General features: G+C 51.9%; 4 protein-coding genes across 5 annotated transcripts in view; 2 read left to right on the forward strand and 2 right to left on the reverse strand.

The window, feature by feature from the left end:
* The window catches only part of Rnf44 (ring finger protein 44), a 14,627-nt gene extending 14,144 nt beyond the window's left edge, over positions 1-483 (reverse strand). Inside the window, exon 1 of the mRNA XM_048447826.3 lies at positions 328-483. The gene's annotated coding sequence lies outside the window, so the exon portion shown is untranslated. The remainder of the gene's footprint in view (positions 1-327) is intronic.
* Positions 484-7,491: 7,008 nt separating this feature from the next.
* On the forward strand, positions 7,492-42,411 carry Cdhr2 (cadherin related family member 2). 2 transcript variants are annotated; one of them, XM_087896610.1, is made up of 33 exons: positions 7,514-7,648; positions 14,729-14,887; positions 17,543-17,605; positions 17,863-17,934; positions 18,688-18,827; positions 18,950-19,003; positions 20,680-20,769; positions 22,195-22,284; positions 22,902-23,027; positions 23,192-23,338; positions 23,420-23,495; positions 23,587-23,702; positions 23,792-24,025; positions 24,869-25,024; positions 25,108-25,269; positions 25,539-25,600; positions 26,418-26,661; positions 29,330-29,569; positions 30,996-31,065; positions 31,342-31,947; positions 32,958-33,029; positions 33,461-33,510; positions 35,694-35,842; positions 36,002-36,110; positions 37,260-37,348; positions 37,741-37,809; positions 37,898-37,975; positions 38,063-38,123; positions 38,201-38,325; positions 38,775-38,891; positions 38,971-39,048; positions 39,337-39,394; positions 42,190-42,411. In XM_087896610.1, the coding sequence occupies exons 3-33, from the start codon at positions 17,554-17,556 to the stop codon at positions 42,328-42,330; spliced, it is 3,933 nt and encodes a 1,310-aa protein (XP_087752736.1). In that variant the 5' UTR covers positions 7,514-7,648; positions 14,729-14,887; positions 17,543-17,553; the 3' UTR covers positions 42,331-42,411. The 2 variants fall into 2 exon arrangements, with proteins under 2 accessions (XP_087752735.1, XP_087752736.1); XM_087896609.1 differs by lacking the exon at positions 14,729-14,887 and having other exon boundaries at positions 7,492-7,648.
* A 3-nt stretch (positions 42,412-42,414) lies between these two features.
* On the reverse strand, positions 42,415-55,940 carry Gprin1 (G protein regulated inducer of neurite outgrowth 1). Its single transcript, XM_085699559.2, has 2 exons — positions 55,850-55,940; positions 42,415-46,349 (listed from the first exon to the last, which is right to left on the reverse strand). The coding sequence occupies exon 2, from the start codon at positions 46,194-46,196 to the stop codon at positions 43,413-43,415; it is 2,784 nt and encodes a 927-aa protein (XP_085555685.2). The 5' UTR covers positions 46,197-46,349; positions 55,850-55,940; the 3' UTR covers positions 42,415-43,412.
* LOC146892096 (uncharacterized) lies at positions 55,527-59,237 on the forward strand. The gene is made up of 3 exons (XM_085699560.2): positions 55,527-56,315; positions 57,293-57,456; positions 59,087-59,237. Exons 1-2 carry the CDS (start codon positions 55,527-55,529, stop codon positions 57,335-57,337), a joined length of 834 nt encoding a protein of 277 aa, XP_085555686.2. The 3' UTR covers positions 57,338-57,456; positions 59,087-59,237.
* The last annotated feature ends 4,710 nt before the right edge of the window (positions 59,238-63,947 follow it).

Here is a 63,947-nt window from a genome sequence, read left to right on the forward strand (position 1 = left end):
CTGGGCAAGATGCAAACCGACTCTCGAACCCTCGGGGTTCGGACATCACTAATACAGCGAAGGGCCTGGGTTAGTGCTGTTTCTTGGACCTCCAGCCACTCTGGCTGCCAAAGAGAGAAATGTTAGGGACCCACACGGGGCCACAAGACACAGGATCCGCGCTGGAGCCCCACCAGGCGAGCGCAGAGCTCGGAGAAACTCGTTCAGCCGGGCGCCCTAGCACTTGGACCGAGCGGACCGGCCGCAGCGGCGACTGGGGCCGGCGAGGCCTCACCGAAGCGCCCGCACCTCCCGCCGCGTCCACAGCGGCCCGCGCCCGGGCGTTACCTGGGGCCACGGCTGGGCTCCACCCCCACTAGGCGGCGGCGCGTCGCTCCCGGAGAAGCCCGGTCCCGCTCCGGCTGCGGCTCGCAAGCCGCCGGCCGCGGCCCTCCCCCTGCTCCCGCAGTGGACCCTGCTCGCCGTCTCCCCCTCCCTAGAGCTCGCGATGGGCTTGTCGGGTCGCACCATCGCGAACAGGGGGGACGGGGGCGGAGCGTCTGGGTACGCGTGTTCCCGGGATCGCAGGTGCAAAGCGCCGGAGTAGATTGTCGTGCCCCGCCTCACTCGCACGCGATGGGCCCGTCGGGCAGTACCATCGCGGTGAGGGGGAGGACCTGGGCGGGGCGTCCGGACACGCCCCCTCGGTGAACTCCCTGCTTGGTGGCTCAATGGGCTGGTCGGGCCTCACCAACGCGGAGCCGGGGAGGACCGGCCCGGGGAATCTGGACACGCCCCCTCAGCGCGGGCGAAACGCTCAAACTGATCGTCGGTTCCCCCTGCGGGAACAATGGGCCTACCGGGCCGCACCATCGCGGACGAAGGGGGGGAGGCGGGGCGTGCGGCCCGGGCGAAGCGCTTGGGAAGGTTCGCGGTCTCGGTGCCTTCGTGACCCGGCATGAGAGTAGTCTCTATTTCCTCTCCTATAAAATAAGTTAAATACGACTCTTTGGTCTTTCAAGGGCACTTCAGAGGACAAAGACGCCAGAAACGGCAATAGATCTGCCAGAGCAGTTCCTTAGCCGCACGGGAAGCGGGTCGTAAGGACTACAACTCCCAGCGGGCCGTACGGCCGAGCAGTTCCTGCAGACTGAGCTCTGTGGGTTGCCAGGACAGGCTCTAGGATCTCAGCCCAAGACTTGGTTGACTCCTCTGTGCAGTTTGTTTTCCTCGGGGTTAACTGGGGCTTTAAAGCCTCGTTGTTGGCCTCCTCCTGACGAGAGAGCTTTAAAGGGAATGTATTCCTTGAAAGGAGCTCAGGGTCTAAGGCCAGGAGTGATTTGGAAAGCTGATTCTGGGGGTGACCTGAGCTGGTACCCTCATTATACAGGCACCGAAGGAACTTTGTACCTGCAAAGTGCAACGATCTAGGAGAATGGGGCTTGGAAGCGTGAACACATTCCGCCAAGGAGCCTCTTGTCAGCTGTGACTCTTTGGGTCACCCCTGAGGCAGTATTGAGAGGAAAAATGACTGTAGCCAGTGTCTTACAGCTGATCAGGGACAAGCTGCCACTAGATTTCACCTTGACCAGTTTTTGCGCACAGAGGGTGGGTGCAACGGAACAGAGACCACGGGAAGCTTTTCTAATTTTGTTTTGTGTTTTGAGACAGGGTCTCTATATAGCTTTGTCTGTTTTAGAACTTGCAGTGTAGACCAGGTTGGCCTCAAACTCACAGATATCCATCTGCCTCTGCCTCCCTAGTGCTGGGATTAAAGCCATGCTTCAAAATGCCCAACATCTCTTTTTTCAAAACTAACCCTATCACAGTGGCTACAAAGGACCTTGGTGTATACTCGTTACCCATGTGAATATTGCTCTGTGACTTGCCGTGTTTGGAGCTCTCACACATTACACGGTTAGTCCCTACAACGTTTTCACGTGTTGGAGCCAGGTTTTATTTGCAGTTTACAGACGAGGGCTTGAGGGAAGACCCGAGAACTTAAGATGGTAAGTTTCCGGAAGGCTTTAGGACCTGGTCATCATTGACTCTTAGCCCCACTTAATACTTCCCATTCCCTGAAACTGACATTGGAATCTGTTATTCAAACCTGGATCATCACAGCCCGGAACCCAGTGAAATTCTCAGGCTGTCTTTGTGACGGATGGGAAGGATACCATGGGCATATCAGGTTTATGCAGATGCTATGCAAAGGTCTAGCCTTTGTCCACCTTCTGGCAGCCAGAGTAATGACTCAGAGCTGCTGTCCCCGCTGTAGAGCAAGGAAGGAGTCCCGGGTCCACCCTGTTGGGTTGGGCATAGAGACCAGACTGGTGTACTTGGACCCAAGGTCTAAGGCACAGCTGGAGCCTCTGGTGACGTCACCTGCCTTTCCTCCCACCACCCAGGCCACCAGCCCACGATTAGTCTCTTTCATTCCCAATGCAGAATCCACTAGCTGTGGTCAGAGAATCAGGCAATAGTTGTCCTGATAATGTTAGCATGTCCGCATGACCCTTCGGCTGATGGTCTGGCCTTGGATCTCTGTCTTTCCACCTGGAATAAAAGAAAGGACTATCCTAGAGCTGTGGAGAAGAGATTTTGCTTGTAACAATAATAAAACCACCAGCCTCATCCCACAACAAAAGCCAATGTTCACTGAGCCCTAGACACTGCTGCACTCTGTGACTTTCCTGTCGTTCTTGGTGCCTGCCTAGGCAGGAGTCACTCATACATCAGCACAGTTCAGACCAGGTGATTTAGCTTCCCCACCCTAATGGACTCTATAGCCTGGTGCCCGATGTCTAGATGTGTCACATGGAGCGAGCCTATTAGGGGTGTGCAGCCCTGCCCAGCGCCCTCAGGAGCACTTCAGAGAGAAAACTCCCCCTGGGTATTGAACCTTGTAGTCACAGCATAGCTCCAGAGCTGGTCTGTAGATTCTTTCTGTGTAGACCAGACTGCAGTCAGGGGTAACCTTGAACTCCAGATCCTCCTGTCCCTGTCTCCTGACTTCTAGGATGACAGCACTACTGGGTTAGAAATGCTTTTGTTTGGTTGTTTGAGATGGTCTCACTGTGGAGCCTTGGCTGGCTTGGAATTCCGTATCTAGACCAGGCTAACCCAGGACTCATAGAGCTCTACCTGCCTCTGTTCCCTTCCTCTAATGCTTGGATTAAAAGTGTGTGTCATCATGCCTGGCCTTAGAAATGTTTTTAAATAGATGGATCCTGTTTTTATTTTATTTTTGTCTTGTTGTCTTGTCTACCAAGACTCTCAGAAGCCTCTTTCATGGACTCTTCTTCTTTTTCTTCTTCTTCTTCTTCTTCTTCTTCTTCTTCTTCTTCTTCTTCTTCTTCTTCTTCTTCTTCTTTTCTTCTTCTTCTCCTCCTCCTCCTCCTCTTCTTCTTCTTCTTTTCTTCTTCTTTTTCTTTTTCTTCTTCTCCTTCTCCTCCTCCTCCTCTTCTTCTCCTTCTTCTCCTTCTTCTTCTTCTTCTTCTTCTTCTTCTTCTTCTTCTTCTTCTTCTTTTCTTCTTCTTCCTCTTCTTCTTTTCTTCTTCTCTTCTTTTTCCTTCTCCTCCTTCTCCTTCTTCTTCTTTTCTTCTTCTTCTGGGGGGTGTTTTGAGACAGTGTTTCTCTATGTAGCTTTGGAGCCTATCCTGGAACTCACTCTATAGACCAGGCTGGTCTTGAACTCACAGGGATCCACCTACCTCTGCCTCCCAAGTGCTGGAATTAAAGGTGTATGCCACCACTGCCAGGCTATGAACTACTTTTACCCAGAACCTCAAGACATAGTTTGTGGACAAGATTCAATTATAAATACCCCTTCCCTCATCCAACTATATAGCACACACATATTTTTGTTTGTTTTTAGAGATAAGGTTTCTCCGTGTCAACCTGGCTCTCCTGGAACTCACTATATAGACCAGGCTAGTCTTGAACTAAGAGATCTGCCTATTTCTTCCTCCCAAGTTCTGAGATTAAAGGTTGTGTGCCAGCACAACCAGCTACATATATCTTAATTTGTTTTACATTTGGGGAAGAGGGTTGGGGAATCAAACTTCCCTGTCAAAATGTCCACCTACACTAAGCTCATGACACATATCCATTGAATGTGAAGCAGACATGACTCTGCCTAGAGCAACAGGCTACCGACCGGTAGTAAGAAGACAGAGAAAACTCTGGCTCAGGCTGCGGAGCCCCAGCGAGTGGAGGCAGTGGGAGTCTGTAAAATCCCCAGGCCCCACTCCAGTAGTACTGTGTTAGCTCTTTGGTCTTTTAAACATTTTTATTTTAATATCTGTGGGGTGCACACATGTGCCACAGTTCATATGTGGAGGTCAGAGGAAAATCAACAGGAGTGTGGTCTCTTCTTTTTTTTTAATTATTATTTTTTATTTTATTTTATTGATATTTATTGAGCTCTACATTTTTCTCTGCTCCCCTCCCTGTCTCTCTCCTCCCCTTTCCAATCCTTCCCCAAGGTCTCCATGCTCCCAATTTACTCAGGAGACTTCGTCTTTTTCTACTTTCTACTTCCCATGTAGATTATATTTATGTAAGTCTCTCTTAGTGTTGCCTCTTCTTCCACGTGCCTCTAGGGATCAGATTCAGGTTGTCAGGCTTGGTGGCAGGCTCCTTTATCTGCTGAGCCACCTTCCTGGCTACGGGAGATACCACTGAAGAATCTTAGTGCCAGTTGGTGGTGGCGCATGCCTTTAATCCCAGCACTTTGGAGGCAGAGACAGGCAGATCTCTGTGAGTTTGAGGCGAGCCTGGTCTTCAGGGCGAGTTCTAGGACAGCCAGGACTACATAGAGAACCCCTGCCTCAAAAAAAGCCCAAACAAACAACAGCAACAACAAAAGCGTCCTATAAAGCAGGCAGGGTAATTTCTCTCCCAGTTTCATGTAGGCGGGGCTAAGGTCCCCAGGAGGAGGAGTTCTCCCAGAGGATAGCCGCAGTCAAGTTCTGGCCTCTTAACCCTTCCCTTGCATCTGGCGGAGTGTTGGAAGAACAGAGGACGTCTAACATCTAAGGGGAATATAATCAGGGCAGGAATGAAATCAACAAAAGCAAAGAAAAAAGTCAATGCGTTGGTTTAGGTGAAGAACCCTATAGTGGATGATTTGGGGCGTGACTGTCTCCAGGGCTAACACGAAGTCCCGAAGAATACATTGTTTCTATTTCCTTTCAGTTCTCAAGAAAGAGTCTGTCACGAAGAATACATTGTTTCTATTTCCTTTCAGTTCTCAAGAAAGAGTCTGTCACGAAGAATACATTGTTTCTATTTCCTTTCAGTTCTCAAGAAAGAGTCTGTCACGAAGAATATATTGTTTCTATTTCCTTTCTGTTTGTTTGTTCTCTGTCTCTGGAGCAATGGGATTAAAGGCTTTGGCCACCATGCCTGTGCTTTTGTTTCTCAGCCCTGCTTTTCTTTGTCTTGGGTTATCTCTGTTACTTGCTCTGGTGACATTAAAACAGCTGTGTGGTGTCCTAGTCACTGTCTTACAGTCCAGACTCCAAACTTGCAAGGGGGGAGGGACCACCTATCCTTTCCACCACGCCAAACAAAGCTTTTTGTTTGAGACCAATCATTAGGGGTGTTTTTTTTTTTGGGTTTTTTGTTTGTTTGTTTGTTTGTTTTGAGACAGGGTTTCTCTGTAGCTTTGGGGCCTGTCCTGGAACTAGCTCTTGTAGACCAGGCTGGCCTCGAACTCACAGAGATCCATCTGCCTCTGCCTCCTGAGTGCCGGGATTAAAGGTGTGTGCCACCACCACCCAACTTGTTTTTCTTTTCTTTTCTCTCTCCCTCCCTCCCTTCCTCCCTCCTTCCCTCTTTTCCTCCCTCCCTCTCTCCCTCCCCCATTCCCTCCCTCCTCTCTCTCTCTCCCTCCCTCTCTCTCTTTCTCTTTCTTTCTTTCTGACACTATAACCCAGACTGGCCTTGAACTCATCATCTTCTGGCCTGCCCCTCCTCTGTGCCTGGGATTATAAACACAGGCCACCATGCCAGGCTTCTCATTGATTCTTATAAGCAAACCTTGTCCATTTGCTGTGGTCCTAAGTCTGATTGCCTAGACCTCAACCACAAGCCCAACATGGAATGGAGGAGCCATGTGTGTTTCCTAAAGGAAACTAGAAGACCATTGCCTGGGCAAGGGCTCTTGGGCTCTTTGGACATTGGCAGCCGTGACTGGGAGATGAGGATGCTTCATGGGCAGGGAGAAGCATAGAGGAGGATGCACAAGGGGCGTAATGAGGAGGGACAGGGCAGCACTTTCTGTCCTGTGACTCAGGGGGCTCCCCTCAGCCACCAGCAGTCAAGGGAAGCAGGTATGGCTTCAGGCTCCCTCTGGGGATGGACACCACAAGCATGGTCCTTAATTCTTTTTTTGTTGTTGTTAGTTGTTTTGTTTTTGTTTTTGTCTGTTTTTTCAAGGCAGGGTTTCTCTGGATGTCCTGGAGCTCACTTAGTAGACCAGGCTGGCCACAAGCTCACTGAGACTCTCCTGCCTCTGCCTCCCAACTGCTGGGATTAAAGGCACACACCATCATGCCCAGTCACGGTCCTTAATTCTTATGGCATCCAGCATCTATGAGACACATGTAAAACACACAGTAGTGCTCAATAAAGGCAGATTCTAGCTCCTCCCCAGAGACATGAGGACAGCCTTCACCAGGACTTTGAAGAACCATGAGCCTTTGGTGGATTTGGTGCTCTCTGAAGCGTGGCACTCACAGACCGGACTCTCAAAGCAGACACAGCAGGATCCAGAGGGAGCAGAGCTTCCCCAGGCCACTCAGCTAGGAAGAGGTACGCAGGCTGGGGATCTGGGGTGCAGGCCTCTTTCTGCTGTGCGGTAGGATGAAATGAATTTGGGGACCTGTTCCCCTATCAGAGGCCACCATTGTGAGTGGGTGGAGCCCCTGATATTGTCCTTCAATTTTCTTTTCTTTGTTTTTGTTTCTTTGAGATGATATCTTACTATATTTGGTCTGGAACTTGTTATATAGACCAGCCTGGCCTGTAACTCAGAGGGATCTACCTGCCTCTGTGTTCTAAGTGCTGGGATTAAGAGCATAAGCCACTACACCCAGTGTTGACCCTGCCCTATGAGGGCCTTTTTAGCGGGGACAGAAATCAGGCTGGGAGGGCCTTGTTCAAGCCGCAGGGTGCTCCCTTCATGCCAGCCTCAGGGGTTGGCCTGGAGGCTCAGTTGAATCATTACAAGTTCCTCACCACCCCCCCATCTCTCCCCTCTACCTTCTCCACAGGTTCCCGCCACTGAAGAGCAGCTGGGAGAGGACAGGAGGTCCCAGTGGCCCTTCAGCTATCACCATCTCTATCTCCAGCTTGTAGCAGGACCCTAGACTGGGCACCTGCCTGTCCCCTTCTCCAGCAGTTGGCCTGCCTGTCCCTTCAGTACTGCAGCCCTGTGGCCTTGCCTGCTCCAGCTGTAGCCAGTGCCTTCTGAGAGGTGTGGTCTCTGCATGGTTAATAATTGCTCAGAGGAGGTGGAGATGGTGCCAAAGTCTGCAGCTGTGTGGCTGCTGCCTCCAGACGGTGCCCACCTGTGACTGGTGCACATCACTGCCTGTGTGCCCCTTCCAGGGCACAGGTAGGGGCCATCCAGCTCAGCTGCTTCGGGGACTCATAGCTAAGGGTAAGCTGGGGTCCTTGGGATTGAGGCAAGCCTTGGATGCTTCAGAATCATTCGCTGGCCATCTGGTACAGGGGGAGGGCGGGGGAACACCAGCGGGCAGAGTTAGCTGTGGCTCTAGCCACTTTACTGGGTTGGGCAGAACTGGGCTTGAATCGGTGAGGTCACCTGCGCAGCCTGTTTCTTCTAGAGTGTAGGGCTGAGACCTCCTCTTCAGGCTGTGGCAACCCTCGGTTCTGCCTTCCCAAGTAACTGGGGGTATTTGGAGCAGCCAAAGGGATCCTTCAAGACGGAGGGAGAGGATCCCCCTAGGAAGGGAATTAGCCACCTCATCTGCTAGCCAGAAGGAGGGAGGAAGAGGGCTGAGTCTGGCTCACGGCCTGGAGAGCCAGCCTTCATTCTGCTGGGCCCAGATCTTCTCTCAGTTCCATTCATACTCTGAGTGGGCTGCTGACTGCTTTGGGGCCTCAGTTTCTGTATCTGTAGAGTGGGCGTGGTACTACTAGTAGCCCCTGAAGGGCTCATAAAGCAGACAGGGCAGCGGTATGGAGGCTGTCCCTCACAGACTCAGGTGTCGAGTGCTGGGTCACCTCTGGAAGTACTGACCATGCTATCCCCAACCCTAGCTCAGTCCTTGTCCTGGTTACAGGGTAGAGACCCAGCCAGGACAGCCCTTGTTCAGACAGGACTTACCTGCTGGCTGACTTGAAGCAGAATTTCAGAGAACACTGATGTTCTCCTGATCAGCATAGGCCATAGCCTGACCCTCACCTTGTTCCTCAGCAGGGGAACCAAAGCTGAGGGAGAGGGAGGCTTGCCTGGTGCTGGACAGTATACGAAATGTTGGATTCAGACCTGGGACTTGATCTGTTCCTGTCTTCCAGAAGAAGCGGGGGGGGGGGGGTGGCATTGCCTCTGGCTACAGAAAGCCTGGTATCCCTGGGGAACGGAAGTTAGAATATCCTTGGGTCCCTATCTTTGCAGCTGGACCATTTGCCTGGGGTCAGCGGAGGGGCGCCTGGGTCCAGCCTTGCCTGCAGCTGGGATTTAACCCTCTTTCCTTTGTTCTTGGCTGTCCCTCTGAACTGTCATTTCTTTTTAGGGTCATGAACAATAACTCAACAATAGCTGTTTCCTGGGGAGCAGCGGTGGGAAGGAGTGAGAGAAAGCGGAAGTGAAAGGGCTTAGGGAGCTGCGCTGGGGATGAGGAGGAGTCGGGAAGCTGTAGGGTAGGGAAACCATGGCTGGGCTTTTAGCAGGGGAGGGGGTTCATTCCCCTGTAGCCCTCCCAGAAGTCCTCGGTAGGTATGAGGTCCTCACTCCCACTGGATGGAATTTTAGAGGCATTTGGTTTCCTGGAGTCGTGTGAGGTGTGGCCAAAGCGCCCTGTGAGCTGAGAGGAAGGAGCCATGCTGGGTCAGGCCCAGCAGAGGACAGCCTGGCTCTGGGGGTCATAGGGTGACCAGGAGCCCCTAATGCTCCTGATCGTCTGTCAGACACTTTACAGCCTGGATAGTTGTATATTTTTCACTGGCAAACGAATTGAATAGATGGATGAAGAACAGCATAGCATTTGTACATCCATATTAATTCATAATAATTAGATCAGGGTATTTGGGCCACGTCTCACCCCACATCTTCGTGATGGGAGTGAGCAAGCTTCCCCACTGGCTCCTTTGAAGTGTTTGTCCCGCAGAGCTACCCTGCTGTGGTAGAGAGCCTCCTGCTCAGCCCCAAGTGAGTGGGACTGAGTTTGGGAGCAAGGACCTGGGATTTCTGAGGTCTAGATCTGTTCTTTCTTCCTCTCCCTATCCCCATCATCCCCTTCTGCTTCTCCCTCCCTGATTTTCTCTTTTACAGTTTCGTTCTTTGTAGCTCAGGCTAGCGTAGAACTGGAGAACCTCCTGCCTCCTGAGTAATGGGTTACTGGCTGTGTTCCAGGCCAGCCTCCCATCTAGAGAAGCAGACTGTATCAGGTGCCTAGTGACACCAAAGGGGTCTCACTTCACACCCAAGTTTGACTTGTGGTTTTCCACAGGAGAAAAGTGTGGGGGGGTTCCCTAGTCCCAGTCCGCAGGCACCTCCCCTCCCTTCACTTTCTTCTCCCTTCTGTCCTGGAACAAATGTCCCCTGACTGGGGCTCAGAGGCTCCATTTGTGACCTGAGCCTTGAAGGGTAGACAGAACTTGCAGTGGTGAGGGACACCAGAAGGCCTTTGGGGGCAGAGGAGACACATGCAAATCTAGAGTGAGCATGCAGGGTGTGGACTGTGGACAGAACATCATAAGAGGGGAAGAGAGCCACTTGTGGAAGAGACCCAGGTCCTCTAAGGACTTGGCTTGCCAAGAGTAGGAAGGGTGTCCTATAGCCAGTATGAGCCTTGGACAGGCGGGTCTTGGGAGTGACTACGTCCATCGAGGTGATGCAGGTCATCTGATACTTGGTACTTGGTACTGATCTCATGACACATCTTTCTTAAGTGACAGAATCCAGGAGAGGATGCTGCAAACTGCAGAACTTTGGCCTCATTATAATCAATGACTGTGGTTGTGAAAAGTCATAGTGACAAAGATAGGGATAAGACCATGAGACCTAGGGTCAACTCAGGCAATATGGGGAGCACGACCTAAAGGGGCTCTGGGCATGGCCTCTGACTGCTGTGGATTGCTGGGCCGGAGATCAAGTTTCCCTAGAGGTTTAAGGTCTCCAAGGGGCAAAGAGGCGTGTCTGAGCCGTCACTCCCTTCCGGGAGCTAGTGACCAGGCAGGGGAGATTGCATGCGAGTGTGCAGATGTGGGTCCCTATCATTTGAGTTACACTATGGGAATGGGTTGGGGGGAAAGGGGAGCAACTTGGATAAACAGTGACCAGGAGTGGGGCTGTGAGTGGACCTTGGTGGCCATGGAGAAGGAAGGAAGGTTCCAGTATGGTTTCTTTTCCTCAGCCTCACCTCTCTGGGGGTACTGTGGAGCCTAGGGGAAAATGTGGTACGTCAGAACAGGACAGGGGGAGGAGGAAGAAGAAAGAAGAGGAGGAGGAAGAGGGGACACTCGAAGCCCTGAAAAGAGAGCACAAAGATTTGTCCCCTGCTGAGCTTGGAACCCCGGGCCCTGCACATGCCACTGATGTGTGGCTCCAAACATTTAAACGTTGTTTTGAGGTGCAGCCCTCCCATGGCTAACTTTGGACTCTCAACCCTCATGCCTCGCCCTTCAAGTAGCTGGAGTTAAGGGCACACACTCCCTACCCCCACTGGATTGGGTCCTAGTATGGATGGTGGTGGGTTCCTTCCAAACTTCTTTGCTAAGGACAAGATAGCAGGTGCAAAGGGCCAGCCCAGCACTGCCCTTCACCGCCAGCTCCCTTCCCTGTGCTGAGCTGGGTGGAGAAACTTCCTTCTTGGGAGACTGGCTGAGATGACCTTTGTGGCCCAGATGAACTGTGCACGCATGCATCGGCGACTCATCAGCCTATGACTGTTTCTTTACTCCCAACAGAAGGAAAAGGATTGAAGAAAAGACAGAGGAGCTAGGCTCAAGGTGATGATAACCCCATGGAGATGTCAGGTCTTCACGTGCCCAGCCAGCAAGAAAGCACCAGGCCCTTCTTCACAGGGCACATGCCTCACCCCCTGCTGCCCGCCACTCTTATCCACCTGCCATCACCACCTCCTTGTTCACACCACCACCTCCATCCGTTCCACCTAGACCCTGCTTCCATCCACTCACTGCCGTCTCCACCCCGAACCATTGCCCTAAGCCCAGACCTTGCCTTCATCTGTAGCAAGCCTTGACCCTGCCCTGGTCGCTATGCTCTGGTCTCTACATTCAATCTCAGAGCATGGGGGATAGAGTCCCGGAGCAAGAGCAAGCTCCATGGTGACTTCAACGAGAGTGCAAAGGCAAGGTGACGGTGCAAGCTCCGGCACAAAAGGAAGGCACCCAAATCTGTAGAGCACCCGAGAGCTGCGGGCACGTGGACTGGCATCACACCAGCCCCAGAGCAGAGCCGGGCAGAGCACGGGCTCGTTGGGGAGCAGCAAGTCACCCACCAGGACTGACTTCCACTCCCACCTTCACTGGTCTTGTTGGCTTGGTTTCCTTAGCATTACAAGCCAGCCCATTCTTTCCCTCTGCCAGAGGTGCAACACTCCCTCCCAAAGGATGTGGGAGCCCCTAGTCTTCAGGGTGCACTGATGACCAGCTACCTCCCCACTTTTGGCCAGCACCCTGTTTCCTGACCCTGACTGACTCCTATACTTGATTCCCGAGAGGTAAAAATCTGGGCTCAGTCTAAGATTGTGTGACCAATAATTTTCGTGGGTACAGATAGAATTCTAGTTTGAAAATCACTTATTTTCAGCATTTTGCAGAAATAGTGTTCTGGCCACTCACTACTATAGTAAAGCATTCCAGAGCACAGTGGTTTAAACAACAATCTATTATTATTATTAATGTCCATGATTCTGTAGGAGTTTAGATTAGGTATAGCAAGAATTCAGCTCTGCTCATGGTATTTGGGGCTTCATCTAGGATGTTGTGTGTTGTAATGGGACTGAGTGCACCTCTTGCTCACAGCTTGGCAGCCTCAGGGGCTCATGACTCCAGCACTGTAGAACTGGGGCTGGGTAATTCTCTGTGGGAGCAGGCCCGTGCGGTAAAGTTTCGACGTCCTAAATGCCAGAAGTGAGCCCCGGATTTTGAGACATTTCTTTCTTGGATGTTGGTCTTCACAGAGCCTCTTGTATCTCTGTGGGAGTGCCCATTACTATCATTTTCCTGGGTCTCTTGTGTTTTATGTGTCTTCAGAGTTAGTGGTCCATACCCTTGTTGGCTTGAGTTTGCAGTTCTGTGTGTGGCTGTGGAGTCTGGAGGACAGGGAAGCTATGTTTTATTGTGCTTGACCACTTCTCTACCACTGTGACTATGGCTGAATCTAGGTAACTCTGGTTGGTGGCTTTGGGTTGTGGGTGACACCTGTCACCTAGAGGCCACACTACGAGGTGACCCTATGGAGATCCTCTTGCATGCGTTTTAGTGTTCATTTTTTGTGTTTTTTTTTTTTCATTTAGGTAGGCCATTTAAAAATTTACATTATTATTTTCTTTGCTGTGCTGGAGATGAAACCCAGTGCCTCACATGAGCGAGCCGAGCTCGGTCACTGAGCTGACGCATGTCCCCGCCATGTTCTCAGCTGTCAGTTTCTGGTTGTTGGTGGAAATGTCACTTCATCATCGTGAAAGGTGTAATCTTTCCTGTCCCACCTCTTCACTATGGGTCCCCCTCCTCTGTAGTGCCCCAGGTCTAGCTTGTCTGATCAGCTTCAGTGGAAGTGGACCACCTTCCCTGGGGCAGAGGGTGGAGCAGCACCTGACCACAAGACTGGCACAGTGGAGTCTGGAAGTGCGGTTGTCGCTCTCAAAATGTTCCTTCTCTCAGACCGCTCCGTGCCTCTGTTTTCAGGGAACTCTGGACTTTCAGTCTTGCTGGAGTTCGAGTCTTCCTCTTGGGGTGCACTCCATTCCAACCCCTACTCTGTTTCAAGTGTCACCGGCTTGATAAGGTGACATGAGCCAACAGCTCTTTAGCTTCCAGTATTCCTGCTGCCTTTGCAGCGGGGTTCCAGGGTGGCAGAGGAGTGGCCACCCAATGTAGGGCCATCCCACGAAGCAGAAGGTTCTTCCATTCTTCACACAGGCCTCTCTGACCCCTCAGATCTCTGCTGACTCTTCACTTTCTTGGGATTTTCCCTTCCCATTCTGGTTATCTATGGCTGCAAGACTCACCACCACAGAGATTACTGGAAAGAGCAATAGTAAGGCCACGTGTTATGAAACATGCCTGTAATCCCAGCACTTGGGAGGCTGAGGCTGGAGGATCACTCAAGTTCAGGACTTTGAGTCCCAGCCTGGGAAGCATGGTGAGACTCGCATTAAACACACACACACACACACACACCTTTAATCCCAGAACTTGGGAGGTTAGAGGCAGATGGATCTCTGTAAGTTTGAGACCATTATAGTCTACATAGAGAGTTCCAGGACAGCCAGAGCTGTGTAGAGACTCTGTCTCAACAGCAACAACAAAACCCAAAACAAACAAATAAAAAACCCTCACATCAAAGAAACAACCTTTGATCCCAGCAATTCGGAGGCAAGGGCGGGTAGATCTGAGTTCAAGGCTAGCCTGGTCTACAGAAAGAGTTTCAAACCAGCCAGAACTCCAGAGACAGAGGCTATCAAAACAAAGGACAACTAATGACAAAACCCCAACCACTATCATCCTGCTTAGCAAACTTGAGTCTGGGCAGTGGGTTTGCATCCCCAGGCATGGGCCTTGTTTCAGTATGGTTTCCTTGTGCTTCTGGCCGCCGAGTGTTGACTATCAGACAAGAGCTCTGAGTAGCCGTTCCCCTCTCTGTGACCACAGGAGTGCCATTGGAGGCTTGCTCCCCTCCCTCACACACCACTCAGAGCTCTCTCAGGCTCCCTTCCAGCACAGCTGCTTGTTCCTGGCTCCAAAGACAAGAAGGGGTGTCTGCCAGTCTCGCAGCCTTAGCAGAAGGCATCTCTGGCGCCATGTTCTGATGATCTCACTCTTGTCTGGTGATGTCATTGTTCTCATGGGATGTGTCTGAGTCAGGGTTACTGTTGCCGTGATGAAACACCATGACCAAAATCAAGTTGGGGAGGAAAGGTTTTTATTTTATTTGGCTTATGCTTCCAAATCATTGTTCATCATTGAAGGAAGTCAGAACAGGAACTCAATGGCAGGAGGCCCTGGAGGAGTGCAGCTTAATGGCTTGCTTATCATGGCTTGCTCAGCCTGTTTTCTTATAGAACCCAGGGTCACCAGTTTAAGGATGACACCACCCACAATGGGCTGGGCCCTCCCCTATCAATCACTAATTAAGAAAATAAGAAAATGCCTTACAGTTCAATCTCCCCCTTCCCCCCCAGACAGGGTTTCTCTGTCGCTGTCCCGGAACTAGCTCTTGTAGACCAGGCTGGCCTCGAACTCACAGAGGTCCCCTACAGGCCAATCTTATGGAAGCACTTTCTCAGTGGAGGTTCTCTCCTCTCAGATGACTGTAGCCCGCGTCAGACTGACATAAAAGTATGCAGCGCAGGATGTTAACAGCTCAATAAAGAGGTGACTGAGGGATGACGCACTGAAAGCAAATGTGGTCACTCATTGTTCCAAGAAGGAGGAGCTCGCCATAGTGCCACGGAAGGAAGCCCAGGTGGGCCAGAAGGCAGAGGGAGGGAGGGAGGGAGGCTTGGCAGCGTGCAGCCAGTCAGGACTGGGTGTGCGGGTGACCTCTGGGCACTCTGGGATGTAGGGATAACCGCCTAGCTGTTTATTATGTGACCCTGGATTTGGTGTGAGAGCGAGACATGACAGGTGCTTGGGGCTCTGGTTCTGAATTCTTCGGTTTGTACTGGAAGGCGTGCCTAGAGGCCTTGTTTGCTGTCTCTGGAGTTACCTTCAGTCTCCTCCAGCCGTTCACACCCCAAATATGTCAGAACATCATAACTGCAGAAAATCAAAAGCCAGAGCCAGCATGCCCGATTCAGCCAGTACACAAGAGGCAGAGGAAGGAGGATTGCTACAAGTTAACAGCCAGCCTGCTCTATAGACCAAGTTCCAGGTCAGCCAGGGTGATAGGGAAGCAGATACAGTTTCTATTCCTTGCAGAGAGAAATGCCAAAAAATGAGTAAAACTGCTTATCTGTCACCACCTAAAGTAATTTCTCTTCCTTACGCTCCTGCCCTGCCCCCCACGCTGTCTTCCTTCATGGCGGGTGATGAGCAGAAATCTGGGCAGCCCTCAGCGGAGCAAGGCCAGCCCCCGCCTGTCTGTTCGCTGTGTACTGCCAGGGCTGTAATAGGACTGGCATCTGGTGGCTGTCAATGGCAGTCAGTACCTGTTGAGGAAGTAAGTAGGGACCCTGTTCATGTCCCAGGCACTCAGAGGATGTCAACAGGCATTTAAGATGCCAGAACCCCAGCCCCCGACACCACTTCTTCACACTTCGGTGTCTTCTGTCAGTTTGGGGGAAACTGTGTGTCTTAGTCAGCATTCTATTGCTGTGAAGAGATGCCATAACCATGGCAAATCTTATAAAGGAAAACATTTAACTGGGGGCTTGCTCACAGTTTCAGAGGTTTAGTCCATTATCATCATGGTAGGGAGCATGGAGGCTCTCAGGCAGATGTGGTACTGGAGAATTCTACATCCTGATCCACAGTCGGCAGAAAAAGAAAGACCCTGGGCCTGCTTGGACTTTTGTAAACCTGAAGCTCACTCCCAATGACACACTTCCTCCAACAAGGCTACACCTACTCCTAATCTTTATAATCCTTTTAAATAGTTCCACTCTTTGGTGACTAAACGTTCAAATAGCTGAGTCTATGGAGGTTATTATTATTATTATAATTACTTTTTGTTTTATTTTGTTTTGGAGACAGGGTTTCTCTGTGTAACCCTGGCTGTCCTGGGAACTCACTCTGTAGACCAGGCTGGCCTTGAACTCACAGAGATCTGCCTGTCTCTGCCTCCTGGGTGCTGGGATTAAAGGTATATGCCACCACCACCTGGCTATGGGGGCTGTTCTTATGCAAACCACCAGACGGAGGCAAGATGGATCTGAGTCAAAATAGAAGGCTTGTGCTGGGCTTCAGAACTGGTGGACCACAAAGAGGTAGAGACCAGACTTGACTGTTGAGCGGATACTGAGTGCCATGGCAGAGTTTGGGGAAGAAAGGGACCAGGAGTGGTGACACCAATCGTGAAGGGGCAAGAGATGAGTTTCTTTCATAATAATAATCGTTACCATTTATTCTGTGCTTATTGGGAGCTGGTCCTGCAGTGTAGAGGCCAATGAACCTTCTCCCCCAAGGGAACCGGGGCCTGAGGGGCTGTACTCAGGCTCTGGGGTGCGCTGACTACCCTGCCGAGTTTCTAGTGTTCCTTGTTAGCCTTAGGGAGCTTGGGATTGGTGGGCTCAATCACTCTTTTCAGTACGGATGGGAGGAGGAGTCAGTTCCTTCTGAAAGCACTGAGGTGTGGGGACAGAAAGTGACCCTCGAGGCCAGCAGGCGAGTGACTGGGAAAGCAGAAGCTTCGTGTGCAGGGGCTGGAGCGGGGTGCAGCAGCGTTAGCCTGGAGAGGGATGGTAGGCCAGCGTGGCTTGTGGGGATGTTAGCCATGAACCTGGGGAGATTACTGAAGTCTTGGACACTGTTATGGAATTTGTACTCTGGTAACCAGGAGCCGCCACAAGGTATGATGAAATTACTTGAGAGCAGGGAGGGGATTTGAGTTGGAGGGAATCAAAGGAGGCCGATGACATAGAGCATGGGAGGAGAAAGTGGCCTATATGACACAGTGGAGTGGAATGGAAGAGAAGCAAATTGGATGTGACCGTTCTAGAGCCGAGATATGAAGGGTGTTTCCCCGAGTGTGTGGTAGAGACATCAGCTATGTGATTCATGGCCAAGTTGGCCTTTTTCTCCCCTACCTCCTCCTCTCTCTACCCACCCGGCCCTCTGAACCCTTGATCCTGAACGGTGCCATTGTGTGTGAGTCAGGGGAGGTAGAGCTGAGACTTCCAGAGTGAAAAGACCTGCATTCAAAGCAAGTCTTGTCACTGTGTGCTGTGTGGCCTGAAGCACGCCTCTAACTTAGCAGCTACCCTGTGCTTACAGAAACAAGGCCACCACATACCCAAGGCACTTAGAACTGTGCCCGGCACTCAGTGGGTGCTGAATTCTGGGGTGAAATGTACGTTCAGAGTGAAGGCCGTTGATAGCTCAGGGTTGGACCTAGGCAAGCGGGCTTTACCAGGAGGGCGGGCTATGCCCAGGCACCTTTCCTTGACACCTTTTTTCTTAGGTCCCTCCAAGATGGCCTGGCTGTGGCCGCTCTGTGCCCTGTTTCCTGCCTTCATGCTGTCTGGTGAGTGCCTTCCTCCCCTACGAGAGCAGTATTAAATTGGGGACCCCAGCAGCACCTTGTGGGGGCCAGCCCTCACCAGTAAGCGTCCAGCTTGAATGGTCCACCCCAGACAGGCCCTGGGGGGGCTATAGAGGAGTCCTGTTCTAGGTGGGTGGGCTGGGCTGAAGGTTGGCTGTAAGGGTAAGGGAGGACATCCAGAGGACCAGCTGGTGGTGGGGTACAGGTGTACAGACGTCCCCTGCTGTGTGTCCCTACAGTGACAGCCAATTCGCCACCACGGTTCGGGGACAATATGACGGTAGCGCCTCTATCAGAGGACTTACCAGTGGGTGAGTAATGGTCCCTATGCTGGGACTGAGGCTCCCCATCCACGTTTGAGGAACAACCCCCGGTGATCACATGGACAGTCAGCCCTCTACACCTTCAGTTTCACATTGCAGCGTCGGCCCCCACGGGCTAAAATACTCGAGGAAAAGAGTAGTAGCCTTTGTTCTTGTCCTTACTTTATAACTCAACCCCCGCCACCATATCCGGTGTTATCCAGAGGGGATTGAAATCAGGGAGACAGGCTTGGGTTCGACACAAATGCTCCATCACTTACATGAGGGACCTGAGTACCCACCAATCTGGGCCTCTGAGGAGGGTCCTAGCCCATCTGTGATTGGTTGACTCCGAGGTTGTAGAGGACAGAGGCGCTCAGACAAGAGTCCCACCCACTGGCTCGCCTCCCATGTTTTCCTTAGGCAGCAGAACCATCTCTCGACATCTCTGCATCTCCTAACTAGAGAGTGTCTCTCTTCTTATGGAGACGGTCATTAAACACAGTTCTTTGCTTTCCTTAGGAAGAAAATTCGAAAGCAGCCATTAAATGTGCAGTGTTCCTTCCACAGAACACGGCACAGCATTTCTGGTCTCACTAAAGCCCGGTGACCAGAGGCAGGAAGGGAGGCTGGACGGTGATTGGGGGCGGGATCAGAATCCCAGATTTCAAGTTGCACCTGCATCTCTGCCCTGTGGGCAGCTGGACCAGACCACCTTAACAGAGGTGGCCATGGACCTAGGGCAGCCCTGTTCATTTGCAGGTAATGTGGCCTTCTGGTTGGTGGCTACTGACAGTGATGGGGACACTCTGACCTATGGGATCAGTGGCTCCTATGCCTATTTCTTCTCTGTCAACCCAAACACCGGGGAAGTGAAACTGGCCAGCCCTTTGGACTTCGAGGTGAAGAGTGGTGGGGTGGGGGAAGCCTGGAGAGAGGGAGTGGGCAGGGCGGTCCTCAGAGCCAGAGTCCTGGAAGCACGGCTGTGATCTCACACTGACAGGGATCTCTTCTCCTTGCCTAGACTCTCCGTACCTTCCAGATCACCATCTCCGTAAATGACAATCACAACCTCCCAGTGAGTTGAAAGGAGAGATGGGAGGGGGTGATTGGAGGGTGGGACAAACAAGGTCTTAAAGGTCCACTTCTGATCATGTGTCTGTTTCAGGCAAGCAGGGAGTACCCCAGTTAATAATACTTCAGTGTTGATTACTTTAAAAATTGTGTGTTCACTTTGTCAATTTACAAAATTACAGTGTGGGTTTATATAAATATAAATACTGATTTAAAAATGTTTTGTTTTTATTCTATGTGTGTGAATGCTTTGTTTGCATATAAGTCTGTGCATGCCTGATGCCTGCAGAGGTCAGAAGAGGGCATTGGATCCTCTGGAACTGGAGCACCAGGGTGCTGGGTACTGACCCTGGTTCTCTAGAAGAGCAACAGTGGTCTTAACTACTGAGATATCCCTCTAGCCTCTGTGTCTATTGTCTTAAAGTCACTGTGCCTACTCAATGACTGACATATTTTCTTTCCAAATCTCTATATATCCTCTTTTTCTTTCTTTCACCAAATGGCACCCCAGCCCTTCTCTTCCTCCCCCTCCCCCTTCCCCCTTCTTCTTCTTCTTCTTCTTCTTCTTCTTCTTCTTCTTCTTCTTCTTCTTCTTCTTCTTCTTCTTCTTCTTCTTCTTCTTCTTCATTAGGCATGGTGGTGCATATCTGCAATCTTAGTGTTTGGGAGGTGGAGGCAGGAGGATCCAGAGTTCAAGTCCATCTTTGGATACATAGCATGTCTAAGGCCAGCCTAGGCTAGGTGAGTCTGTATCCAAGGCCAGCCTAGGCTAAGTGAGTGATGTGGGATTTCCCTCTGCATGCTGTGAATATGTTTTACTACCATTGGCTAATAAAGAAGCTGCTTTGACCTATGGCAGGGCAGAATATAGGTAGGTGGGAAAACTAACCTGAATGCAGGGAGAAAGAAGGTGAAGGCAGGAAGATGCCATGTAGCTGCTGAAGGAGAAAGAAACCAGAACCTTACTGGTAAGCCACAGCCTTGTGGAGATACATAGGTTAATAGAAATGGATTAATTTAAGATGTAAGAGCTAGCTAGGAATATGCCTAAGCCATTGGTCAATGCAGTTTCTTTATTTACCAATGGTAATAAAACATATTCAAGGCTGGAGAGATGGCTCAGAGGTTAAGAGCATTGACTGCTCTTCCAAAGGTCCTGAGTTTAATTCCCAGCAATCACATGATGGCTCACACCCATCTGTAATGAGATCTGGTGCCCTCTTCTGGCCTGCAGGCATACACGCCGACAGAACATAAATCTTTAAAAAAATATTCACAGCATACAGAGGTGAATCCCGCATCAGGTGAGGCTGTGTCCAAGGCCAGCCTGGGCAAGGTGAGGCTGTGTCCAAAGAACAGTAAAAAGAGGAGAGCTGTTGTCGGTTCACAGTTTGGCTCAGTGCCAAGGGCTGCGTCTTGTGATGGACATCTCATCAGCAGTCATATGGAGCAAGCACAGTTTAGATTTTAAAAACCGAATGCCTGCAACTTCACATTCAACTAATTTAGAACACACACAAATATACTCTAGTGCACATGTCCTTACATGAAGGCGAGAGAGGGAGGATGGGGGAGGAGAGTACATCTGGGAGAAAGGTGGCAAATGTGTGATGTCCCCCAGTAGTCTTCTGGCATCTTAAACCCCATGTTCTGGCCTCACCTGGGCTTTCTCCTCTGCAGGTGACTAGGGAGCTACGTGTGATAGTGGAAGACAGAAATGATAACGTGCCTGTTTTCCAGGGTTCTGAATTCTCCACCAGCATCAGTGAGGTATCCCCAGTCTTTGTGGGACAGGGCATGGGGAGGGCGTCTGGGAGTGGAGCATCTGTCTGGGGAGGCCGTGAATGACATGCGTGAGGCTGTGAGTGACAGGGCCACAGTTTACAAGCAAGCATCTCGAATTCTTTCAGTCAGAAAAGGAAATAGAGGGAGTCATTTTTCTCATGGTCCTGGAAAACTAGGGGCCTGCTGGTTAGATGGTCACCCTCTCTCTGTCATCTCTACTTCCATTGCTGCCTCCGTCCTGAGGTGTGGAGGGGCAGCTCCGGCTCTGGTGCGGGAGAATTGGTGGGAGAGATACCCCAACAAGCAGGCCCCTTCATGTTACATGGCTCCAAGCTAGCACCTCACCACCTCTGTGGCTTCAACAGGAAGACCAGCCATTTCTGTTTCCACAGGCACAGGCCTGACTTTCAGCCGCTCTGTGCCAAGGGTTCCTCCTAGAAGAGGTTTGGAGGTCTGGAACGGCTGCTCTGTGCTGTGGCCCTTTCCTCAGCCAGACGTCCCCCGCTTTAACTGTTTTCACTGGAGGGTCCCCAGGGCTGCCTTTACTAACAAAGTGTTGTCTCCAAGACTACGTGGTTGTGAAGACCTTTGAAGTGGGGTCAGGCATAGGATCCGCCTGACAGGCCCCACCCAGCACCCACACGCTGGGCGCTGTTCTGGGTCCTCACCCTACCTGGTGAGCAGGTCTCCCCTGGGTGTGATGCGCCAGGTGTCACAGTCTAGAGCACAGGTGGGCAAACACAAACTGCGAGGGACAGTTCAGAGACTACAACTGTTCACAACTGTAGAAACGACAAGACAGGGAAGAGCGGAAGAAAGTCCCCACGGAAGGGGCTGCTTCTGGCTTCGAGTAGGTGACTTCCAGAGAGAGACCTGGATACCAAGGGGCCTGCCAGGGGATCTCCAGGGAAAAGATGTTCCAGGTTGGGAAGCAGCATGTGCAAAGGTCCTCAGGCAGTGATAAGGCTTGCTGACCTCAGAGGCTGGAAGGCAGAGGCTGGGGAGGGGCAGCGACAGGTAGCCACCTGATGTTTGAGGGCCACCGAAACAGTTTGGACCACATTCTGGAAAGAATGGGGAACTTTCAGAAGCCAAGAGTGAGGAAGTCTGACTCGAGCTGTGGCTTTAGGGAGCCCATGGGATACTGTGCAGTCAGGCTGGGTTCTAGAATGTTCTTTCACTTATGGGCTTGAGAGTCTGTATAAACCAGCTCTGGGGATATGAGGCTGGGTGGTGGTGGTGTTTCCAGGGCAGGGTTATTTGGGAGAAGGGGTCCTGTTCCCCGGATTAAAGGCATGTGCCACCGGTCGCCTGGCTGCCTGTTCCATTTGAACTGTCTGATGTCCCCCTGAAGGCCCAACCCGGGGTTGGTATAGGATGAACACACAGGTGAAAAGTTCTTTTTTACAGACCCTGCCAGTCGGCTCTGTGGTATTCTCTGTGGTGGCTAAGGACGAGGACTCCGGGACCGCCGGTTTAGTGAGGTACTTCATAGAGAAGGTGAGTGTGAGAGTCCCTGGGGAATCCAGGTGGGAGCCGGCCTCACCGAGCCTCATGTCCACCAGGGGGCAGCATCTTCACAGGCAATCATAGCTCTGGGTTCCCTGGCTTTTCTCTGACCACCCTCTGCTTGCTTCCCTAACCCCCTCCACTTCTCCAGCCTGCCTCACCCCACCACCACCTCAGGAAAGTCTCACTTTGTCCAGTTGCTGCTGAAGGAGGGTCCAATTCTTGCTCCCACCCCCTTCACCAGCACGGTCAAGACCTCTCAGAGGCTGAAGCATTCACAGCTCTGGGAGAGCTCAAGACTCAGAGAGGGCCTGGGTCTAGCCCAAGCTCACCCAGACAATAGAAGCACATGTGTTCTGTGAAGGCCAGTTTGCTAGTGACCCCACCACTCCTGAACGCCAACGAAAAACTTACTTCTAACCCACCGAAGTGATTATACCAACCAAGGGGAGAAACTGAGGCTCAGCGATTATATGACCTGGAAACATTTGCATTCCTGGCCAATGGTAGAGCCAAGCTTTGACCCTATGTCTCTCAGTGTAGGATTTGTGAGGCGTGAGGGGCAGTGGTATCCAGAGCTGGCCTCACCTGAGCGTCCTCTGTCACAGGTCATCCCCAGCACCGACGACAGCGAGAATCTTTTCCGTATCCTGGACAATGGCTCCATTGTGTTGAATGGCAGCCTCAACTACAACAGCAAGAGTGCCTTCTACCAGCTGCAGCTGAAGGCCTGTGTGAGTGAGGCAGAGGCAGAGGCAGAGACAGGGGCTCAGGGAGTGTAGGCAGAGCTAGGAGCCTCTGGGGCTAGAGGCAGAGCTGGGGGCTCAGGGACTGTGGGCAGAGCTGGGGGTCTCAGGGTTGTGGCCCTGACTTGCAGGAGGCCTCTTCTTGCCCACAGGACTCAGGTGGCACATTGAATGGCGAACCAAAGACCCAATGCTCCCAGCCCGTCTTCCTGTCCATTTCAGTGCTTGATGAACCAGACCTGGATCCGCAGTTTGTCCGAGAGTTTTACTCAGCCTCCGTGGCTGAGGATGCGGCCGTGGTATGTGCTGGGGCTCGGAGGGTGCTGGGTAGCGGTGTGTCTAAGCAAAGGGTCAAAGGCTCTCATCAAGCCTCCTCCCAGGGAACCTCGGTGCTGAAGGTGGAGGCGGTGGATGGCGACAAAGGCATCAATGACATTGTGACCTACAGCATCACCAGTGAGAACCGGGGTGTCCCCCAGAGAGGGCTGGGGTAAGGGTGGGGTGGTCAGATCCCCTGGAGCAGCTGCTGCAAGTGCTTCCCTGTTAGATTCCACAAGGTCTGGATGGTTCAGCATTGGGGAAGATGGGGTCATCGCGGTCAGCGGAACCCTGGACAGAGAGCAGCTGCTTAACGATAATGAAGAAGTACAGATACAGGTGACGGTGAGTACGGCTCCTCTTCTCTAACCCTTGACCTTTGATCTCACTCACTGAGCACTGTTCTACCCTCAGGCTTATGTTTTCTACCTCAGGCCACCGAGAAGAATCTTAACATCTATGGGCAAAATGCCAACGTGAGCATATGGGTCACAATAAGGGTGACCGATGTCAACGACCACAAGCCAGAATTTTACAACTGCAGCCTCCCCGACTGCTCCTTTAGCCCCCAAGAGGCCCAAGTCAACTTTGCAGGCTACGTGGATGAGCATACCTCTGCCCGAATCCCCATCGATGACCTGACCATGGTGGCCTACGACCCAGACCAGGCAGGTGCACAGGACAGGGGAGGGGCACTGGTGGAGGAAGGATGAGGAGGGAGGGCTCACAGATGGGAGAAGGGAGTAGCGGAGGGGGACAGAGAGTGGGTGATGAGTGGGACCCGGATGGGCAGTGGATCGCAGAGCACGTGGCAGGGTGATGAGTGGGGTCCACGGGGAACAAAGGCAGAAACGTGACGGTAATGACGGTGGCACCAATCTGCGTGCTGTGCAAAGCGGAGGCTGCTGCGCACCGTGTGGCAGTGTTCAGGGGAAAGCTGGGTGAAGTGAGCAGAAGCAGCGTGGGGCGGAGGTTGGAATTAGGTGCCAGGCGACAGTGAGTGGCTCTGGGCAGCCTGCGGTTTGGGGAAGAAGGGAGCGTTAGGCAAGGGTGGCTGGAACATAGGTGTTCCTACGTGATGGTGAGACCATGGCTTGACGGGATTGGGTGATGTGGAGTTGAGTGGAGTTTGCCAGGTGGTGACACGAGGCTGGTGGGCGTGCGAAGCCGGTGGCCAGTGCTGGAGGGCAGCTGTGAGGGAACAGGCCTGGACGGGTGTGGGTGGCGAGTTGATGGCGGGTAACGAAGGTTGATGGAAATATTATGGGTGTGGAGTGAGTGTGGCTTATCTCTCCAGCCCTGGAGACTCACAGTGCCCAGGGCAGTCCTCTGAGACTGCATCCGCAGAGCTGAAAAGCCAGTCCAGCTTCTCTCGCCTGGATTATTGTCTCGGCCTTTTCTGACTCCCCCGTGGGTCTCACTGAGGCAGAGTTTCCGCAGAAGGCCTGAGCTTGGAGGTTGGGTAAGCAGTTGTAAGGGGTCAATCCTTACTATACCACCCTCCTTTACAGGGCGATAATGGTACCTTCCTGCTGTCAGTGGAGGGGGAAGATGCTGAAGCCTTCAGCGTGTCCCCAGAGCGAGCAGCGGGGTCTGCCAGTGTGCAGGTAGTGGTGAGAAACTCAGAGCTGGTGGACTATGAGAAGAAGACAGTGATGAAGGTGCAGGTATGGCTCGCCAAGACGCTGTGGGACTCGGAGGCCATAGCAATCAGGTCCCCCCGTATTGCCACCTGTTCTTCTGTCCGCAGGTTGTGGCCACTGACTCAGTCAGCAAGGAATCCTCGGTTGCCACGGTGACCATCCATCTCAGAGACATTAATGACCACAGGCCCACGTTCTCTCAGAGTTTGTACGAACTCACCGTGCCAGAGAACAGTCCAACAGGCTTTGTGGTCACCAACAGTATCAAGGTGAGTGATACTGGATGGACCGTGCTGGGAGGAAGATGTTGAAAAAGGTCAATCCAAGACCGTCCCAGACTCTGTTCCATTCAATGCCACCGGGTCCCGGCAAGCACGCGTACGTGTTCGAATGTACCCGGGTTGTGGAGTGTCTGGAGTGAATGCAGACGTGTGGTGAGCCTTTGGAGTCAGGGTGCACAACAAACAGCCTTAGCGAATGAGCTGTGTGCTGCCACAGATGGCCCTGTCTCCAGTGGCCTGCCATCTTTGCCTCACAGGCTGCAGACCCAGATACGGGCGAATGGGGTCGGATCACCTACAGTCTGCTTGGTGGAAACGGGTAAGCTCTCAAGGTGTGCGGGGGTGGGGTGGGGTGGGGAAGGTCTCTTCTCTACCTCCCCATGGGGCTAGAGCTGCAGAACGGAGCAGCCCGTAAAAGCACAAAGTGCTCGGTTGTGTGTCCATTCCAGAAAAACTATTTTTTTAAAGATTTATTTATTTATTTATTTATTTATTATGTATACAGTATTCTGTCTGTCTGTGTGCTTGCTGGCCAGAAGAGGGTACCAGACCTCATTACAGATGGCTGTGAGCCACCATGTGGTTGCTGGGAATTGAACTCAGGACCTCTGGAAGAGCAGCCAGTGCTCTTAACCTCTGAGCCATCTCTCTAACCCCCAGAGAAACTATTTTTTAAAAAATGGCTCGTTTTCTATGACTATAATAAAATGCCCGAGGCAGGGTATTTTATAAAGAGAAAGGTTTATTTAGTTCCGGAGGCTCAGAGGCATGGGGTGCCATCTGCTGTGCCATGTGAGGATTTCACAGTATCTTAAATCATGTGGTGGAACCCTGTATAGGGTGGAGAGTTCATATGACAAGAAAGGAACTCAGTGGAAGGGAAGGGGCCAGGGACAACTTCCCAAAAGGCCCCATCTCACAGAGGCCCCTATACCTCCTAACATCATTCCACACTGCGGACCAAGTGTCCCACACCTGGAGGCTTGGGGGTACTCACAGCATGACCAGCCCACAGTCAAAAGTATGCTGGAAATATGGCAGAAGATTCATTCAAGGCTGTGTTATCATTTGTCTGAAGTTCAAATGTAAGTGCATGTCCTGTCGTTTTATTGGCTAAATCCGGTCACTCCGAGCAGAGATGACCTGTTTGAAGTGGATCCAAACTCAGGCGAAGTGATTGTGAAAAATGGCACGCTGCTGGACCGGGAGAAGCAGGCTGTGTACTACCTCACACTGCAGGCCACGGACGGCGGGAGCCAGTCTGGCACTACCACGCTACAGATCACTCTGCTGGATGTTAATGACAACGCACCTGTGGTCCGAGGCTCCTACAATGTCTTTGTGCCAGAGGGGGACGGCGATGTCTCTGTGACCATCCAGGTGAGAGCCACCTCGGACCCGGTGGGTTAGTGGGGGAGGGGTCCATGCTGGGCCTGTATGAAGTCTCAGCTCTACTGTGTGGCTCTGAGGAAGTTACTCAGTCTCTCTGGGCACATATTTCCTCTTAGAAAATGAAAGGTCGTAGTCCTTATTCACAGGGTCAGCGGGGCCTGAGATAATGGGGCTGAGGAACTCTGCAGAGGCCTGGCATGGAGTAGGACTCACAGACTAATTGCTCTTTAATTCCCCACTCATTCCAAAAAGATTTGATGTGGCCTACATAAAAAGTAAGATCCAAGCCAGGCATGGTGGGGCATACCCCAGCATTCGGGAGGCAGAGGCAGAGGGATCTCTGAGTTTGAGGCCAGCCTGGTCTACAGAGCGAATTCCAAGATAGTCAGGGCTACAAAGACAAAGCCTGTTTTGAGAAAAATAAAAGCAACACAAAACCCAAAATCCAAACAGAGAACAAATAACAAAAAATGGGTGGTGTTATTAAGGGTCCAAAGGCAGCATTAAGATCCAGAACCCAAAGAACACAGTTGGAACACAGCCCATGGGAGCGGGTTGCAGGTTCAACAGCCAAAGCTGAAACCAGACATCTCAGTGGCCAGGTTATCAGGGTCACATGGTAAAACCCTAGTCATGGTTTCAGAGATGCATGGGGAGCCCTCCACCCTATGGTGTGAGACTGAGAATCTCTCCGTCAGGATGGCCCGGATGGAACCTTGTGAGAAGGGTCCTCAGAAGGCCATCTCTTGACCTCAGTACCTCTGTCGCTCAGAGACTGAGGCTCCCTGCAGATGTTCCAAGGTCAAGTCTTTCAGTGATTGCACAGCTGGCCAATGGCAGTGGCGGGGCCGAAGTCCTGGTCTCAGTGGACTTGCTCCTTCTGGCCCTGGTCTTTAAGAGTCTCGTGGCAGAAACATTTGTGATTGCCAGAACTGCGGCACCTTTATGGATGCAGAGGAGTGCTTGGTGGATTAACTGGCCAAGCTGGGAGGCCCTTCGTGGGGACAGATAGGTTGTGCCTTTGGAAGAGCCATCTCTGGCTGCTTACGAAGGGTGCATTTACTGAGCAAGACCCAACAGAACCGAAGCGAAGGCAATGATGTAGGGTGAACAGGGCGGAAAGACAAGGATAGCTCCCATCTCGGCCCTGTTGAGTCCTTTGCTGAACCCCAATGCTCAGAGGCAAATCCAAGCTGTCCTCTGTTCCTGGGGCTCCCGCTAAGCAAATCACAGACCTTTGCTGCTGGTGTTGTCCTTGCTGTCAAAGGGAGCAGGGCTGTGGAGCTGCAGGGGTGTGGAGCTGCAGGGCTGTGGAGCTGCAGGGGTGACAGCGTGGCTGGGAATCAGGCGGACGGCCTCAGGTCAAGGTTGGGTCACGAAGAGCATGCGCCCTTTGTGCAGGCTCATTCCAGTGTAGTCCAGCATGCCTGGGGCCCTGACAAGACAAGCATGCATTCATACAGACACACACACACAGAGACACACACAGACACACACACACATACACACACGCGCGCGCGCGCACACACACACACACACACACACACACACACACACCCTTGGTATGAAGAATGAGTTGTTGAAAAAGTACAGCACTGTAGCCGGATGTAGTGATGAACACTTTGATTTCACCTTTGAAAAGCAGCAGCAGGCAGATCTCTGAGAGTTCCAGGTCAGTCAGGACTACATAGTGAGACCCCATTTAAAAAAAAAATTGGGTGGGGAGCAGGAGGGTTGGCTCAGCAGTTAAGAGCACTCTCTGCTCTTGGAGAGGACCCAGTATCCCCATGGTGGCTCACAAATGTCTGTAACTCCAGTTCCAGGGGCCTGATGCCCTCTTTTGGCTTCTGTGAGCACTGTACCTAAATGCTACACTTAAATACGTGCAGGCAAAACATTCACACATATAAAATAAAAAAAAATTCATCTTTAAAAATGAAATAAATATAGTATTGGGCTAGGGATGTAATTCAGTTGGTGGGGGCTTGTCTAGCCTGCGCATAAGCACTGGGTTCTGTTCCTGATGCCACATACACAGGGTGGTGTGTCAGTGCATGCCTGAGGTCCCAGACCTCTGAGTGTGGAGGCAGGAGGATCAGAAGCTTGAAGTCATCCTTGGCTGCATACCGAGTATGAGGCCAGCTTGGGCCACATAAGACCATGTCTCAAAATAAATAGCACACACCGTGTGTGTGTGTGTGTGTGTGTGTGTGTGTGTGTGTGTGTGTGTGTGTGAATAGAAAGACAGACAGAGGGAGAGAGAAATAGAAACAGTGCATGCTGCAGCAATTGTGGGAAATCAGCCATTTTTTTTGATTTCACACTTTTACATTTAAAAAGAAATATCGAGTCTCCGTATATGCTCCCATTCCCCTTTCTGTAGCATCAGCTTTATGGGAATCTCCTCTTCAGGTCTCTCCCCAGGGCCTAGCTCAGGCCCAGATTTGCAAGATACACGCAGCAGTTTTCTGGGAGGTGGACACCCTCAAGGCTGAGGCTGAGAGCTCCTGCTGGCTGTACCCCATATCTCAGCAGGGAGCCATGGCCTGTCTCCCCCCCCGCCCCCAGTTCCAGCCAATGGAGACTTAGACCAGTGTGGGAGAGAGGGGTGAGCCTGAGGCCTAGATACCCGATTCACGAACAGCTGTGTTCACAGGCCTATGATGACGACCAGGCAGGCACCAACAACAGCCGCCTGCTCTTCAGCCTGCTGCCTGGGCCCTATAGCCAGAACTTCTCCATAGACCCTGACACGGGAGTCCTCAGGAATCTGGAGCCCCTGGATCGAGAGGACATTGACCCTGCCCTGGAGGGTCAAATCGTGCTAACTGTGCGCGTGGCTGACTGTGGCGATCCTTCCCTCAGCACTGATGTCAATGTCACGATCACTGTGGAGGTAAGGCAGTGTGCTCTCACCCAGCCTAGCTCCCTGGTTCTAGCACACGTCACACTTCCTGCCTTGTGCAGCATGGTAGATGACAGGTTAAGAGCTCAGCCGGGCAGACCTTGGCAATCGAGCCCTTAAGTCAGAAAGACGAGGGGTGAAATCAACATGAACGAAGGGAGACGTTCTGAAGGGGCCGTCACCCAGGGAGGTTGCTCAATGCCCAGTCTTTCCTGGAACCCTTCTGACTGACACCAAGCCAAGACTAAAGGCGGAGGAAGTGGGCTCCAACTGTGTCTCCTATACAAGAGAAAGGGATGGTGACAACCATTTTATTAAGAAAGCACGGGCCAAAGCATGAGAGACTAAGGCAGGGTAATTGAGAGATTTAGTCCATCCTGGGATACATAGCAGACCTTGTGACCTCAGAGATAATGAAGACACTGAATAGATTTAGGACTTGTTGGCATCCTGGGGATATTGTCGAATACTAAAGGAAAAATGAAGAATTACACTTCCTGAAGTGGAGGGGTCCCTTTGCCCCGGAGAGCTTCACACTCTTGTTGTAAGTGTCAGAGGCTGCCCCTGCTTTCAGATGGGGACACTGGAGCCAGAGCCACAGGAGAGGCAGAGCAGGAATGGACTCAGAGCTGATGTCTTAGCCACTCCCGTGTGAGTCAGGACAACCATGAGAATTCAGCAGCCTTGCGCAAGAAATCAGTGATGTGTGTCTGAGGAGTCCCCATCAGACCAAGCGCCTCAGCCAGCAGAGGCCCCTTCTGCACTTCCAGAAGGATTTGGGTTACATGATGAGAGCTCCATCTCAGAAAAAGACAAGGGAGAAGGACAGAGAGAGAGGGGGTAGAGAAAGACAAAAGGAAGGGAAGGATCAGGGAGGAAGAGTAGGGAAGACGCACCTTATCGAAGGGCTAGAATTCTGTTCCCAGGTCTCCACTCTGGGAAAACTGACCATCAAAGCTTGCATGTATGCCAGCAATTGGGAAGGGTTGGAGCACCCAGGGCATCTCCCCGACACAGGACAACACTGGGGAGAAGATGGGATGCAGGGCTCCGGCAGTACATGGTAGGCAAGGACAGAAAGCATCACGTGTCCAGGGCATCAGATTCCAGTTCAGACTGGACACAGAACTGATGTCACAGGACTGAGAAAGGGGACCTCAGGATAAGCCAGATGGGGACCCAGTCAGGGACCTGGAATAGTTCTGGGAGGTGGAACTATGGTTCTGGGCTGAAGTCAGACAAACAGAAGGACCACTTCTTGACCTTCTCTGAAGGCTGTCGACAAATCTGGAAACTGAGGGTCACAGAATCGATGGTTCTATCTGTGTAGAGGCATTACTGGCTTCTCAGATGTCTCTGGGGAAGGTGAACCTGGGGCTACGAGGTCCCTAGGACTCAGATCTGCTTCTCCCTTTAGGATATCAATGACAACCGGCCTATATTCAATCAGTCCTCCTATGAATTCTTTGTGATGGAGAGGGATCCAGGTATGTGCCCTCTGGGCTGGTTTGGGCCCAGGGAGCTGGGCAATGGGTTAGCTGTACAGATGGCAGGGGATTATGTATCCTGGCACCTTAGGCACATGCAGGTGTCATCCTTTGGTGAAGCAGCACTTGGGGAAGGGCACACTGGAGTAGAGCTTGTTTACATCCCATCTCTGACACCAAATAGTAAGGCCCATGCTAACAGCTCCATTATAGGACCGGCCTGGTGTGCCTAAGGCCTGCACGACTGGTCCTCCAAGCTCTGTCCTTTGTACACAGGAGAGTTTGTGGGCACTGTGAAAGCCTGCGATGCTGACCAGACCGAAGCCAACAACCGCATCAGCTTCAGCCTGTCCGGGACTGGTGTCAGCAACTTTATTGTCCGAGGCAATGTGCTGGCACAAGGGTGCGCCGAGGGGTCCATCTGGCTGCTCCCTGATGTGAGCCTGGACTACGAAGCACAGAAATTCTTCAATCTGACAGTGAGCGCTGAGAACCCGGGCCCCCAGAACTTCGATTCCACGGCAAACGTCATGGTAACTGTGGTGGATGTGAATGATGAGCCACCTACCCTGGATCCAACCTCACTCCAGGCCATATCTGTGGCTGAGAATGGCTCCCAGTATGGCCAGGTGGCTCAGGTGAAAGCCCAGGATGTGGATACTGCGGCCTTGCTGAGCATAGAGCTAGTGAACGTCCTCTGCACCAAGGATAACATTGACGTGGGCAGCGTGTGCCACGGCTGGTTCTCCGTGGATTCCGACGGCTCCGTGTACATCAATCAGAGTGAGGCCATCGATTATGAGGCTTGTCACCTGGTCACACTGGTTGTGCGGGCACATGACCTCACCACAGATTCCGGCTTTGAGGCGTACAGCAGCAATGGTGAGAAGGCCTGCAAGGCTGCAGCTTAGAGTGCAGGGACCCACATCAACCCTTGTCAGCTATGTCACTGGCCATGTGCTCTCGGAGATTCTGTTCTCCATCTGTTCAAGGGGGGCTGGTCAAGAGGCAGGTTATGAAGAGTGTTTAGTGGGGTGCCTGGAAGCAGCGACTGAAGGCTGCCATTGGTGAAACGGTACACAGGAGACAGCACCCCAGAGCCAGCTGCAGCCGCATCTACCTCCACATGGGCACGAGGGCTGTGTTAACAGTGAGCACAGCACGGAACTGTGCCAGACACCTTAGGGAATTTGCTCATTTTATTCCTGCACAGTTCATGAGCTAGTCATGCCCAGCCAATTTAAAGATGAAGCAGCCAAGGCAAAGAGTGGGTAGGAGCTTTTTAATTTTGTTTTGTTGAGATAGGGTCTCACTCTGTAGCCCAGACTGGCCTCAAATTTATAATCCTCCTGCATCAGTCTCCCAAGTGTTGAGATTTATAGTTGTGTGTCATTACTCCTGGCTCAGAGTGAGTGTTTAAATGACCAACTGACATAAAAATTTGCATCACACTTAGATATTAATATAGACAAACATGTATAATATTTCCACCACATACACCCCTACACTCACACCCACACACACCCACACACACATACTTACTTTTAGGTGTGTTGAGAATGGAGCCCCAGATCTTTCTTATACCAGCCAAGTTATGCTGCTACTGAATGACACCCATCCATGTATAAAATGCCTTGGTCAGCTGGGGAAGACCCAGACCACTCCTGGATTGCCACTCTTGCATGGCTCTGACCCGTTGTTTGTCCTCCATGAGGGTGGGGACCACATTAACAGACAGGAGCTCTAGAGGAGACTGTGGAGACCCCTGGGTGAGGAACAGGGATGTGCAATGGGACAGGAAGAGCAGGGGCGGAGAAAGCCTGCTGAGACCCAGGCTCTTTGGGTGAGGACTTTGCTCAGAACTTTGACCCACGTGATCTCATCCTCCTCAGGAAGCCTCCCCATCAACATTGAGGACAAGAACGACAACGCTCCCTATTTCCTGCCTAACCACCAGACCTTTGGTGAATGAGTGAAGCCACCATCTTCACCCTACCTCCACGCACCTCCTAACACGGGATTACCCTTAGACACCCTCCCTCTCTCACCCTGAGAAACCCTCTCTAGGCGACAGTGGGGTCCAGCCCACCTCTGCCCCAGATTGTAGCTAGAAGGGGACATCTGAGTTTTCATTGCGGTTCTGGATCAGCGGTTGGCTGGCTCTAAGGCAGGCCTTTCCTCTCTGAGCCTCGATCTCCCCATATGTACAATGGGGACGGATGCCTTGCCTATGACAGCCTCAGGAACAGCGGCAATGGGTCACTCTTGTCGAGGGATTGGGGGCGGGCTTGTGGTGTGGACTCAGCAGTGCGGGCCCGCTGGCGCTGTCTCAGCTGGCGCTATCCCAGCCGGCGCTGTCCCAGCCGTGCTGACCTCTTCCTGCTCATATTTGCAGTGATCATCCCGGAACTCGTGCTGCCCAGCCAGACGGTGGCCTATGTCCAGGTGAGTCGCCAGCTCCAGTCGTGCCAGTCACAGGACTAAGGCCTTCGGGGCTTTCACCAGCCCCTCAGGTGTCTCAGCCCTGGATCTGATGGGCTCAGAACCGGTGGACACAAAGCCTGAGCTGTGCAGTGCTGGCCCAGTCGATGTGCCTCCCTTCCGCTAATTGTTCAATTTAGTATTCATAAAAATTTCATGACCAGAAACGCCATTTGTAAGCTAGATTTCCTGACGACGCCAGAATTCTCGAGTGCGATCGAGAACCCATAGCCAACTGTAAATTAAAAGGGTTTCTTCTGCTTAAATAGCTTCCTGAGCACAATTATAGCAATGCTTTCAATTTGTTATGGTGATGGATGTCAGCTGTGACTAGAGGGTGGCTAGGCCATGTGGGGTGAGGCCCTGGGGCTGGAGCTGTCTTGCTTCTCTGGGATTAAGTTTCCTATGTGTGTGTGTTTCGAGACAGGGTCTGACTTTGTAGCCTTGGCTATTTTGGATCTCACTATGTAGAACAGGCTTGCCTCAAATCTGCCTGCCTCTGCTTCTGTGGTACTGAGATTAAAGGCATGAGCCACCGTGCCCAGCTCAGTTTCCCTCTTTGATAAGAGGCTGGTGGCTCCCGACTAGCGCTACATAGATGATGTACCCCAGGCTCGGAAAGGTGTGGCCCTTCCCATGCAGAGCTGAGGGTGTCCTCAGAACAGTGCTTCTCTTGGGACAACAATTTTTCCTTCTAGGTTCTTTCAAAATTTAACACAGAGTGGGGGGGATGGGGAGCAGGAGTAGGGGAGGGAGAGGGAACTGGGATTGGTATGTAAAATTTAAAAAAATAGTTAAAAAAAATAAAAAACCACAGTTAATCTCCAGTCCTCAGTCAACTGTTTCCCAATGTCCTGATTTAGTCATGATTTTGAATTGTTTTCTTTTGTATGTGTGTGTGTGTATGTGCAGGTACACATGTGTAGGTGGGTGTACATGCTTGTTTATGTGTGTGGTGGGTATGAATGTGTGTATATATGTGTGTGTATGTATCTGTGTATACGCACATTTGCGTATATGTTATGGGTAGTGTGCATGTATACATGTGTGTGTATACATATATGTGTATCTGTGTATATAAACATATGGATGTATGTGATATGGGTAGTATGTATGTGTGTGCTAAGAACAATGTAGGGCATTGTTCCTTGGAGCTTTTTTTTTTTTTGAGATAGGATTCTGAGTAGCCTAGAGCTTGCCTAGTAGGTTGACAGGCCCCAGGGATGCACCTGCCCCCACCTCCCCAGTGCTGGGATTACAAGCACATTCCATGGTATCTGGTCTGTTATGAGGAATTCTGGTTCACAAAAGCAGGCCAGGCCTTGTGCCTGCATGGCGAGCGATTTACTGACTGAATCGCTTCTTGGTCGAACTGGTGTTTTTTAAAAACTAACTCCTTTTCATGTCCTGAAGCCCAGCTGTTCACCCTGAGCTTGAAGCCCTATGGACCTATTGCATTTGTGTGTGTGTGTGTGTGAGAGAGAGAGAGACAGGGTTTCTCTGTGTAACAGTCTTGGCTGACCTCGAACTCATAGGGATCTACCTGCCTCTGCCTTCTGAGTGCAGGGAATAAAGGCGTGCGCCACCACACCCAGCTCTCTGTTGCTTTCTTTTTAAAGGCATTAGAATGCTTGTCCCTCTTCTTTGTATAGTTTTGGTCCACCTGGGAATGTAGGCTCCTCTTAATCGTCCCCCAAAGGAGGGCTTTAAAGAGGATCTACACTACAGGCACTCAGAAGCTGAGCCTGGCTGTGTTTGGGAGTGGGTGATGCGTGGCACTTGGGTAGAGGAGAGTGAGGCAGGTTCCAGTATAGGACGACTTTGGGTGGTGAGCTGTTATATTGGGGTGCATGAGAAGGTCTTTGGGCGCATGTGGATGTACAGTGAACTTTGTCTTTTAAAAGCCTAGCCATGTGTGGTGTAGACTTCTGTAGTCCCAGCACTTCTGAGGCAGAGGCAGGAGGATCACAGAAAGTTCAAGGCCATTCTGGCTTAAATAGTAGTTCCAGGACAGCTAGGACTATGATAGTGAGACCCTATTAAAAAATACAAAATCATGTGCTTTGAGTGGAGGCTGTGACTTCCGGTCACAGTGGGAATGGAGAGGCCTTTCCCAGCCTTACTCTGACATTCACTCTTGCTCCCAGGCCAGAGATGAGGACTCACAAGACAATAAGATCATCGACTTCTCCATCCCGAGTGCAGAGTTTGTCTCTAAGAACGGGGCCACCAGCCCTGTCCAGGTCTTTCAGATTACCCGCTCAGTGGAAGCAGACATGTACACCGGCAACATCCAGTAATGTGGTGTTGAATACCTGGATGGGTCGGGTGGGGAGGAGTGGGAAGCACAGCCTCAGGCCGGGTCTCCATCCTCGTGTACGGGTAGATTTCCAGAGAGCGTGAGGACCCATGCTGGGTTACAGAATGAAGCTGTGTGTCTTGCCATCTCTCACAGGCTGGTGACCAACCTTGATCCCACTCTCCAAGGCACATACCAGGTGACAGTTCAGGCTGAGGACAAGCCTGCTGTGGGTCCTGCACTGAAAGCCCAGACCACTCTGAATGTAAGTATCATTCCTGCCTCCAGCCCCTGGTGTTATCGGCTAGTCCCGTGTTTTTCTTTCTTTCTTTTTTTTTTGGTTATTATATTTTGTTGTTTTAAGACAGGGTCTTACTAATGTAGTTCTAGCCCCTATATAGACAAGGCTGGCCTTGAACTCACAGAGATCCATCTACCTCTGTCTCCCAAGTTCTGAGAGTAAAGGCATGTTTTGTTGAATTTTTATGCAGAATGTCTGTCATTGTGAGGTGGACCTGTAATCCGTCGCTTGGGGACAAAAGCAGGAGGAACTTGAATTTGAGGCCAGCCTGGGTTATATAGCTAGACCTGGTCTCAAAACAAATTATAAACCACACACACACACACACACACACAAGGACTTCTAAGCAATGGGGACTTTACTGTTCTCATCCACACATCAGCATCAAGAACAACTGGCATGCACACGGAAAGGAAATTCTCGGCATATCTGAGCTATGTGAAAGACTGCCCGAGCCCTCGGACATCCAGCAGCACTGCTCCTAGACCCAGGCTCTCCTTATTCTTGTTGGGAAATTAAACCAGCTGTGCTCTTTTAGGAAGGGTGTTTGTCAATCTCTACAAGTGTTTGCAAGACACACAGTGTTTTAGCCAGCAAGCCCCCTTCCAGGGATGTTCCTGCAGACACAGGATGGTACCTCAGTGTACAGGAGAGCCCCCAGTGGTGAGGAAGTCAGAAGTGGGCAGGGTATGTGAGACAGCCACATGGACCGCCACACAGACACTGGAACATGTAGAGTGATGAGGAGAGATGCCCCAGAGAGACTGAGAAAACAAAGACACGTAGGGACGGGGCAGCATGGCCACCAGGATTCTGAGTGTGTGGCTGAGGGAAACCCTGTACGTGTTCATGGAATTATTTATAGGCAGAAAATTCCAAGATAAAATCTCATGAAACTTTCATTGTGACAGCCTCTTTACAGTAAGACCTGGGATCTGAGGGAGAAAGAGCCTTTTCTTTGTATTTGGGTCTGAATTCGGGTTGCAGGTGAGCACTGCACACGCATGTTGTGACAGTGGCCGTGTGTCCTGAGAAACGCGTGCTGTGGGTGATCTTGCGGTTGCCCTGTGTTTCTGATGTCCCCTCTCCATACCCCCTTCTACCCTCCTCTAGCTCTTCACTGTGGACCAGAGCTACCGTGTGAGGTTACAGTTCTCCACCAACAGGGATGAAGTGGGTGCCCACGTGGAGGAGATTAAGGCGTAGGTCTGGGAAGTACAAGAAGGGGCTATGGGAAGAACCCTAAGGGGCTAGCCCTGGAGAACTAGAGGAAGCAGCCCTCTACCCTGTTCCTGACCCATACTTGAACTTGTCCCTATCTTCGATGCTGTGCCTGTACCCCAGAAGCCCATGCTCAGTCAAAGGTGGAATAGGGCGTGAACAAAACTGCCATGCGCGGTTGTGAAAGCCCTGCCCTGGAGAAGAACGAGGGTCCCAGAAGAAAGGGTTTCCATTTCTAGCTTGGGCAGAGCTGTCAGTTCTTTAGTGAACACAGCCTTCCCTCCGTATGACTTATGATTCCACTGGCATAGGCCTGGCCACTCCTGGGCTAAGGCCCCACTCCACGTATCTGTGATACCGGCATCTTTTGTAGGGCTCTTGTCCAGGCGACCAGGACCACTGTCTACGTTGTGACGATCCAGAACATAGACTCTGTGACTCGGTGAGTATCCCCAGGCCCAGTGGCTGGGCTGAGGCAAGGTGGCTGGAGAGGGTGTGGTGTCCCTAGGATGTTCATGTGTCTATTCCAGGGCCCAAGTCCAGTCCTACCTTGATGCCTACTTTGTCTTCTCCAATGGGACAGCCCTGACACTTAGCGAGCTGAATATGTGAGTGGAGCTGTCTGGGAGGGTGGGCAGGAGAAGCAGAACAAGAAGCCCCCAGGGGAGGTCAGTGACCCTTGGGCTCTGTGGCAGGATGATCCGGAGAGACCAGGATTCTCTGACGCAGCTGCTGAAACAGGGACTGGTGGTGGTGGTGAGTGCGGCAGACCGAGGTCGTGGGTGGGGGAGGGACATAGATCCCACAGCCTCCTCACCCTCCCTCTTCTGCAGAGCTCCCAGGAGAGCCAGGAGTCTGATCAGCCCAAGCTGCTCACCAGTGTCATCATAGGCCTGGGGGTGGCTTTGGTGCTTGTCCTGGTGATTTTGATCACTGCCCTCGTGTGTGTGCGGAAGAGGTATGGTTTGCATTTCTCCCCTGTCCCCAGCTCTCTCCTCGCCCAGATACCCAATGTATGTGGGATGGGTAGAAAGAACTTGGGGTCGGGCATCAGGGGCATGTGCAAGACTGTGGGCGAGCCGCCTTCCCATCCTAGGCCTGTCTCCTTGCCGGCAGAATGGGTTTGGTGCTAGATTCTTTCATGACTAGAAATGTTGAGCACTTCAAACCATTGCCATTTCCCCTTCCCAGAACACAACTGGTAGCGTCCCCCGAGTCTCACTCTGGGTGTCACTGCTGGCTGCCTATGTGGCCCTTTGAGAACGCATCGCCTTTACTGGGATTCTGCCCCCTACAAAATGCAGCTAAAATTATCACCAGCTAGGGTCCTTGTGAAGCCACAGTCCAAGGGCCTCCCTAGGCAGCAGGTGAGCAGGTGGCCAATGTGACTTCCTCCTGGTTCAACAGTTACCAGCGGAAGCTTCAAGCTATGAAGGCTGGCAAGGAGGCCCGGAAGACACCAATAGAAGCAATGACTTCAACTGCTGCTAACATCCCTGGCACTAACATGTTCAACACTGAACGGTGAGCAGAAGTCAAAGGGGAGCAAAGACTTTGTAAGATGACTGAAGGCCACAGCTGCTTGACCAAACTTTCTCCCCAGAGCCAACCCGATGCTGGACCTTCCCACCAAGGATCTGGGATTGGAGTACCTCTCCTCCGGTGACTTGGACAACGTCAGGTGAACAGCACCTCTCACTACCAGACTAGCTGTTGGTAGCAGGACATAAGTGGTGATGAGGATAATAGTGATAGTGGTCGTCATGGTGATAACGGCAATGGTGGGGAGGGCAAGGGTGTGGATGCTGGTGCTGATGATGGTGATAGTGGTAGTGATGGTAGTGGTATAGGCGGTGATGCTGGTAGGAATGTTGGTGGTGATGGTGATGCTTATGATGCTGGTGGCAAGGCCACGGATTGGGAAGGCTGGGTCAGTTTAACAGTCTAAGTTCTATCACTTCTCCCATAGCCTCAATTCCCTAGACAAAAACGCTGTGGACTTGGACACGGATAGCAAGGAAATCAAGGTAAGGTGTGGAATGAGGTGGTACCTGGGGCTTCTGACTTGAGACTCTTCTCTGAAGGGGTGGAATCTGGGATGAACGAGACCCAGTCCCTGGTCTTCCCTAATCTGCTCTTTGGTGAGATGCTTCTTGCTTTTGGCTCTCAGTTCTTTTCATCTGCAAATGGTCACTGAAACATTAACTCTGCAAGGCTGATGTAGGGGTTAAATCAGAGCCAGCATGTGGTGTAAAGGTACAGCACTTGATGAGGCTCCGGTTCCATCTCCAGCAGCACCACCAAACAAACAAACAAGCAAACAAACAAAACAACACAACAAAAACCTGAACCAACAAAAAAGAGAAGGAAAAAACAGGCACAAAGCATGTAGTCAGAAACCGGTTCTGCCTATTTTTGATCTCTATACAAATGCTAGTAGAAATCTGGACATGAACAAAGGTACCAAAGGAGAGAAGAGCAGCTCATCACTGACTAAATGGCAACAGCACTTCTTGTTAACTAGATTAGTTGGCTAGTTAGTTAGTTAGTAGATGAGATCAAGAACTCAGTTTGGAATCGTCTGGGGAACTCTAAAACAATTGTGATGCTGAGGTCAGTTCATATTCTGATCCTGATGGCCCATGGTGGGACAGGGTGGGACAGGGCAAGGACATGCGGTCAAAGATCCCCAGAGGATTCTAGTTTCTTGACGAAGCCTTGTTTTGCGACAGGGTCTTATGGTGTAGCCTAAGACCAACCTCAAACTTTCCATCCTCCTGCTCCAGTCTCTTGAGTGGTGGATTACAATACATGTTGTCTTATCTGACTCTTAGGGCAATCCCAATGTCCAGGTAGAACGGAGAATGCCTGGAACTGGTCAGTGACGTCGGGAGGGGCTCTCTAGAGGAGCAGACTGGAGCAGAAGTCCCTGGAGCCCATTAACAGCACTAGTTCATTTCTTGGAAAGAAGTAGTGTTTGCCTTGCCACACCCCCTTCCCCACGGGCCCAGCCTGCCCATGCTGCAGCCCTTAGTCTCCCTGAGGACTCTTCTCCTCTCTTTCTTTCTCCTTTCTTTCTTTCCTTCTTTCCTCCTTTCTTCCTTTCTTCCTTCCTTCCTTCCCTTCCCTTCCCCTTCCTTCCTTCCTTCCTTCCTTCCTTCCTTCCTTCCTTCCTTCCTTCCTTCCTTCTTTCTTTCTTTCTTTCTTTCTTTCTTTCTTTCTTTCTTTCTTTCTTTCTTACTTTCTGTGTAGCCTTGGCTCTCCTAGAACTCACTCTGTAGACCAGGCTGGCCTAGAACTCGGAGATCTGCCTGCCTTTGCCTCCCAAGTCCTGGGATTAAAGGCATGCGCCACCACTGCCCGGCGAGTACTAATTTCTTAGTTAGATCGGGTCAACCAAAGCTTCTCTTGGGTTTGTACAGGGATCCAAATGCATCATGATGAAAAGTCCAGCAGAGAGACTTCCAGATGGGCTCCCAAGAATGGGGATCATGGACAGGAAGCCAGTCAGCCCCTGTGTGTGGCCCATCTCAGTGTGAAGGTGGTTTGAGGCAAAAACTTAAATGAACTTCTCTGCCAGAATTGAAGCAAAAATGTCCAAGGCCCTGAGGAGGGCACTGTGGACTCCCCTCCAAGAGTGGAGTTAGGGGCTCCTGATTGACATGTGGGCTGGAAAGAACAGGACTTCCAAGAGAAGAGTCTGGAGAGAGGGTGTGACTAGCTAGGGGACAGAGGTTTTTTTTCTTTTTCTTGCAATCCTTGAGTGCCATGACCCATAAGGGTTCTGTAAACACTGTGTACAAGGTGTGAGCAACCAAGAGATCATCCGATCCCCCTGCCAATCAAGCAGCACGGACACAGATCTGCTTGGGGAGTGCTGTCTGGCGTAAGGCCAGGCTGCCTGCGGTAAATCAGATCAGAAGTCAAGACTGCTGGCTTAGGCGCCAGGTTACGTTATCTGGTGCTGTGCTGGTCGCTTTGGACTCAAGGTCTGTAAGCACAGACTGACTAATGTCTCTGCGGCTCTTGGCTGCTCCACTGTTTCCCAGGGATGGTGACATCTCCAGGCTGAAAAAAGCCCTTTTAGAATCTAGGCAAAGGCAGGGGTGACTTGGGGTTCTGGCCTTGTGGAGGCAGGGCGTGGAGGCTGCAGCAGAGTAACCTGGCTCAGGGGCTGCACCCTCCCATAGGAAAGTGTATATCTGAGGAGGAATGAGGGACTGGTGGGCTGAGTGACGTCACATGGGGAGACAAGAGGAAGGATGGCAGAGATGCGTTAGTGCCATGACAAGGTACAGCCGTAACCCTGGGTGACGCTTCCGAAAAGACAGGAGATGGCAAACTCAAGCAGAATTTAGTGTTGTACCGTGGACATCCGTAAGAATGGGTGACCAGTTCCTGCACTGCGTCTTCTTAGCTAGGGCGATGCCCAGCGCCTGGCTTCCTCAGCAGGCTGTCTGTGGCTCTATCAGGGAACTGATGGACCTTGTCCAACACATGGCCTGCTCTGGGGTTGGTGGCAGGAACTGTGACCAAGTTGCTCTTTGGTCTAGGACAGGGAGGAATGCTAGAACATTGCTCTGTTGGGGTTAGGCAAAGGCCAAAGGTGACTCCCTAGGCCCACCCCGCCTGTACCACTCCTGGCCATGGCTGTCTCTGATATACAGCAAGGAGACAGAGGCCCCAACAGGAGCGAGCCTAAGGAATGAGGGTGGGAACCTCCAGGCAAGGAGCCATCTGGTGACAAGTGTGAAAGCCCACTGGTTGTCCTAGGGTCTGGGGAGAGAACCCCATCTTCACCCTTCCCTCCTTGTCTCTCCAGAAGCCGCTTCCACACAACTCGCCTGAACCAGACCCAGAGCCCCTGAGTGCAGTGCTGTCTGGAAGGCCGGTGAGCACAGGTAGACAACAGAAGAGAGATCTGTCCTTCACCAACCCTGGCCTGGACACCGTAGACCTGTGATGGAGACCTTCATTCTTCGAGTGCAATCTGTATTGTCTGCTTTCCCCTAAATATAATATATGATCTTTCAATCATAGACAAGAGTTGGGGAGAGGTTTTATTACCAATGTATACTGTGACAGTTAGTAGCCAAAAACTGAGGCTCGAGGGAAAGGGACCAGGGCGCTGGGTGGTTACAAGGAACCTGGGGCTCACTGCATTGTGAGGGGGAAAGGTGGCAGATAAGAGAGGGACCTTCAAAAGACAGTTGCGGATGTCAAACGAGCTCTCCATCCTGTCCCCGATACCCAAGACCAGCTGTCACCCAGACACCCAGTGGCCTGAGACCTTCTAGAAGCCTTACCTTGGGTCCCACGTAAGACCCTCTGACCTTTCTGTGACTCTCCCTTCTCAGCTGAGCCCCAGGGCTCTCCTAGCCTTTGGCCTCTATGGGGAATGTGCATAGTGACTGGGTAGGAGGGGAAACAGGGCTAGGGGGTCTAGGTGGGGAGAGATAGGAGTAGGGTTAGGACTACCAACAGCATGCAAGAGACACCCTGGCCGTGGAGCCAGCACCATGTGGAGACCCCTCACTGCTCAGACTCACGCCCCCCCTCCCCCGCCCCAGCCTCCCATTCAGAGTCTGATTTTCTGGTGGCCTCGCACCAGACCTAGCACACGCGAAGGAACACTTGGAGATCTGCATGCTACCTTTCCCAGTTCTAGGGTCCTGGGCCCACTGGAGGCCTCAAAGCACCAGTCTGGCCATCTCAGGAGCCTGCCTCAGCTCTAGGGTGGAGGGATGGGAGCAGGCACCTGTGCTCTCCCGGTACTACCTGAGGGAGTGGAGCGAAAGGCTGTGAGGGCACCGGGGTGGGATTGTCAAGGGCCGGATGTGTGGGCTCGTGGCCACGAAGAGACTGGGAAAGGGGGTTTCGTCAGTGTTTGGGAAGGGGGAGACTGGAAAAGAAGCCCCTAAAGGCTGCCCACTCCTCGGAGGCCTGAACGCGCGGGGTTGGGGGTGGGGCGTAGCTCTCAAGGGCTTGCTATCTAGAAGGGAGCCTGAGAAGGTTGGAAATCCGGGCCTACAAAATGGGGACCGATCACTCGGCCGTGGGTCCCGCCCGCGAGCAGCATCGCGGCCGGCGCACACTCTGCAGCAGCGCGCGGAAGAGGCCGGGCGGGCGCTTGGCGGCGCCCTCCGCGGGCGCGGTGCGCACGGAGCCTGCACGGCCTGGGCCCGCGCGGACGGCGGGCGGCGGCGCCGGCGCCCCTTGGCGGCCGTGCTCCTCTATCTGGCGCTCCAGATGCTTCTGGATGGCCATGCCCAGCACCTCCACTTCCATGGAGGCACCGTACACCTCCCACGTCATGCCCTTCTCGTCCCAGCTCACGTCGCGCACCGGCTCGGCCGCCTCCTGGGGTGCCATGGCGGCCGCCAACACCGACCCGGGCCGGACCCGCACCTCCGGGAAGGCGGGCGGCGCAGTGGGCGGTGCCGCGGTCTGCGGAGTCATGGGCCCGGTGGCCACCGAGCGCGTCTCGGCGGCTCCCAGCGACACCTGCAGGCCCGCGTCCCGGCGCGACGGTGGCCCGGGCGAGGGGCTGGGCGCGCGCGGTGCCGCCTGGAAGCTGAAGGCCGGGCCGGCCGCGCCGTCCTGCGGGGACATGGGGCTCACCGCCACCGAGACGCAGGACTGAGTGCCGGCCTGCGTGCCCGCGTCCTCGCGGGGCGGTGGCGCTCCCGCGTCCCACGACGGTGCCTTTGTGAAGTTGTCGCGAGTCCGTGGCCCTGGCGGGGGCGCTGCACCCTCCGCGCGGGGGCTCTTCTGAGCCGCAGCTGCCGCTAGGTCTTTCTGGCTGGTGCTGGCACAGGGCGCTGGCTCTGGAAGGACCCCGCTGCTCGGGGCATCTCCTAGAGGCTGGACTGAACTGCAGGCTGTACCATCGGATGGCCTGACAGGGGATTTGGCTTTTTCCACAGGCAGAGGGGCGGTCTCAGCCGAGGTTTGAGAATCTGCTTTTCTAGGAGATGGAGATGCGGAGTCAGCCTTCCCTAGGGACACAGGTTCCACAGACGCAGGGGGGTCGACTTTTCCCGGGGGATCCATCTTCCCAGACACCTGTGGCTGCTCTTTTTGCAAAGTTGGCACCTCCACCTTTCCCGGGGATGTGGCACCTGGAAGCTGGGTTACCACCTTGACCCCAGACTTGGGCTCAGCACTCCCTGAGGCCCTGGTGGAGTTCACAGGATTCCTCTTTTCTGGAGCTTTCGCCTCTGGATTGCCTTCTGCTCTTTCCAAGGCCATGAGATCCACCTTTCCTGGGGACACCATAGCTAATTTTCCTGAAGCCATTGGGACCACTTTTCCTAACGTCGTGGAATCCGCTTCTTCAGAGAGAACAGTTTCTGCCTTTCCCTGGCTTGCAGAGCCCACCTTGCCGGAAGTGAGGGAACCAGCCTTCTCTGAGGCTGTGGGACTTGCCTTCTCCAAGAACTGTGAGTCTCCTTTCCCCTCAGTCGCTGTCTCAGCTTTTGCAGCAGACAGGGATCCCAACGTCCCCAGAGACTTGACATCTCCTGAACTTGAAGACACAGGGTCTGTCTTTCCTGAAGACTCGGGATTCCCTTTCTGAGATGTTTGTATGTTTCCTGTGACTGTTGTGTGATCCGCCCTTCTAGAAGACTTTGTCTCCTCTCTTCCTGAGGATAGAGTTTCTGTCTTCACCAACGACACGCGTTCTGCCTGCCCAGAAGACAAGAGTTCTGGTTTCACTGGGGACACAAGTTCCGCATTTCTTAAGGAAACTGGGTCCGCACTGCCTGAAGGTCCTGGACTGTTCACAGATGCCAGATCTGTCTTTGCAGGAAGCACACCTCCCGGCTGTCCAGCGGATACTGCTTCTATTATTCTCGTGGACACAGGCCCACCCTCTCCTGAGGAGGGAGGGTCTACATTTCCAAGAAACCGAGGAGGGTCCTCTTTTGCTGAGGACAAAGTTTCTGTATTTCCCACAGCTGCAGGATCCGCCATCCCCAAACATACAGGATTCACCTTTTTGGTCCCAGGAGTCACTGTTCCTGAGGATACAAGTTCTGTCTTGCTCGATGATCCTGGAGTTATCTTTCCCGAGAATCCAGGATCTGCCTTTTTAGTGGATGCAGGATCTGCCTTTTCTGGGGGATCCATATCTTTTTTCCCCAAAGACACAAGATCTCCCTTTCCTGTAGATCCAGGGTGCTCTCTTCTGGAATATGTGGGATCCTCCTTTCTTGGCTCCACTTTGCCTGATGATATAGGCTCTCCCTTTCTTACAGATACAGGGTCTTCCCCTCCTGGAGATGCTGTATCCACCATACTGAAGCACATTGGATCTACTCTTCCCAGGGACCCAGAATCCTCCTTCCTTGGAGTTGCACAATCCATCCTTCCAACAGTTCCGGGCTCCCCCTTTCCACAGATTGCAGGCTCTGCCTTTCCCATCAACACGGATTCTTCCTTCCTCAAGGACCCAGCCTCTTCCCTTCCTGTGGGAGTAGAATCTGCCTGCTTCAAGGAGTTGGAATCCATCTTTTCCAAGAACACAGGATTTCTGTTCTCTGGGGACATAGGAGCAGCTTCTGCTGAGGGCACAGGCTCTGGCTTCCCAAACAAAGCTGTTTCAGAGGCTCCTGAGATCAAGGCTCCATGTCCTCTCACTGTCTCTGGGAGAGGGTTGCAGGGAGGAGAGGAGCAGGCTAAGTTCCCAGCGGGGCTCTCAGAGCAGGAGGCCCCTTCCCCAGCCCCACTGGGACCGCTGTGTCTGGAGTCCATGCCTAGGCTTTGGTCAAGGGTATGCTTTGGGGGTGCAGGGATGGCCTTTGGGGAGGAGCAGCAGTCCCTCATGACCGGGCCCCCAGTGCCCAGGCTCCCATCCTGTGGGAAGCAGAGGGGTTTGGGGGGGCTGGAATCCTTCTGAAGCAGTTGGAGCCAGGTTGGTCTTCAGTACTGATCATCTACCCTCACGGGCATGTTTGAGCTCAGGACAGCTGTCTGCTTCTGAAATAGAGTGAACAGACTCAGGCTTAGGAAACACTCCGGGGGGAACGACTCAGCCATGTCCAGGCCGCTCCCCGGATTCTCTGTCCCTGTCTGGTTCTCTCATAGAGAAGCCTCAGCTAAAACTATGAACCCAATCCTATCACTCCCTGCACGCTCACACCCAACAACTATCTAAGAAGCCAGTGCTCCCAGCACTCAGGATACCATGACAGGAGAATTTCTAGCATGAGGCCAAACTGGGCTACACAGTAAGACCAAGCCTCGAGACAGACAGACAAACTGACCCTTCACAGCTTGACCAATCTGACTTTTCAACTTCACCACAGTTTCCCCGCCTTCGCCAGCATTATCTCACACAATGTGCTTCCCAAAGGGAGGCGCTTGTTCTCAAGGCCAATGGCTGAAAACTTTTGATGTCCCTGGGCCAGATGGGTCATTTCAACGAGGGAAGCAAGCTGCATACAAAACAAGGCAGGGGTAGCGTAACTGGCAACTTGCAGAGCGCATGGCTTTCCGAAGGGGGACCAAATGCTGTCCTGGAGACTTGAAACCTGGGAACTCTAGCTCTGGTGCCGTAGGAAAACGAGAAATCCAGACTTTGATGTAAAATATGCTAACGAATTCAAGATTTAAATAAAAACCCCAAACACTATGTGGGCCAAAGAAAACATGTCTGTAGGCCACCAGTTTATGTCTGTGTAGGGGAGCTGTGAATGGCCTGTCAAGGAAAGGACACAGTCATGTGCTTTCAAAGACTGCTCTGAGGTGGTGTGGCAGTTGCGCTAGAAGGAGAAAGGAGCTGGCCAAGAACCACGACGAAGCCAGTCCGTTTCTCATTCAAGTGGTCTGCCTCATTCTCATAGCCCTGTCTACGCAATGAGCCCTGGACAACCACAGCAAGGGATCTCGGTGGGAGACAGGGCACTGAAGGACCTTCCTTCAGGCAGAAATGAGGTCTGAAGAACTGGTGGAAGGCAATTGGCTGTAGTGAACGATGGTGGGCGTGGTCTGCAGAGTACTGGGTAAGGTGGAGGATTGTTGGGCTGGAGGTCAGAGGAGAGAGGAAACTGTTCGGGATTAGACCCGTTTGTGATGCTTGAGGAGCATCTGGGAAGAGGGGCCAGCAGGCAGATAGATGGACCTAGGAGAAACCGCCATTACCCATGCAGCAGTCAGAATGAGCAGAGTTGTGATGGCTCCTTACCTGCCCCCAGACCATTTTACCCACGGTCAGACCAGACTCTCTAGAGCAGCAGTTCTCAACCAGTGGGTCGCAACCCCTTCAGGTTGCATTCAGCTATCCTGTATATCAGATATTTACATTATGATTCATAAAAGTAGTATAGTTATGAAGCAGCAATGAAATAATTTCATGGTTGGGGTCACCAAACATGAGGCACTGTATTTGAGGGTCACGGCATTAGGAAGGTTGAGGACCACTGCTCTAGAGCTTCTCTTGGCTTTCAGAGGCCATGAACCACCTGTCAGCAAAATACAATGAATCTGCCTTCAAAACGTATCCAAACCTGGCTGCCATCCTGGGCCCCATGCTTCAACACTCTGCACCTGGATTACCCTTACTTTACCTTCCCCTATCCAGTTCATTCTTAAAAGCTGCGGAAAGGATCTTAAACCCCAGGCAGATCACATCCTTCTGCTCAGAACCGCTCAGCATCTCCCCAGCTGATGTGAACAAGCAGCAGATACAGTAACTCCGGAGACCCTGCATCTGCTGGTTCTGTTGTCTCTGGTCCATCCTCCTCGCATTCCCCCTCCCCCCAGCGTCTCTGTGTGTGATTTTAGCTTCAGTGGGCTACTGCATGGTTTCTTAAATAGCACCCAATGCCCTCAGGGCCTTTCCACCGCCGTTTCACTCCAGGTCCTGTATGGTTTACTCTCTGAGGTCTTTCCTGATCTATCCTGTATAAACTAGCCATCCCCAACGCCGATGTCATGCTCCATTCACTGTGTCTCTATATAGACAGTCTCACTGTGTACACTGTGTGCCTGGCTTGGAACTCTCTATGTAGACCAGGCTAGCCTCAAATTCTCAGAACTCTGTCTACCTTTTCCTCCTCAGTGCTGGGGTTAAAGGGACCACACCCAGTTTTGTTTTCCTGAATTTTTAAAATCCAAAATACTTGTTCATTGAATGCTAGCTCCACGGGCTGGCACAGCCGTAATCCCAGTGTTTGACAACAAAAGCAGGAGCCTGAATTTGAGGTCAGCCAGGGCTACACTGCAAGACCTGGTTTCAAAACAAATCATAACACACACATACACACACACACACACACACACACTCACACACTCACACAAGAACTTCTAAGCAATGGGGACTTTACTGTTCTCATCCACACATCAGCATCAAGAACAACTGGCATGCACACGGAAAGGAAATTCTCAGCATATCTGAGCAATGTGAAAGACTGCCCGAGCCTTCGGACATCCAGCAGCACTGCTCCCAGACCCAGGCTCTCCTTATTCTTGTTGGGAAATTAAACCAGCTGTGCTCTTTTAGGAAGGGTGTTTGTCAATCTCTACAAGTGTTTACAAGGCACACAGTGTTTTAGCCAGCAAGCCCCCTTCCAGGGATGTTCCTGCAGACACAGGATGGTACCTCAGTGTACAGGAGAGCCCCCAGTGGTGAGGAAGTCAGAAGTGGGCAGGGTGTGTGATACAGCCACATGGACCGCCACATAGACACTGGAACATGTAGAGTGATGAGGAGAGATGCCCTAGAGAGACTGAGAAAACAAAGACACGTAGGGACGGGGCAGCATGGCCACCAGGATTCTGAGCGTGTGGCCGAGGGAAACCATGTGTGTGCTCATAGGATTATTATTTTTTAAAGGTTTATTTATTATGCATACAACATTCTGCCTCCATATATGCCTCCAAGCCAGAAGAGGGCACCAGATCTCATTATAGATGGCTGTGAGCCCCCATGTGGTTGCTGGGAATTGAACTCAGGACCTCTGGAAAAACAGCCAGTCAGTGCTCTTAACCTCTGAGCCATCTCTCCAGTCCCCTCATGGGATTATTTATAGGCAGAAAATTCCAAGATAAAATCTCATGAAGCTTTCATTATGACGGCCTCTTTACAGTAAGACCCAGGATCTGAGGGTGAAAGAGCCTTTCTTTGTATTTGGGTCTGAATTTGGGTTGCAGGTGAGTACTACATGCGTGCTGTGACAGTGGACATGTGTCCTGAGAAACGCGTGCTATGGGTGATCTTGTGGTTGCTTAAATATCACAATGTGTACTTAGTACAACCCTAAACGGTGTGAGTCAGCAACTCTCTGTGGCCTCTGGATGCAATCAGGAGACTCAGTAAATTTGAGATGATACTGGTAATCTAGCATACCATCTATAGTTAATGAAAATGCTTAATTTAAATTATGTGCAGGTGTTTCTCTGCATATACGTATATGTGCATGTTTGCAGAAACCCAGGAGACCAGAGGCCTCCCCCTGGAACTGGAATTACAGGTGATTGTAATACGGATGCTGGGAACCGAACAGGGGTTCTTTGCAGGCATGCTTAGTGTTCTTAACTGGCAATCCATCTCTCCAGCCCTATATTAACTTAAAAAATAAACAGAAGGAGTTCACCCTATAAAAAAAGTCAGGAGTTGTGGATGTAGCTCGGTGGATTGTCTAGACAGCTAGAGTGATTGCCTAGCGTGTGCAGGGCCCTGGGTTCCTTCCCCCCAAACCACAAGAAAACCACCAACTAACAGTTAAACTATAGGTTCATTGTCAGGTCATCATCCTGGGCGCTGCACACTTTCTGTGTCTACAGGGTTGGCAGCACGAACAGGTGAGGAGCACTTTGTGCGGAACTTGAGGAGGCGATGGGAGCTCTCACTCCGTTCTGCATGGCTGCACAGTTTAGAAAGAACAGGAAAGTGAGAGAAACCTCTACTGGCTCTGAGTGAGGAAGTCATCTCCCTAGTGCGTGTCTGAGCCCAAACAGTCACCTCCCTTCTTTGTTGGTATTTATCTTCTATAACTTACTCTCACAGCCAAGCAACACACATACAGAATACACACACACACACACACACACACACACACACACACCAGAAAGAGAGAGAGAGAGAGAGAGAGAGAGAGAGAGAGAGAGAGAGAGAGCTATGGAGCTGTGCACAACCATGGCTTGGCATTCCCTCCTGTCTCAGCTTCCGCACACCCTCTGCTGTGAGAATCTTTTCCTCCTAGACTGACTGTGTCATTAACATTTTGGTTCTCAGCTTAAATGTTCCCTCCTCCAGGAAGCCTTCTTTGCCCACCAGCTTCCTCCGGAGTCTCATGGTCTCTTCCTATACCACCTTCTCAGGTTTCTATCACTCTGCATGTGCCCATTTTTTTTTTTTGTTGTTGTTGTTATTGTCGTTGTTGTTTTTCCTTGAGACAGTCTTTCTCTGTAGCTTTGAAGCCTGCCCTGGAACTCACTCTGTAGTCCAGGCTGGCTTGGAACTCACAGACATCCACCTGTCTCTGCCTCCCGAGTGCTGGGATTAAAGGTGTGTGCCAACACCGCTCGGCTGCATGTGTCCATTTAACCTGAGTCCCTGACTGAACTTCAGGTTCCTGCTGGGTCCTAAGTGTTCACCATTGGATTCCCTAAATTTCAAATCTGAGGCTTGGGGTGATGGTAGTCACCCCAGGGATGGACACACAGGAGGGCAGTCTTTCTGAGGACTATAGGGTCCTCGGTTTTGGAGAGCTGAACTGGATGCCTTTTTAATTTATGGGGGGTGTGGTTGAAGTTTTGGATCTGGATTCCATCAGCATAAAAACGAGGGTATGGAAGAACCCTAGCCTGCAGGGACAGGCAGGCATCGGACATGAGCGGCATGAATGAATCCGTCTTCGTTTACTTTGCCCACCAATAGTGATATTGGAATAGAGCAAAGGAGATGACTAAAGATCCCGAAGCAAGAGACACCCCAATACTCTCGAGTGAAGGAGCCTAGAAGGAATCATGGTGGGGGCCATGACAAAAATACTGGACCCTAGAAAGCGGTAGCAGCACCCAGTTCCAGCCTCTGCGGCAAATGGGGACACACCCACTAATGCAACACTTACTGGACACCTATGCAAATTCCATGTGCTGGGGATAAGCCATGTAGAATGTGTGGTCCCTGACCTCCAGATACGGGAAAGGATGAGGAAAGGGTAATAAGCTAGTAGTAAATAAATGATGTCATTTCTGATACGCGATGTTGTGAGGACAAAGGAGCGGGCAGCTGGTCTGGACACGTGGTCAAGAAGGCCGCTCTGAGGAGGTTAACATCTGAGCCAGCCATGAGAAGGCCAGAGAAGCTAGAGTAGAGCTGGTATCAGAGAGGGAAGGGATGGGAGGGACAGGCCGTGGGGGAGTGGTGGGTACTATCCTAAGAGTACTGAGCAAACACTGCTGTGTTTTAAACAGGAAGTGTGTGTGTCTGTGTGTGTGACTGTTTTGTGGCCAAGTCCTTAATTCACTGAGCAAAGTCACACATATGGATTTTTTTTTTATATTTTAAATATTGGCTCATTTTTCACATACCACGAAGGTCAAACCAAACAATTGTTCCGGTCGATTTTGTGACCCATCCTGTCCTTGGGATTGTGGGAAGGAATATTATAAACCCGAGTGATTGGGCAGGTGGCCAAGAGAAAGTACCCGGATTCCAGTGAGGACCCAGGTCTGTTTGCCATGCTTCCCTGTTTCCTCCTTTCGAACACAGAAATTTAACAACTGCCCAGCATTTACACAGGGAGGGACGTACAGCCGCAAGGGTCAGAAAAGGCTAAAGGAGTGGTTCCTTGGCCCCTACTACCTCTTAATTCACACCGGTAATCCAGCCCATCCTAGGGGTCTCCCCACAGCAGTCCCTGCCTCCTGTGTGTGGCCTGGGCAGAAAGTGCAGACAGCTCATGGTTCAGCAGCTCTGAGTCTTCCTTCAGGGCCCCTCTCACTAACCCCACCACTCACACCGACTCATTGCCTCCCTCCCCACCAGGCCTGTCGTGAGAATTAGAGTAGATGAGGGGTGTGCATGGTTCTGCGCACGTTAGGGCCAGGCTGTGTAGATGGAAAGACTGTTTTTATCTACTCAGCCTGTCAGAGCCCAGCTGTGCTCCCAGGAGGGGGCGGGGGTGGGGGGCTGAGTCTGAAATGGTTGCAGCAGAGACAAAATTCAGCAAAATCTGGCGTTAGGACATGCTTGTTTGGCTTACAATGCTAACAAATTATTTTTTAAGTCAGTGTATGTGTGTGTGTGTGTGTGTGTGTGTGTGTGTCTTTGTGTTTGTCTGTGTGTCTCTGTGTGTATATATGTGTCCGTGTGTGTTTGTGTGTGCATGTGTCTGTGTGTGTGTTTATGTGTGTGTGTCTGTGTGTGTCTCTGTGTGTTTGTGTTTATGTGTCTGTGCGTGTATGTCTGTGTGTCTGTGTGTGTCTCTATGTGTGTGCCTGTATGTGTATATATGTGTCTGTGCGTGTATGTCTGTATGTCTGTGTGTGTATGTGTGTATGTATGTCTATATGTATGTCTCTGTGTCTCTGTGTGTATGTCTGTGTGTGTGTGCATATGTACCAAAGGTCAACCTTGGATCTTATTCCTTGGGAACTGTCCACCTTGTTTTGGGGGCAGGATCTCTCACTGGAACTTGGGACTCACCCATCAGGCAGGCTAGCTGGCCAGTGAGGCTCAGGGACCTTTCTGTCTCTGGTTCTCCAGAGCTTTTTTATGTGGGTGGAGGGGATCAAACCTCTCTAGCACCTTAAGTCAATTTTAAATAAAGGAGCAAAGGCGTCAATATCTAAACATTGATAGAGTCCATGTGGAAATCCAATGTCCAGGTTTATTCTGGCAAACTAAAATTTGGCAAGCTGAGCACGCTTCCTGCAGAGCAAGGGCCAGCTGGAGCCGAGAAGAGTGTCCTGAAGGAGGCGAGTCGCCACAATCCCCACCCTCCCAGTGGTGTCCTGGATACCAACTGTCCGTCGCCACTCATCTCTGGTCATCAGATCCTCATGTGTGTTACCTTCCTGCCCTGCAGCGTCTAAGTTTTCACACCTTACTCACATGCCAATAAAAGCAGGAAGTGACTCTGCCCAAGTGCTTATGGAGCCCACACACCTGTCCGGTCTCCAAGAAGGAAGCGGGAAGTCCAGCAGGCAGGCAGGGCCAGGTGTTAGTATGCCCTGCTGCAAAGCCAGGAAGAGGCTGGCGTCCCAGTTCCCAGCTCTAGGTTCTCAGCTTCTGAGGTGGGACTGGGCCCAGTACAGGGGACAGAGAGCTTGTCTAGGGGTGGCTCAAGCCCCAACCTAGTCACTAAATTGTCCTGTGACTTTGTGTGGGTTTTCCCACTCTGGGAGCCTCAGTCTCCCATTCCAATGGCCAGAGACAAATCCCAAAGGATCTGCTGCTTACAGGTCTGGGGAATCCTTCCTGGCTTGAGAGGAAGTCTCAGTAGCTTCCAGTCACTACTCCAAGGCAGCCCAGGCCTGGAGCCCCACATCCTCTCTCTCCACCCTTCCACTAGAAACCATCTCCATTCCTATCCTACCGCATGCTCAGCCCTGGACCCAGAACCCCCAGGCTCATTTTACCACGTAGACTCCATGACAACCTCCCAACGGGGACCCTTATCATCCCATGCCACAGATGAGGACCCTGAAGTCAGGAGGAAGACTGGGGTTCAAAGCCTGGATTCTTCACAGTCTATCAATCAACATCTGGACACTAAGCTAGGCTCTTTTCTCTCTCTCTCTCTCTCTCTCTCTCTCTCTCTCTCTCTCTCTGTGTGTGTGTGTGTGTGTGTGTGTGAATGTGGGGATTCTCACACACACATGGAAGTCAGAGGACCACCTCAGGAGTCAGTCCTTCACTACCAAGGTCTTCCTGTTGTACACCTTCAGCTTCTAGGGATCCTCCTCTCCCCTCTCACAGCCGGAGCGCTGAGGTTAGGCTTTGGATGGGTTCTGGAGGGCTGAACTCAGGTCTAAACACTGGCTCCTAAAGTCTCTTTCTTTTTGACCTAGGCCAAAGATCTTTCAAATCCTATGGACTTCATAGGCAATAGAACCAGAAAGCATCGTAGAACAAGTCAATGTCTCTGCATCCACACACATACCTTTGGGAACATGCACACCTCATGGACACACGGCTGCATATTTGGACTGGACATAAGGAGGTGTGTGATTCATATAGGTAGCAGGCTGAAATGACCGTGTAGGCGAATGGGGGTGTGTGTCAACTCATCTGGTATGCAAATGAGCAAGTGGACTGTTTGTAGAGAGGTTGCACCAGTTCACGCCAATCCGGGCCAGGACCTGGTCCTGTGTCCCAGTCCATCTACCCTGTAAGCACAGCATGGCCTGTGCTTTTATGCCTTGTGGGGACCACTGGGACCCTGTGGGTGTGGGCATCTGCCATTATGTGGCCTTACAGTTTCACCTTGGGAGAGCTAGCCTGAGGGTATGCATAGGCCCTCGTGTTTGGGCTATCCTGGGACTGCAGAAGTGTGGCTAGCTTGGCTCTTCCTTTCTCTCTAGGATTTCTTCCCAGTCTGGAGTCATCTCTACACCCCCAGCCAGGACCAGAGCTGCCAGGCACCTGCAAGCATCTCCTGCTATGGCAACAAGACTGACAAAGGCTTGTGTATGTCTGTGAGTGTGACTGAAAATCCCGGTCTTCTGCCACTTGTCCCCTCATCTAGTGTCCTCACAGCGACAAGCTACCACAGGTGATGGAGTCTATAACAAAAGACCTTCTCTGAGAGACATGCCCCACACCATCTGTCCGTTTGTCCATCCACCAATCCACAGAAGGGCAAGAATGGACGTTCAAGGGTGTGCAGACTTGTGCTAGTGTGGGCTGAAGAAGAGCGGTAAGCTAAGAGACAAAGCGAGTGTGTGTGAAAGGGTCACAGCCTATTCCAGGGTGTAGGGTGTAGAAGGGGCATAAGCACAAGCTGGCCAGAGCAGGGCGGCTGGGTGTCGATTAGAGTATTGCTGACTTGATCCAGGATGGGTGCTGTGACTGCGTAACCCCACTGGGTGTCCTGGGTGGGTGTACAGGTGGCCGGGTGTGTGAATCTGATGGGATGGCCAAGGGCCATGTTTGTGTGTGTGTGTGTGTACCTGTGGCCTCGTCTAAAGATGAGGTTCCCAGGCATGATCGCGGTGTGCGACCACGTCCAGGAGTGTGTGCCACACTGGGTGTGTGACGGGTGGGATGAATCAATGAGAGCAGCCCCTCCCCCCGGTGGCGGGAATCACCCCCTCCTGCACCGCGGTGCGGAACAAAGCGGCGGGCCGCGGGGCTGGACGCGGGGCGGACTGCCCACACCACAGGCCGGGGCAGTGCACCGGGGCCCCGCCCCACCGCGTCCCGCCCCGCCGCCCCCGCCCCGCAGCCCGAGCCCCGCGCGGTCCAGGACCCTGGACAGCGATCTCAGTCCGCGCGCCCAGCCGCCCCACGCGCGCCCGCCGCTTACCCGCGCCGGCTCCTCGCAGCTCTGGTTCCCGCCGCGCAGACCACCCCGGTGCTCCCGGCCGCGCTGGCGGGCGGACCCGACTCCGCGCTGTCCCCGGTCGGCTGGGCGCCCCGCCCCGGGCATGCGCGCTGGGCGCACCCGAGAGCCGGGAGGGGGCGCCGCGGGGGCGCGCGAGGGCCGGCAGACGCCGCCCGGGCCCAGGGGGCCGCGCGCCCGCCTGCCGCTCAGCTGGGAGCACCGCGGGAGCACTGGCGGCGGCGACCCCGGTACCCAGGTCGTCCCGATCTGCCAGCTGCCTAGGCAAGGAGATTTCCCGCTTCCCCCTCGGCCGCACTTCCGGCCTCTGCGCCCTCCGCCCCGCCCCCGGCCCTTTGTTTCGCTGCTGCCCACGCTCCCGCGAGTGGCCGCCCTGAGCTGGGAGGATCCCTGCTTCCTTCCCGCAGCATCCTCCCACCCTCTGGTCAGGGTAAGCCCGGTCCTCCCCCTGGATGCCCTCCAACAATTTATCTCACCTCGTTGAGCCTCAGTTTCTAGGTCTGTAAAATGGGACTAGCATTAAATCACCTTAGAGTGGGGTGGAATAAAACGTTCCTGGAATCGATGTCCAGGGCTTCCACTTTAGTCTGTAGAAGGCGTGAGGACTCACTGCCCATTTTCCTCTACATTTGAGCAGAGGAGTGGGACCCTTCCACTTCCACCACTCACATGAGGACTCTGTCTTGCAAGTGACCAGAGATCCTTGTGCTTGAATTGTGGAAAAACCCCTGCTAAAATAATAACGAAGGCAAATTAAACTTTTAGGCAGGGACACAGAGCTAAAATTTGGTTTATAGATGTCAATAACTTTCGTGTCCGGTCACTCAGGAGCAAGGGAATACTCTATCCAGAGTTTCCAAATACAGATAAATTTCTTGTTTGTGGCCAGACTGTTCTAAGTCGAATTGCAAATTTATACAGGTCACTCCCCGCAGCCTCACACTTTGGCTTATGTCTTAGGAGCCACTTCTTATCTGATCACCAACTTAAAATAATAAAATCTAGATGGCAAGTGAGGATTTAAAATTCACAGGAAAGCCTAGGGTTAGGAACGCTGCCTCTAACCTGCACTCAGGAGTTTAGGCAAGTCGATAAGCCTGCGCTCCGAGCCAGCCTGGGCTACAAAGTGAGTCCTAGACCAGCCTTGGAAAGACTTATCTAGTAAAATAGAGAGACTCTGTTTCCAAAAATCTCAAAACAATGAAATTCAGATGCAGATCTCTTCATCGGAATAAAAACGGAGCGCGGGTCCACTTTCAGGACCACGGACAGCGCAGAGTCGCTCTCTCTTGTTATTGGTGCTGAAAATGGTTCTCCAACTGCTCACGAGGGTACTTAATTAGCTTCAGAATTTACAAACCCTGTTTCGCATTCATCATCTCCTCTTGCACCGTCCGCCCCTTCAAGGTGAGCGTTATTGGCTTTGTGACAGAGGAAGCAACCGAGACTTAGGAGGTCCAGGAGACGCCGAAAGTGGCAAGAGCCGGCTTTGAGTTACAACATTCTCCCCAGAGGCAGAACGGCGCTGGAGCAGAACCAAGTATATTGAGAAGGCTGTGGTGGTGTTTCAGGTGAGGAAAGGGATCTGGAAGCCTTTTCTGGGATCGATACTAGGCCACCCTTACCTTGTGGGGAGGGAGAGAATCAACTGGCCTTAGTCATGAGGTGAATGTTGACAGAGGATCTTGTTGGTCCTCTGAGATTTCACCTTGTGGGTGAAGAACACATACTGTATGCGTGTTGGGGAAAGGGGGTGCTTGTGGGATGACCACCCTAAGTTATGAGTCCAGAGTTGAACTCTAACACTGCCACAGCTGGAGACACCCCGACGGAGCGCTGACAGCCATGGAAGTGGGAAGGACGCCAGCATATGGAGGGAGTGTTTTAAATAAGCAAGCAAGCATTAGAACCCTAGTACCTTCCAAGAAAACACCAGGCTGCTCTGAAAATGGGAGGAAAGAAGGGCAGTGAGCAAGGAGACAGCGTTCGTAGGAAGTCTGCACCCTGAGAAACAGAAGAGACATGGAGGCACACTTCTGTAATTCCAGCACTCAGGGGAGGGGAGAGAGGACCAGAAATTCATGGTCAGCTTGGACTCCATAAGATCCTGTCATAGAAAGGGGAAAAGGAAAGGAAGAAAGAACAAAAATTAATGTGGTAACTTCCACAGAGGCAGAGGAGGTTGGGATGGGAGGGGCCGGGATAGAAGGAAAGGGAAAGATGCCAGCGGGGTGGGGGGCAGGAGTCTGGAAGGAGGGATGAGATGCAGATCCTGGGGATGTCTCTGAGAGCCTGGGGTGAAGATGAAAGGCATGTGGCTGGCCTGTGAGGTGCTAGGACACCAGCAGGGGGTGAGAAGGTGACCCGGGGAGGGGACACAGCCAACACAAGGTTATGAAGACAGCAGCCACAATGGAGCTTAGATCTGCAGGGAAGTCTTAGAAAGTGGAGTAAGTGTGCACCAGGATTCCTCTGGCCAAGGACAAAGAACCCGGAGAATGCATAGGACAACACTTGGCAGATGTTCCTTAGGGACTGTCCCTGGGTTATTCATGCTGCTGTGGTCTCTTCCTAGGCATCTTCCTATGCCAAGTGGTTCCAGCAGTCTGGGTACTTCTCTTTGATAAAGACTTGGGTAGTAGATTGTTGAGAGTCCTCTTGGTGGGCGCATCTGAAGGGTAAGGTCAGAACTCTGGCTGTGCCTGCTATGAGGTCATGACTGAGGCCTCTTTCCATAGGTCCTCTGCTGAACCTCATTACGGCTTTTGTTCCAAAGAGACTTGCTAATAAAATCGCGTTTTAAAATTTCTGGGCAGCGAAGCACTTGCTAGAGCAGATGAGAAACAGAAAATGGGTAAGAAAGCAGCTTCTGCATGCTCAGTGTTGGCATTGCCAGGTGCTAGCTTCGAGGTGTCTGAACCTCATGGCACTGTATGTAACACTAGGCTTCCAGAGGTCCACACGTGCCCGGCATAGTGTAGCCTTTGTGTATCTCACCACTGCTAATGGCGAGTCTCACACAGATGTCCTTTCTTGTTGTGGTACCCATATTTTCCTTAGGGGACTATTTCTGCACCCATCTATGGGGCAGGTGGTGACCCAGATCTGGCCAGCCACTATCTAGTAATTCATTTTGGGGAGAGGGTGAAGCAGGGGACCAAACACGGGGCAAGTGGCTCTTTTACTTTTCTGTAATTTTAGGTGAGGCTAGACTGACGACATGCCTATTTGGAGTTATATGTGTCATGCCTACTAGGAGCATTCTGGAGAGTTATATGTGTCCTTTTATGGAGAATCTACCAGGGCCTGAAACTTGGTCTCACCTTATAATAAACCTACATGGTCACCTACACCCATGTGGTATCTGTGTATGTGCATGTATCCATGTGTTTGTGCCTCAGGTTGGACTGTGGCTGGGGAGCCATACACAGTCGCATGCACCAGAAGATAAACAAGCGCCTGCCGCTCCTTGGCGGGTGCCCAGGCTGGGGGTGGAATAAACAATCCCAGTGACTTTCTGAAAAGAGAGCGTGTGTGGCAACAGGCACCATGGAGACAAGCAGACTGTATCAGAGCAGAGAAGCAGCCAGCTCCCAATGCCGCTCTGAGTGCCTGTACGCACATGCTCACAAGCAACACAATGTGTATCTCATGTTCTCCCTCCCTCTCTGTCATGTCCATATCATGTTCATGTCTATTTCAAACACAATCGTGTTTCACACCCAGGACCGCCCACTCCTGGGCTCTGGCCAGATAACCTCATTCCAGTTTTGCTGGAAGCTAAAGGCTTTGGAATAGCTTTGAGATGACCAATTAATAACACCGGTTCTGATTGATGCTGGACTTCAGCTTTTAGCAAATCGAAACCTCCATGGATACCGTGTGTGTACTAGGATTATGGTGGGCAGGAGCCTGCAAACCATCATTCTTGCACACAGTTCTTGGGTTTCAGGGAGACCTGTGTAGTTCAAGGTCTCATGCTCAACAATAAGTCCCCAGACCACACACCCCTTCAGGCTCCATGCCTCTCTGTGCCCTTCCCAGGTGATGATGTTAGTGCTCCCTAAGTGCTCCACCTCATCTTATTTCTTAAGGAAAGCCCACTGAAGTGGAAAATGATGAGTTCCACTGGACGGATGAGAGGAGTAACTCACAAGGGCCACACAGTTAGAACGGGACAAAGCCAGGAGCTGTCATGTGGCCATACACAGACACGTGCAGCACCCATGTCTGTGCACTGCCCCACAGTTAGCCTAGATAGCTAACACCTGGCAAGGCCTTCCTGACCTCGGCACAAATACTGCTCCCAGGCCCTCACCATGCTGCCCCAAGAATCACGAGAATCCTTGTTTGACCTGAGCGCAACTAGCTGGGCATGGAGGCACAGGCATGTAATCCCAGCTACTCAGGAGGCAGGAGGATTGAGAGCTTGAGGCTAGCCTGGACTACAATGAGTTCTAGACTAGCCTGGGCAATTGAGCAAGAACCTGACTGCCTGGAAGTAAACATAAAAACGGGCTGTGGTTGCGGCATGGCCGAAGAATACTTGCCTAGCATATACCATGCTCTGGGTTTGATCTCCAGTACTGAAAAAAAGTAAAGGAAAGAGCTCACACTCTGATGCCCACACAGACCCCTTCCCTACCCTCCTGCAACTCCCCACTCCTAACAGCTGAAGGCTGGGGTGGCCCAGGATTTGGATGGGTGACTCAGGCTGAATCATGGCCCAGCTGCTCTTGACAGCCCCTCCCCCTTCTGCTCTTAGAGCCTATTTGGAGGGCAGGGGTGGGCCTTGGTGTTTGGGGGGGGCAGGGAGCAGGTGGGGGGAACAATAGGGGACAGAGTATTTAAGCAGCAGACACAATGCAAAAGGTCTTCCCAGGAAGCCATGCTTCTTATTCCACTAGGAATTTGGGGACCTTTTTGTTTGTAAATGGGCCAGGAGCTCCTCGTCCAATCCCTGAACTCATTTTGGCTCCCTGCCCCCACCTCATAGCCCTAATAAAATAACACTGACATTAACTAGTCTAATTGATCACTCCCAGTTAGCATCTCTCACTCTGCAGTTTATAAAGACCTTTTCATCCGGCGGTGGAAACTCACATCCTCACTTTGGAGCCTAGGAAATCAAAGTTCTGAGAGCTCCTATGAGCTAGCCAATATCACATGTTGGTGGGATGAAAGAACCAGGGCAAAAGTTCAGGCCTCCTTGGTCCAACCTGTCGAGGTGAGCACCGAGCAGTTAAGCAGAGGAGCTGGTCGAAACTTGGTGGGTGGGACGTGTGAGGTGACATGTCACTATGGGAAAGATGTGGGGGGGGGGCACCGGAAGGCATTACGGGGCATCAAAAGAGTACCGTGGCATGGTATAGTCGGGCCAGGGCTAGGATAGTGAGAGGCATGGCTAAGTAGAGAATGGTAGATGGATGATTAAAACTTTTCTCCTTCCCTGTAATTAATGGATTACAGAATTGTCTGTGCCTTCAAGTCTTTCATTGTCATTGATCAATATTCAAAGACTGATAAATTCAGAGCATGGGGTTTCCCTGGAAAATGCTTTGGTTTCAGAGACTTTTCTTCTGAAAGCCTCCGTTTTCTCATATGGAAACCATGAACCCAGGCTCTGGTAAGGCGGGCTGTAAGAGGCTTGAGAGAAATCACCACCCCTGCCCTTGCGGAGCTGTGAAGGACTCCATAAAGGCTGCTACTGCTTGTCACTTTGTATCACCATTTAACAAACATCTAACGGTGCCGGGCAGAGGGTAGAGTGGGCTTTTGGAAGCCTGGGGGCAGCGCTGAACAGGAAGTGGGTAACATCTCTTCCTTCCCCCTGCCTGGGCTCTGTCTGGCCTTCCCCCACCCTCAGCCCAGGAGACTGTTTCTAGGCAACCAGATGGATGCAGAGATGGTTTGGAGGGGAGAGAGCTATAAATAGGGAAGAGAGAAAACAAAAATAAAGTTCCAGAGAAATCCCTGAAGCCACGTTACTGGGACGGGGGGGGGGGGGCGGGGAGACAGACAAATGACACGATAAGGACATGGGGACAGCCCCTAGCCCCTCATTAGGGAACAAGGCCGGTTTCCAGCTAGCTGCTCAGTGGGAGTCTCCAGGGAGCCAAGGTGGATGAGCATGGCGAGGGAGAAGAAATGGCTGCGGAGCTATAGGAAGTCTCGGAAGAGAGAGACTTCCAACAACATGGAGTTGAGAGCAGACGCTTAGGAGGAAGGAATGCAGGCGAAAGGAGAGAAAGCCAAGATCAGCCAGGGTGAGGCTCTGGATACTCCAGGCGATCTTGGGAGGCCTGGCAGGTCTCTGCCTTCCTGACTGCACACACAGGCAGCCAGCCCTACCTGTAACATTCAGGTTCTCCAGACAGCCTCCCGGTGTCCTCTCCATTCAGGTGGCTTCCTCACCTCACCTCAGAGGAGCCTGACCTGGCCGACTTATTTTTAAATTTTATGACTTAATTTTTTTTTACATTTATTCATTTTGGGGGTAGGGAAGCACATTCATGGAGGCCAGGGAACAATTTTCTGAAGTTAATTTTCTTCTTCCACCATGTGAGCTCCAGGGATCAAACTCAGGTCAGCAGTCTTGGCAGTCAGCGCCTTTACACACTGAGCTAGCTCACTACTCCATGGCTGTCAGACTCCCTGCCACATCCTTTTAGGTTTCTCTTAAAGCTTGAAATCATCTCTTTTTCTTTTCTTTTTTGGGAAGGTCGGGATCTTGCAATGTAGCACAGGCTAGCCTCAAACTCACGATCCTTCTGGTTCAACCCCACACCTGGCATTGCTGATCACTTTGTGATTCCTGGCCTTTGAGTTGTCAGAACACCAGGGGTTTCTGGAAGTCCTCACATATAAGACCGGAGCATGGTGCACACAACACGTATGCACAACACCACGAGCACACATGAGCACAGAGGCAAGCATAGCACATATGTGCACCCGCACTGCTGGTGCCGTCGTCACACACAGATCAACATGCATGCAGTGTCACTATGTGCTCAAGACACCGCACACGTGTCTGTCCGCATTTGTCTGTTATACATATTTTCCCACTTGTCTCTCTTCAAAGCCAGGGAATACAGGTTTTGGAAATTCCAAAGGTCTTGGCATTTGGAGTCAGGAATAGGGCTCAATCTGGCTTTTGACATTTTCCAGAAACCAGCCCTGGGTGAGTCGTATTGCCTCTCTAACTCCTGTTCCCTCCTTTGTAGGCTGAGGTTGTAGCAATGAAATATTGAGAGTGATTTCAGGTGAAATTAGTGAAGATAAGTACCCCATGCTTGGTCTATACGGGGAGCTTGGAAAATGACTCAGACCCACGAGCTGAACTTACACACACATACATACACACACAAATGCTCACATGCAAGCATGCATGCATGCGCACATACACACACAGTCCTCAGACATGGGCTGTCACCCTCTGCTTCTGGATTTGTGCCTGGAATGTATTTGCAGAGAATGCTGGTCTCTGAGCAGAAGCATTCTCAGTGGGGCCAGGTGTAGGATTTGGCACTTGGGAAGGAGGAAATAAATCTCTTCACAGGCCAGATGGTAAACCTGTTTTTGACACCTAAAAATGGAGATTAGGGGCTGAAGACGACAAGGTCGAACCAATAAATAAATAAATAAGGGGCTCAGGTGCTGGTTTGAGGATTATGGATCACACGTGCGAGTGTGCGCGTGCACGCGCGCGCACACACACACACACACACACACACACACACACACAGCCCGCAGTCTGGGTATAACAAAATCAAAACAGACTGGGCTGGAAAAAGTGTGCACAAACCAAAGGTATTCAAACTTAGAAAAATAGAGCCTGCTGGTAATTTAACCCTATCTAGAAGCCAAAACTCAGTCAGAGGGCTATGCATTATGCATTTCATAGTGTCTGGAACAGTGATTCTCAACCTGTGGGTCGCGACCTATTTTACAAACTGCTATCTCCAAAAGTATTTACTTTATGATTCGTAACAGTAGCAAAATTACAATTAAGAGGTAGCAACGAGGATAATTTTGTGGTTGGAGGTCACCACAGCATGAGGAA

This window comes from Myodes glareolus, chromosome 14 (assembly GCF_982192425.1).
Source record: "Myodes glareolus chromosome 14, mMyoGla1.1, whole genome shotgun sequence".
Taxonomy (NCBI): domain Eukaryota; kingdom Metazoa; phylum Chordata; class Mammalia; order Rodentia; family Cricetidae; genus Myodes; species Myodes glareolus.

Bases quoted from the DNA above. Each gene is read 5' to 3' on its own strand.
- LOC146892096 (XM_085699560.2), top strand. From the start codon at position 55,527: ATGATCGCGGTGTGCGACCACGTCCAGGAGTGTGTGCCACACTGGGTG. The intron at 56,316-57,292 runs GTAAGCCCGGTC...CGCCCCTTCAAG, and splicing joins CCTCCCACCCTCTGGTCAGG to GTGAGCGTTATTGGCTTTGT.
- Gprin1 (XM_085699559.2), bottom strand. From the start codon at position 46,196: ATGAGGGACTGCTGCTCCTCCCCAAAGGCCATCCCTGCACCCCCAAAG.
- Cdhr2 (XM_087896609.1), top strand. From the start codon at position 17,554: ATGGCCTGGCTGTGGCCGCTCTGTGCCCTGTTTCCTGCCTTCATGCTG. The intron at 26,662-29,329 runs GTGAGAGCCACC...CTGTGTTCACAG, and splicing joins ATGTCTCTGTGACCATCCAG to GCCTATGATGACGACCAGGC. The intron at 29,570-30,995 runs GTAAGGCAGTGT...TTCTCCCTTTAG, and splicing joins ATGTCACGATCACTGTGGAG to GATATCAATGACAACCGGCC.